This window comes from Haplochromis burtoni, unplaced genomic scaffold (assembly GCF_018398535.1).
Source record: "Haplochromis burtoni strain Fernald_Lab_line unplaced genomic scaffold, NCSU_Asbu1 Contig_135, whole genome shotgun sequence".
NCBI classification, from domain to species: Eukaryota; Metazoa; Chordata; class Actinopteri; order Cichliformes; family Cichlidae; genus Haplochromis; species Haplochromis burtoni.
In genome coordinates, this window is record NW_024582496.1 from 1,472,365 (window position 1) to 1,544,453 (window position 72,089).

The 72,089-nt window shown below is 40.1% G+C and overlaps 1 protein-coding gene across 1 annotated transcript; it reads right to left on the minus strand.

The window, feature by feature from the left end:
* Positions 1-12,682: 12,682 nt before the first annotated feature.
* On the minus strand, positions 12,683-57,394 carry LOC102294085 (leucine-rich repeat-containing protein 4C). Its single transcript, XM_005930804.2, has 3 exons — positions 56,694-57,394; positions 56,053-56,482; positions 12,683-18,448 (listed from the first exon to the last, which is right to left on the minus strand). Exon 3 carries the CDS (start codon positions 18,419-18,421, stop codon positions 16,535-16,537), a length of 1,887 nt encoding a protein of 628 aa, XP_005930866.1. The 5' UTR covers positions 18,422-18,448; positions 56,053-56,482; positions 56,694-57,394; the 3' UTR covers positions 12,683-16,534.
* Between the last annotated feature and the right edge of the window lie 14,695 nt (positions 57,395-72,089).

The following is a 72,089-nucleotide window of genomic DNA, read 5'->3' on the forward strand; positions in this document are numbered from 1 at the left end:
CTGTCTTATGCCTGAACATAGCTGCCTGCCAGGCTTTGAATAGATTTTTGAGATTCTGCAGATTTCTTTTAAGTCTCGACAAGGCAGCCATTTCTCAAATGTTTTAATTCATCTAACAGAAGGTGTTCAAGGATTCCCAGGCAGTGCCAGCCTGACTATTTCACATTTCTAGCGTAAGTCATTAAAAAGTATAGGCAGCTTTGCTTTTGTTATCAAGGGCAAATGATAAAATCATCCTTGGCATCTAAAGTTGACCTGTTATGCTTATTTTGATCCATATTTTAATTCCGCAACTCTAAATCCGGTTGTTCAGTGATGACGCGACGAATCCTACTTCCGGGTCTAAAGTAGTCTGCGTTTAATATGGCTTTTGTGTTGTTAACATGTTTAATGTTATGTATTTTCTTCTATTTGATCACAAAAAGCTCCTAAAACAGTCAGTGATCCCTGTTGACCTCCCTCGGCTTTTATTACCACTAATCATTTATTTAAGCTCAGTTTTTAAAACCTTAGGATGTAACTACAGCCCAGCCCATGCAGCAGTATATGAATGACTAACCTCGTATTGTGGATGGATTATCTCAGTTGTTCTCCTGGCTGAAGTTTGGTCCTTTTACAGCATCCTGCCATGCGATTACATTTGTTTCTGACCACCGAGAACACTCACGTTAACTTTTATCGAGTGGAAAAAAAGTTAGCTTGTTTATATTATGCTAACATAGCTGTGTCGCTAGCGGTCACGTAGCACATCATTATATACCAGCTAGTCCAACTTCAGTAACCCTACAAACGTCACTGCTGTTTAGTTTTCTGTCTTCATTTAGTGATAGCAGAGCTGTACGGTTTAATTTGTTTCCAAAACCCCGCAGTCAGGACATGCTATATTGTATTTAGATAGAGGCTAGCGAGCTAACTCCCTGCTAACTTCTAACTCCGTTAAATGTCATAAATTCCGTTTTCATGGATGCCTGGATGTTAAACTCAATTGTTACACCTGGTAGAGCAGAACGCTGATCATTTTATTAAAGATGAAAGACTTTAGACAGTTTTTCAACTCTCAGTAATGCCATAGTGATCGTTTGATATATGGACCTGCAGCGGAGTTTAGACCCAGACACGGCTAGTGACGTCAGACTGAACAATCGGATAGTTTCTTTGTGTAATTCAGTTTTACACTATTCTAATGTGTGTAAGCTCTTCTCCTTTAAAGCAGTCCTTCCTCTGAGTGAACATACTTCTAATTGGTTGCCTGTGGCAAACAGAAGGTTTGAAAGCAGCTGTACTCATAGTCAGAGCTGGGAGCATGAGATGACCATATTAAGGTCATGTCAGTTTCCCTGGCATCAGTGATAGCCAGCTATAGACAACAAAAAACTCTATCTTTAAATATGGAAGGTTGAAGAATACACTAATGCAAGCAAAAGGACTCGTGTCTTACACACGTGTCTTTGCAGCTTCTGCAATTCAGCAGAATACAACTGTGCACAGTTTTTCATTCTGCTGTTAACCTTGCATACGGTGCACAGGTACACCGTTTACTGAACCAATAGTCTGGCATTTATCAAGTACATGTAAGAGCGGGGGTGCTAATCGATAATTCATTTTGGCTTTGCCTTCATAGCATTATAAACAACTGGGACAATCTGGTGGTTGGCACCGCTAGATTAACACTCTTACATTAGAAGTGCTGGAGTGAAGCAGCAGCTTGTCATTTGAACGGCTGAACAGTCAGGTGGTCTGCTGCCAGCTCATCAAAGCACGGAAAAGGGCAGAGGATATCGCTGCCTCTGCCAGTCGCCTCTGCCAAAGCAGGTAACCACCTGTTTAGCACAAGTCACTTCTGGTGCATCTGAGCTCACAGCAGCCACCAGTGAGGCAGCAGTCATACTCTTCCACCAACTGTGTAAGGCTCTTAAAACCACAAACATACAGCCCTGAGCATTTGCCAAAACACACGCCTAACCCTGTGAGTAACAACTGTTAATTAGTCAGATAATTCTACTCAGTGAAATGTCAGACATGGTCATAAATTCCTGTGAAAATGCACCAGGGCCCAAAGCAATCAGATCACCTATTTTAACCAATCAACACAAAATCTCCAAATACTAAGTTGACACTGATATGAAAGGAAAAGAGAGAAGCTGTAAAATCACATTTGAAAGCTTCAACCAGAGGAAGCCTTTCTTTTTTTTCCTTACAGATAAAGGTAAACCTTATTCAGCACTACAGCTCTCTGCTCTCAGCTTTCATAGAGCTCTCTGTAGCTTTTTCTATATGATAACCTAGATACACACTGCACTAGTACAGCTGTGCCTGTGCTGCTTGAAACCATGCCAAAGCTGCAACACCAGCAAAATGATACACACACACACACACACACACACACACACACACACACACACACACACACACACACACACACACACACTTCAGTCTTAAATGTACATCTACTCGATGTGTTTATATATAATTGGGTACATGGCTCTCTGATTTGTCAGCACAACATGTGAGGTCTTACTGCAGTGTGTCCTCCACATAATGTGTCAATCTCGTCATGTGTGACTCGCTTCCAATTTGTCATCACCAATTAGCGAGGCCAAGTTCCTTCTACTCCCTCACAGAAGGAATGAAATATCCAACATACCGCAGCACACGATCTTCAACGTGATATGCTGCAATTCTTTTGGTGCTTTACAGTTGAAAAGTCATATATGAAGACATTTATTATGATTATTATTTAATCAGATAATAAGTGACCTTGTTCGATTTTCATCAGGCTTTTTTGTTTGTTTGTTTTTTGTTCGTTTTTTGCAGAAGCAACCACACAGACCACTAAAGATTAAGGAAAACAGATGTCTTCTTCCAACCCAAAGGGCAATAATGGCTGACATCAGCATGCTGCTTTTAAGCTCTCCCTTGCCCCGTTTCTGGAACTGCAAAACATATTTTAGGTTTTCTGCCCACGTGAGTCGAACAGGCTTTGGAGAGTGTAACACTTTCAGGTGGAAACCACATGCCTCTGCTGCATGAGCAAGTTTCCTGAAATCAACATTAGGATTCTTTGATTCATCGCTGGTTGTCTTGAGGAAGGCACTCCAGGACTGTGCTGCCAACACGCAACAGTTTCTTTTACCTTTAAATTTCACGCGAGGACTTTACATCCCTATACGCCTGGTGTAATAGAACAGATATGTTACCATAATCAGGTCTCTAACTTGTTTTTCTTCCATGTCTCTGCGGTATGTGTGATGACAGCAAACACATTCAGCAGTAACTGAACAGCTGAATATCACAACAGCACATAAACGGTGTCTCTGCTGTAACATAAGCCTTTAAAGATAAAACGCTGTTACCTTTTAATGTGTTTTTTTTTCTCCCTCTTGCTCAAGTATTTTTTCAGCAGTTTGCTTCTGTCAAACCTGGTAATAAATTATCCATTAACTAGCATATTAATCAAACCCAATAAAAAAGCATCTGGTACCTTAGGCATACACAATGCACAAGGCACACATACACTTTGAGGCCACATGACTATTTTCCTCTTTTCTCCCTCATAAAATCAGAAGATACTTGGCTGGCTCTGTTAGCCAGTCTGTGCAAACAAATGTCTGCAGCAACTTTGAGCACAAAAGCTGCCAAAACCATGTGAGACGCCAAGGAATTGCAAGGAATGACCATCAGTTCCTCAACATGCAATTCTAGCCCTTAGCATACATCTGCTTTCCATGGACTGTTAGTGGTGTGATAGCAAACCCTTAAAGCCATAGTTTTTCTCTCAAGTAGTACTCATTGAACATTTCCTGTTTAGTGGATAATTTATTGCGAAATAACAAATAACAAATAATAAAAAGCTGATAGCCGATAATACAATAACACATGGTTTGTGGTTCAGCCACATTTTTTTTTTGTCGCAATTCTCAAAAGCATGTCTGATAGAACACATACGCACCAGTTTTAAACAATCCAGCCGTCGACACAAGCTGTGCATGGATCAAGTTTTGCTTGTCCTGCAGTATCTACCTATAAAGCACATCCAAGGCCCATCTTCACACTTAGACTTAGTTTTGCTGCAGTGATTTTCTTTCAGGCTCTGGGCACTCCTAAAACATGGGTGACCTACACAACAATACTCTGCCTGCTTCCTGTTTAGACACACACAGAGCACCATGCTGCTGCTGCTGCTGCTGCTCTGCTAACACGTCGCTCACACTTATCCTACTGTGTAGACGCGCTTTAGGCATCTGAGACTCCAGCGCAGTGCAGAAGTTATCCTATAAGAGGATTTTTGTCCGAGCCACACCTTTCAGGCTGTGCATTCAACCTTTCCTCTTGTCTCTCCAACTGCCTTTCATAAGTGTAACAGGTGTTATTAGATGCTTGATTATGGACAACAGCAGTCAAGTGGGAAACCATCTGTTTCACAGCTTGCTGGTGGTCTGTTTAACCTGGCTCTCTTGTCTCTTAGAGCTAGACTCCCTCAACACCTCAGCAGAGCTTTTCTTAAAGGAAACGCTTCCACCTTTAAGCAAACAGCCCAAAGAATCCGAGTCCGGGTCATGTGTCTTTTAAGCAAAATCATTTACATTTTAAATAAAAAGAGAGAAAAAGAAACTAATATGGCGCACATTTTGGCTGCTGTAAATTACTGTTGACTTCATGTTGTCTTTAGATCAATGTCCAAGTAACTGTGGTTGCTTTTTTTAAGGTCATGGCATGGTTTCTGTGTATGTTAAGGTCAATGCCGTGAAAATTTCAGAATTTTCTATTGGTGAGAGTAAATCTGAGAGTCTTTGGTGAGAATCTTTCTAGGTTGTTGCAGTATCAGTTTCCCGGTTTAGTTATAGTTAAGTTTAGTCACTGTGCTTCTGCCTTGTTTAGCCTCTATGTCATCAGCCGTAATAAAGGCTCGCTTTCAGTTTAAATTCACTCCCGTCTCCTCACCTGTGTTCGCACCTGGGTCCACCAGACACACACCACCGCACGGCCTGTCTCCACAGACCGTGACAGTACGACGCGACCATGCCAGACCCAGCGACACAAGAGAAGGAGATCATCCAGACAGTGGAGTCGCTATGCAGCAAATGGCTGCAGTATTCCAGAGAGGAGGAACGGGAAGAGTTTCTTGTCTTCACTCTCCAACTCCGCCAGCAACAGCAGCTGCCCTGTGTGCGTGCTTTGTCACCAGAGCCATGCTGTTGCGCTGTTTACCCACTGCCTCGCGAGCCAGAAGCAGTCAGAGTCGGAACAGTGAGGCTCACCGCCGACACACCATCGGCTAACGCTTCATCGGCTTCCGCATCTTCGCCACCGTCTGACTGCACAATGCGGCGCACGGAAATGTCAGATGCAATAGACTTCGGTGAGGAAGAGCGGCAGCAGGTGTTACGGACGTATAGGGAGGAAGAGCTCTGTTAGAAGCCCTGGCTCATCTCTGAGGAGGAGCTCTCGGCAGCCGCCCCGCCTCAGACCGGCTGCCCACCCTCACCGCCTCGATCGGACTACTTGTCTCCTGCTTCCTATCTGGCATGGATGTGGTCGGAGGACGAGGAGCCGGCCGCCACAGAGATCCAAGTTTCGTCCACGATCGCTTCAAAAGGGAAGTGACGTTCACGTCGCCGTCGCTACGGCATGTCTCGCCCTCCACAGTGCGACAGGAAGATGCTGTGGAGATCATGGAATTGGACCTTGTGGAGCGGCAGTGAGCCGCATGTGCTCAGCTAGAGAAGGAGCTCCGGTGGAAGCCGCGGTTCACTCCTAACTATGAGGAGATTTTCCACAGTACACGCCTGGCTCTTGGGGGCCCCCAGAGTTGCCAGGAGCTCCCACCTACTGCTCCGCCAACACTCGCCTCCCCAGCCTCTGCGACGCTGCAAGAGGCTCCACTGTCTACTTCAACGAGGTCCACAGCCAAGAAAAAGCGGCATTCGCGTCGCCGTCACACCGCCCAACACTCGGAAGTGAGTGAAGGTGTTCTGTCACCCCAAGTTACCTCTGAGTGGAAGGAGTGTGAAGTAAATACAGACTTAGCTGGAGATATGGCTAGTAATGAACTATTAACCAAGCCACAGTCTAGAGACATTTCTTCTCAGTCAATCATGAATAATTCACTCAATCTTGTAGGGACCTCAGAATCTACACATAGACTGAAAGAGACTTCCACTGATTCTCATGTTAACAGTGTGAGTAGTGGGATGGAGGTGTTTCCTTTTGTGTCTTTTACCATGTCTGAGGTTCAATCCAAGTCTAAACTATCTGTGGCAAATGTCTTCCTTCCTGAGTCGGCTCAGCTCCTCCACCAGTCACTTAATGAAGGTAATGATAGCATAACTCAGTCACTGGTGAAGGTCATGTCTGAAGACCATGTTCAAAATAAAGGTTCAAATGTACCAGAACTGACCGGCTCCCAAGCCACACCCTTCTTTAATGGGCCAACAGGTGTGTCTCTGTCTGAGCCGGACCTCAAGAAATGTGTTTTCTCACCTCCGGGGCCCTCTGAAGCCACAGTAAGCAAGGATATTGCAGAGTTGGCGAATCATGAATTAAAGTGTGACATGACTAGTGATCCTGTTTTCCCTGCTACTCTTGTGTTTAATGAACTGAAAACAGTGAATGCCGATCATGAACTCACGTTAATCCGTCAAGATGAAAACATAAATGCAGATCATGGTAACCTGGACTGTGTAACGTCACAACATGAATTCTGTCTTCCTGAAGGTAATAAACAGGGTGATTTTGAACTGTTTTGCTCCAGCACCATTACCTCCAATCAGGAGATGGAGGCTGAGATCAGGGTTAATGTGACACCATTTTCTCCTGTCTCTGTGAACTCATCACTAGATAAGATTTTGACCTTGAACAATGGTGTTACCACTCACTCACAGCCTGAAGTGTCACCTGCTCCACTCCATATAGTTATCACTCTGAAGCCACAGATCACTGCGGGTGTGGGTTCAAGCAAATGTGTCTGGCCAACATATCACAGTCATGCTATTAACATGCCATTAGTTAGATCCATACCTGAGTATTTAATGTTTGTCCAGGTTTTTTTGGGTCAGGTGGTAATTCTTGTTTTTCGTATGGCTGAACCAGCCCCTCTGAGCCTTACTCTGCCATTGATTAGGTCCAACAAGCTTATGTTGACTCCTCCTGTGACTACAGAGACTGGGCCATTTGCCTTTAAGCCAATTAAAACTGATGCAGACTCTGAGAACCTAAAGACTGCTGGCTCAGAACTGGTGGTCATTAACACTGCTCACTTCATGGACTCCTGTGCTAAGATAGTAAGCACTATGGACTGTTTTTCACCTGCTCTCTCTCTGTGTGGACTTATGCCTCAATAGCCTGTTTTTCCTTAGCCTTTACCGCAGTTAGCAGCTCTGCTCCCTGCCCAGGTGGCAGCTCTGCTCCTGGTCCAGCCAGGGGCCTCCATAACTGTTCATCCTGCGTCTGCTGCTGGATGCCCGGGTGTGCCTACCCGGCACCCTGCAGCAGCCACACCACTTCACGTCATGTCAGCTGGGGGGCCCGAGGAGCCCGTCCAGCCTCCTTCTGTTCCACCACCTGCGGCTTCGGCTTCGCCTGGTCCAGCTTCGGCTTCTGCTTCTGCTTTGCCTGGTCCAGCTTCAGCTTCGGCTTCGGCTTCAGCTTCGCCTGGTTCAGCTTCAGCTTCTGCTTCAGCTTCGCCTGGTCCAGCTTCGGCTTCTGCTTCGCCTGGTCCAGCTTCGGCTTCTGCTTCAGCTTCGCCTGGTCCAGCCTCTGCTTCTGCGTCGGCCTCGTCTGGTCCTGCAGCTGCCACGCCGCCGCCCATGCCACGTTCTGCACCTCGGAATCGCCGGCCACGTTCCGGGCCACCAGCTGGACGTCATCGCCGTCGAGGTCGGCCCCCAGAACTGTTTCCCCGTCACCGCCGTTGCCGTCCGCACGATCGGCCCCCTGAAATGCTTTCCCCTTGGCTCCTATACTGTCGGGACCGGGGTCGGCCCCCTGAACTATGTTTCTGGACTCTATTCCCTGCAGCCCATGGTTGTTCTTGGCCCGCCTGTTTTGTTTTGAATGGTTTCCAGGGCCCCTGTGCTTTTCATGAACATTTTGTGTTGGACTATTTTCTGAGTTCCTGTGCTGGACATTTTGGTTTTGTTCCGAGAAACAACACAGTGAGCACAGGAGGTCAACAAAAAATCAGCAAAAGACAAAAGGGACCCTCACACTGTGCCGAAAGAAAACGAGTGCGCGTGAGATAACACGAGCCTTCAGCCTGACTACTTTATCAAAGACATAACAATATGCTGCTAATGTTAGATAAACCTTGTTCCCAAACACCAGCTCTGACAAGTTATTCTCACTCTGAATTTTAATGGAAGTAATTTGTTTGTTATGTACAGTGCATCTACAAATATTCACGGTGCTTCACTTGTTCCACCTTTTTTCATGTTGGGGCCTTATTCCAAAATATATAAATTTCATTTTCACCTTGAATTTCTACACATAATATCCTATAATGACAAAGGGAAAAACGATTTCTTGAGATTCTTGCAAATTTTTAAAAAATAATATGCATAAGTATTCACAACCTTTGCCATTATGCTCAAAATTGAGCTCAGGTCCACCCTGTTTCCGCTGATCATCTTCATCATCAGATGTTTCTGCAACTTGATTGGAACCTACCTGTGGTAAATTCATTGACTGACCATGAATTGGAAAAGCACACACCTGTCTGTATAAGGTCCTATAACTGACAGTATCAGTGCACAAAGCAAGCCATGAAATCCAAGGAATTGTCTGTAGACCACTGAGATAGGATTGTATCAAGGCACAGGGAAGGGTGCAGAAACGTTGTGCAGCATTGAAAGACCCAATGAACTCAGTGGTCTCATCATCTGTGAATGACTCAGGACCAGGACTCTTCCTAGAGCTGACTGCCTGGACAATCTGAGCAGTCAGAGTAGAAGGGCTTTAATCAGGGAAGCGCCATGGTCCCTCTCACAGAGCTCCAGCATTTCTGGTTGGAGAGAGGAGAACCTTCCAGAAGGACAGCTTTTCTGTTTAAACAGGCCTTCTGTTGATTATTTATTTAAAATTGATCAATTGTTTTATCTTAAATTACCTGTTAATCTTACTGTATTACATTTAAACTTTTGTATTGTCTATACTGTCTATTTTGGTACCTAACTTTCTGTTTATTTTAGCCTTTTATGTACAGCGCTTTGTGACTGCCTGTCTATGTAAAGCACTTAATAAATATACTTACTTCCTTACTGCATTAATTTCTTTTGAACTCCACAAATCAGGTTTGTATGGTAGAGTGATCAAACAGAAGCCAATCCTCAATAAAAGGCAATGAAAGCCCATCTGGAGTTTGCCAAAAGGCACCTGAAGAACTTTTAGAACCATGAGAAATTTCCCTGGTCTGGTGAAGAATATACCATAAAGAATACCAGGCACCCCCTCATCAACTAGCCAATACCATCACTACAGTGAAGCATGGTGGTGGCAACATCATGCTGTGGAGATGTTTTTCAGAAGCAGGAACTGCGAGAGACAGGGTGGAGGTAAAATCCATGAACGCATGCACAGACATCCTTGATGATAACCTGCTCCAGAGCACTGTGGACACTGTCATAACAGAGGAGTGGCTTTGGCAACTGAATGCCTTTGAGATGCCCATCCAGATCCCAAACTTGAACCTGATTAAACATCTCTGGAGAGATCTGAAAATGTCTGGTCACCTACCCTCCCCATCCAAGGTGATGGAGCTTGAGGAGTTCTATGAAAGAGAATGGGAGAAATTGCCCAAAAAATAGGTGCACCAGGTTTGTAGCATCCCACTCAAAAAGACTTCAGGCTGTAACTGCTGACAAAGGTGCTTTAACAACATATTGAGGCCGTGGATACTTTAAAAACATTTCATTTGCAAGAATTTAAAGTAAACCTTTTTCCTTTGTCATTATGATGTATTGAGTTTGGAATTTTGAGGTGAAAAATGAATTTGGTCCTTTGTGGAATGAGGCTTTAACATGCTAAAATGTATAACGTGAAGAGAAACACTTTCCAGATGCACTGTATTCTTTCTGTGAACTGAATTTAAATAGACAAAAACATTGTTTCTTCATTACCACAAAATCTGTTTTTGCACAACCTCACAAAAACGAAACACTTATGCAGCATACTCTAGAAGAATGCAGTGAGCCCACTTCACAAAACTGGCTGTTTATCATAAAAAATATCTCCTGAGAAATAAAAATAATTTCATTTGTGGAGCTAAAGCAATTACAAATGTCAGACATACCAGTTTTGCCCTTCTTCCTCTCCCCCTCTATGTAATCTTATGGTAACTGGTCTCAGTTTGTTACGGGTCAATGTGCGCATGACGTGAGACAGCTTTCACACAAACTCTGTAGCAGAAAATGTGTGAACACTTTCCCTCAGGCAATAAAAAATAAATGATCACTTGTTTAAAGATGTCCTGGCTCAGAGGAGAATGGAAAGCCAAAGTGAAACTGGAACTTGGGTTCATAACCAAAAGGAAAAGAAAAATGCCATTATAATCAAAACTTTAATAGTGCAATGATACTTGCTTATCTCTCCCTATTCAACAGTGTAAAAGTTATGTTTATGCTATTTGTCAAACCATTATGTTTTACCATAACTAAACAGTACTATTAATCATTTATTTTAAAAAGAAATGTCAGTGTTTAAAAGAACCATGACCTAGATACCCATAACCTTTATACCATCAACATAACAAGCTGTAAAGAAAGGAGTAGTTAAGTCGTCTTCTATTATAATTGAGAGATTAGGATGAAGGTGAAGATGTTTTTAGGAAAGCACTGATTATAACTGTTGAGCTCTCTTTACATTCTTTTTACATTCTGTAAAAAGGGATAAAAAAAATTCAAGGGAAAATGAAGATAGCGTCGGACCATTATGATCCACTAGAACAACTCTAATATTTCTTGGAATTAGAGCTGGCAGATTGAACGCATTTTTCTAAAACAACAACAACTACAACAACAACAAAAAATACTCTCTAATTAGGTGTGTTGATGTTGTCAGTAATAGTGGTGATGAATGCTGTCTCAAATGTCAGTCTAATATCCAAAATCCAGAAGTATTTAACTGTGCTAAGCACTGGTGAGTGCAAAAGCTACAGTGCGACTCACATCTATTTCACACTCATTGAACCGTTTAGTGACCCCGATGGTCTATGGATGGGGACATTGTCATATTTGAAGAGAACATTCCATCTGAAAGATTTAATCATAAGCATCAGGTAATCACCCAGAACAACTCTGCATTGATTTGCAGTTAACATTTCCCCTAAGGCCCCAGGTACACAGGACTAAAGACTATTTGGCGACTGCCTGGTTACCACTGGTTGCAAGGGAAACATTTGCATTCCTTGACCAGCAAGTAGTTGCTTGAGGTTGTTTCCTGTTGCTTGGTGAAATCAGCTGCCTTTGCACCTAAAATCTCCTCGGAATTGTTTTGGTTGCTAACAGATTCCTGTGGTCAGCCATACTTTTACTTGGCCAGGCAATGATTGGCTTCTTCTGGTTGGCATGGCACTTTTTCAAGTTTCACTACTGCTAAGTTAGTCAGCAAGTGTTGGCAGACCAGCTGGTATCGTCCATGCAGGCTATGAGTGAACATGGCAATCTGTTAGCAATCAAAGCAACTGCAAAGAGAATTTTGGTGCAGTACCTTATTTGCAACCAATTTCCCATTGCAGAGGTGGAAAAACTACTCACCAACCCAACAGGGAGTACACATACACAAGTCACTAAATGGTTTCTAGGTCTCTATGAAGCCTAATGTGGACAAGTTGTCTCAGTAACCAAATCAAAATGCGTCCTTGCAGGATAACAAAGCCACTGGATCCTCTGACAGCAGGTGTCAAAGATGTGGGATTTTTATAATTGGCTATCCTATTATGTCAATATCACCTTGAAGAAGAAAAACATTTCTTATGATATTTATCAAGCACTGAAAGAAAGATTAAAGTGACCATTAAGGATCGATTATAATGTGGCTCCTCAAGACATGACTGGATTAATTAACCACCAAGAAGTATGTTGGTGCTTAATGAACCTAGCGGGGCCTTGGTGTCTCATATTTAATTAACTTATTTACCTGTGTCCCATGGCAAAGCATGGTCACACTGAGACAAATTTGGGTGTGTGTATGTGTGTGTGTGTTTGATGTGTAATATTCTCACTTCTAAAAGCCCATTTTTCCTTTTATCTGCAAGCTGTTCTGTGCATTACGGACACTAGTTGTGTGGCTGTGCATTTACTTTTTCTGTATTTACCACAGCTATCTTCAACATCTAAGGCTTGACTATTGACTACAAAACAGAAGGTTCTTAAAAAAACCAAAACAAATAAAACCAAAGGCTATCCTTGAAAGCATAGTGAGGTTTTCCAGGATTTTCTTTCACTCAAAGTGTTTTTGTAAATGCTCTTCAACAGACTGTCAATTTTAGAAGACCGTGAATGCACTACACACACATCACCAGCAAGAGGGGAGCAGTCCTTCTCGTTAAGCTCAACGTACTGAATCTCCCCTAATTTTGGACAAAGAGCTCAGCCAATGTGGTGAAAAATAAAGCCCTGTTTTCACAGCATGTGTATTCTGTTTTTTGAACCACACTTCAATTAATGATCATCTGTTTCACTGTTTTTGAAAAAAAAAAAAAAAATGGCCTTCATAACGTATACATAACCTGGAAATTAATGGGGTCACTTTTCAGTTTCAGAACTGGATTTGAAATCATTTCACTGTATCTGAGTGTTTCACCTCAATAAATAAATCATTAGGTGAATGAATCAATTATAATCTCAGAAAAGACATTCTAGCGTTCGAGATGAATCGTACAAGCCTGTCTGAATGACTCCTGCACCACAACGTGAGCAGCCATATCAGAAGCACTTTGTGAATGAAATGGAGCAATCCCAAAGGCAGTTGTGACTGTAAGCCATTTTGTGCTATTTGTGGGTGTCATAATGACAAGCGGTCTCTTCACTGAATTGTTGTAATTTTTCACACCAACCACGATTGTTTCTGGTGGAGATTTGGTTTAACGGATTCGACATTAAATACATTTTAAAGTGCCAGTGAGAGTAGCGCAGGCTATTGTTAGCGTATTCTTCTGACTCTCTAAGGTTCTGTGAGATCCTTTATTCACCACATTGAGTCAGCAGAGAGAGCAGGAATAGCCTATTGCGCTATTGGTTAAGGAATTCTCAGATTTGACAGCGTGAATCAAATGATTCTGTCAGACAGATGGGATGATTCATATTAGCTAAAAGAATCCAAAAGGCTATGTATAATGCAGAAAAAGCACTTCCTTTTAAACAGATCCCCTTCCATCCTCTGACCTCATAAAATAAGCTACAGTACTTTTTAGTTTTGGGGTTTTTTTCTCCAGCGCATTCTTGTCAGTTCAGACTTCTTTGAGCTGCTTAGCAATCGCTTTTGTTCGAGTCTTTCTTTACATGTGTTCATGTGCAAATGGGACAAAGACAGCAAAAATGGTGACAAGATGTCTGGTAATAATATATCCATGGAATCTATTGAAAAAAAAAAAAGAATTGCAATTTTTATTTGTATTCATGTACAGTATGAACTACAATCTCATGTATCAATAATTGAACATCATCCTCAGGGAAATTAGTTGGACTCCTTACAAGCACAGTCTCTTGTTATTTTTTTCTTTTTTGTTTTTTCTTTTTTGTCATTTTTTTTAAACAATCGAAGCACATGTAAAATTATGATCTGATTTTTTTTTCTTTTTTGCAATGTGTTTTTGAAAATATTTTTTTTTTCCTTTTGTAGAAATTTAACCGTGTGATGAATACTCTCTCTGAAAATGAGAGAGAATGTCCCCAACATATAAGTATCCCTCCCCATACATGGACAGTTGGCAGAATAACACACAAGAATTGGAATCACCTTGGCTAAGGATTTTGCACAAAAATCAAGCTCACTCTGCTGGTATTTCAAGTCCAACATTCTGCATTCAGTCCTAAATCCATTCTGGCTTTCAAGGATCTTCAATCTTACACTGTCCAACTAAAGTAAATACCAATACAGAGACATTCCATTCATTCTGAATAACTCACAACCCTCGACCCAAGTATATATATAAAAAAAAATCTGAACCTTGTTTTTTTCACTGTAGCCAGCGTCAACATTGAATCATTAAGCCACCAAAAGCGTTGAAAAGGAATTGAGCACTGAAAAAAAAACGAAACAGTGGAAAGGGAAAGAATGGTTCACTCACTGGCATTACCAATCAATAAATTCCAACCCTGACGGGGAACAAGTTACTGATTCTCTCTCATAACCAAGTCTTTAAATGCATATTTTCCGTCATGTTTGTTATTCGCCATCTAACTGCTATTGTAGAAAACAAAAGAATTCATTTAGAGAGAGCGAGAGCAGGAGAGGTTTCTGAATATTCAGCACTCCGTTCCCCTCATACTTCTAGCAGACCTCACAGAGATGAAAGCTAAAAAGGCAAGCGGAACTGCCTGGACAGCTATATTGTCAACTGTTTTTTTTTTTTTTTGGTTACATCATGTGACGATTTACACTAAATAACTCAAACGCAGAGACATCATGTGTGGGTCATATCCCGTCCAGAGCCATCTGTAAATATAAGACTACGTTTCATTTTGCCAGTTTTGTCGATGATTAGATGTATTTGTGAAGTGGCCAGTGGGACACATTAAAATATGCTTGTTGCACAGACACCAAAGCGAAAGGCATATCTACCTCCTCTTACTTTCTGTACAAGGTCACTGTTTCCATGGCGACAGGCTGATGGCTAGTTTTTCCTCCTTATTTCTTATCTATTTTTTCACTCCTCTCTCTTCATATCTGCAATATCTCTGTTTGAAGACCCCTCGTGACCATTATAGGTCTGACTCCCTCTACCCAACTGCTGTTCTTCACTTTTCAATTCTACCTTCCCCTTTCCTTAAGCCTTCTCCGTTGAAAGACTAAATGAAAAAACGGAGCGTAAACAGACTACAGGAGAGACAATGTTTTGATGGTCTATAAATGATGCATCATCAAAGAGAGTGTGTGTGTTTGTTTTCCTCGAAGAAAAAAAGCCGAGTGGGGGTCGCTTCAATATCAAAGGCCTCTACCCCCTGTTAGATGTTGGGTAAAGGGAAAGTGAAAAAGTCTCGTGCTGTTTCCTTATCAGCTTTCCTCTGTTAGCCTGCAAATGAACTGCTGATACAGATTAATGAGCTATAACCCATCTTCCCTTATTTTGTTGCAGGTTCCTAGCTGCTTCACTGACTATGTTAGCTCCGTCTGCTTTAGTCTGACAGGGTCACACTACATTACAAAGCAGCCTCATTTGCCTCTTTATCTGTTCTAACAGATGGACTATCAGCGCCTGAGCTTGTGTGACCCTGGGGTGATGGCAAGGTAATGCGACACTGAGTGGACGTAGATCATTACTGGGTTAACAGGGAGGCTACAGACCACAGCCTTATGCTTCCCGTCATTTTCCTAAGCAATATTCTGCCATCGTGCGGCACATGCCGGTAGATAAAGCGAGACAAATGAGACATGGCGAGGGGTGAGGAACGTGCCCGAGCTACGCGACAGCAAGACAAAGAAGCAAGAGGACATGGAGGAGAAGAAAGTGAGGAGAAAGAAGACAGAGGGTAAAACGGCAACATGGAGAATTCATGGGGGTATGAAGAGGGAGGGGGAGGTGAAGGCGGAAAAAAAAGACAGTCAAGGTAAAGCGTCAAGAGTGTAAAGAAAAAGTGGGAGGAGGAGTGGGAGCAAGACCTTAATCTTAATTAAAGTGAAGGATATATGGCTGTTGTTTAGAAGCCACAGGGGAAATGCACATTTACTCATTTGGCAGCTTTGCTCCTCAGGCACGCTGGCTTCGCTGTGATATCATCCAGAGCCGTGCCATTAAAAGATCTAATTTTGTGTTGAGTGACAGCTAGAATAGCATGGCGAGGAAAAGAAAAAGTCATTTTATGTTTTCACGTTTCATAAACTTCCTTCAAATTGGAACTGGTGTGCTGCACTACTAAATAAATGCTTGTAAATACTTGGGCATTGTCCTTCAATAAACCGTGTTATCAGATAAAATGTAAGTAGTGAATGAAGAGCATTGCATTAGAGTTTAAGGCCAATGAAAATAGTGAATGCTGCATTTGATACCTTTCAGTTTCCGTTTTAGCAAACCATTCTTTCCCTTGTGCGGTATTACACAGAGAGATAGAGAGAGAGAGAGAAATAAAGTGAGCTAAAAAGCTATCACAAATTGTTTTTCTTCATTTAGCCACTAGACATATTTTTAATAAATAATCTTTGTTTTTGTAAAGACACTTTTTAAAGTTTCATATGTCGTCCCTTTGCCAAATGCTGACTAATCGCCATAATTGACATCAACTCTGTGAAGTCAATGGCATTCAATTTCTTTTATCTTTGCGTTTTGGTCCATTGTACTCCAAGTGTGTAACGGCTGATGCTGGACATTTAGTCAAATTTAAAATCAGATTTGGGTCTCTTGTACATTGTCTTTTGAGCAAGCTTGAATCAGTAAAGGTTCCTGTGTGGCTGAGCTGTGTATGGTACTGAGCATAGGAGGATGGTGATAAGAGCTCTTGTAGGTGTTGTAGTGGTTGTAGTGCTCCAGAGGGGGCAGCGATAGGTGTCTCTCCATTGCAGCAACACCTGCCAGCTCTTCTTCAACGGTAATGACCTCCATGGAGGAGGCAGGGCCATCGGGATCCTGCTGGTTGTGTTGCTTCCTCATCTTGTAGAAAATAACCAGCAGAACAGCAGCCATGAGTGTGATGGCCACGAAGCAGCCAATGATAATCTTAGTGGTTTTCATCACCTCATCCAGGGATCCCTCTCCCTCCGGATCAAGAACTGGAATGGTGTAAGTCCGCTCTGTGGTCCTTGTGGAAACAGGAGTACCTTTTGTTGTTGAGGAAGACACCCAGCCAAATGGGGGAAGTGGTGTTTGGCTATCCTCCCCCATCATGTCAGTGGTCTCAACTGTGACTGTGGTAAAATAGGTCACCCCACTGCTGTCCAAAGAAGTGACATTAAGCACAGCGGAGGCAGAAATGTTGCCTGCTGTGTTGCTAACCATACAGGTGTAAGTCCCAGTGTCCTGCATTGTGACGCTAGTAAAGTTCAGCGTCCCATCATTGAGGACAGACAAACGCACTTTGTAGGCCCCGTGAGTCACCAGTGAGCCGTTTGGTGTGAGCCAGCTGATGGAGGTCACCGAGCTTGTACGACATTTAAGCTCTGCACCCATGCCTTCGGTCACATTCAAGTCACTGGGTGGCTCCACAATAACAGGGACATCACACTGAAAGTAGCTGTGGTCCAGTTCTCCAATGTAGCGACCTTTCAACGCTGAGGGAGTATGGCAACGTGCACAGCAGCTGGTATTGGCTGGTACAGTTTCCTTCAGCCACCAGCTGAGCCACAGAATATCACAGTTGCAATTCCAAGGATTGTGATGGAGGTGGACCCGCTCTAAGCGATGTAACGGTGTGAAGAGGTCATGGGGTAGAAATGTAAGATTGTTATGAGCCAGGTTGAGCTCTACCAGTGACTGAAGATCGTCAAAGGAATTCCTCTCAATAGTTTGAATCTGGGCATGCATCATCCACAGCTTCTGGAGGTTCACTAGCCCTGTAAATGAACTGGGCTTTATAACAGAAAGCTGGTTACCTGACATTTCTAGCTCTTCAAGCCTTACCAAAGGTAAGATATTGGGGATCTCTTTGAGATTGCACATTCCCAGGTTCAGGTAGCGGAGATTGCTCAGGTCCTTGAAAGCCCCGTCAGAAATATAGGAGAGACGTTTGAGCTCACCTAGATCCAGCCTTCGAAGCGAGGGGACCCGGTTGAAGGCATAAGATGGTATACTTTCGATGGGGTTGTTTCTTAGCCACAATTCTTTCAGCTTGGACAAGTACTCGAATGCTCCATTGGGGATTGTCGTGAGCCGATTATCAAAGAGCTCCAAGGTGTTGAGGCTGGCCAGCCCATTGAAGGCGCCAATTTCAATGCTGCGGATGTGGTTCTTGCTCAGTTGTAGGATCTCCAGATGGCGCAGATGTTTAAAACTGTCCACCTTGATTACCTGAATGAGGTTATCCTGGAGGTTCAGGTAGCGAGTGTTGGTAGAAATGCCATCTGGAACATCCCTTAGACTGCGGCGCGTGCATATGACTTTGCTGAACTGGTTACTGCATGAGCAGACGGAAGGACAGGTCTGAGCACGAACCAGCCCAGCCACCACCAGGATCTGAAGGGCCAAAAGCAGCACAAAGAGGGGGTTGGATAGTGCCCCCTTCAGCCTACGACCTCTCATTGTCTGGCGCTGGAGGGAAGAGATCATTGTGTTCAGCATTCATAGTTCATCCGCTGTTTGTGTTCTCTGTAACGAGAAGAAGCAAAAAAGAATAACATTAAGTACCAGGAAAAGTAGCCGGCAATACATTGCACATGTTGTTATCATGTATGAAGGCAAACTGAATATCTTTGTATATTTAGACTGTTTGGTCACATGAAACAAATGGCACAAAGGTGGAACTTCAAGCTCTGAGAAATTGTAATAGGCATTTGTTTTTCATTCTTTTTTGGCATTTGGACTGAATTGTTGAATAAATTTATACAGTACATTGTGCAGAGAATAATGAAACAACAAGATCAAGAATTCAAAGCCTAAATTAATTGTCAGTATTACTCATTTGTGTATTGAAACACAAGTATTTTTTTAGCTCCTTAACTCTGGACTGTCCCAGATTTTCAAGCTTCACAGAAGCCGACACATCTACACAGGAGACTGAAAATGGAAAATGAGAACTTAGTATCTGCATCCCATCAGAGCCCGACCTGCAAATTTCTTGTAAGCCCCCTTCTCATTGGCATCATAAGACAGAAATTATTTAATAGAATAAAAAGCCTTAGTCATAAAAATTTCAAAAGAAGTGCAATCCACTGGAGTCATTTTTTTTTTTCAGTGGAAGACAAGTCAGTAACACCAAGGCATTATGCTCAGTGAATATGGCACGGCACTGTCAAACACACTATATGAACGACAGTTAAAATTACTTTCTGTCCAAAACACTACTAAAAAAAGGTATGTAAAAAAAATCAATTTCTTCTTGGTTAAAAATGTGCTATAGGTTATATGATACACAGCAGGTTTCATTTAATTTAATTTTGTTTTTACTCCAAAGCTTGAAAATGATCTTTAAGTAAGGCTTTAAAAAAGTGTTACACAATTACTACTTTTTCCTCATTTAAAGCAGCATTCCAGCCCTGTTTAAATTTTATTATGATCCAATGTATGGCTCAAGAGTGTGAAGAGGTCTTATACTGTCATTAAATAACTATAGCAAAATTTCTTATATCCAAAATCAAATGACTAACAAGAAACTCGTTACTCTGCTATCTTTGATTAGATTAAATTGGATTATATTAATCCAGTCACCCAACAGATCTACTTTAAGAATATGCCTGAGCATGCTGAAGATAAAAATAGACCACAAGATTCATACACATACAGCACAGCACAGCCTGTACCTCCCACTTTTACACTGCAGTGTGGATATGATGTTATTGCAACTCTGCCCCCCAAAGATGGTACCCTACAATAAAGTCGTACATGCAGTATAACAAACCTACCCGACATGTGGAGAAAGTATAGGTTTGGCAACATTGTGTCAACCTCTGCTGTTAAGTGATACACACGTCATCCTTCACTGCACTTAATGGGTTCACCAACAGCAAAGCACTCTTGACTTTTGCAAAAAACATTAACCTTGCCTACTGGTTCCTTAGATTTAAGTATTCTCCTTGTCTCTTCCTGGCTCTTCCAAGTGAAGTTATCTGTTAATCATCTCTTTCCATCAACCCACGAGCAAGGAGAAACACGTATATTATGACAGGTGTTTTCTAAACTGTAAAAAATTGTTAACTGAGGCGGAAATGTTCTCCGGTGAGGATGAGTGGCTGACTTAATCAGTAGCAATGAGTCTACATGTGGCTTGGTTTTGCACCAGCCAGTCTGTCATGATAGCTGTGATGTAGTGAGGCTGTGGAGAGACGTGCCTCTGCTGGGGAATCAGATCGAATAAGGCCTCCCACTGGCAGGAGCTCATTTTGTTCGGCTGGAATTACAACAACCCTGCACTGCCACCTAAGAGAAGAAAATGTCAGACATGGCAAACACACTAATACTGATTATTTGCTGTCAATAAAACATCACAGTTTGCACTTCCACTTGAATGCTTAAAGAAAAGAGCATGTCATTGCCACTCCTGGAGTGATTGTACTTTTCGGTCACATGCCTTATTCATAAAGCACTTGATCTAAAACCAGTTTTATCAGCACAGGATGTCTCATTCCATGAAGAGATGGGACATATATTGCATAAGGAAAGGAAAATGCTACCAACATCCTTCCTGCCTTTGTTGCTGCAACACTGCATGGATTAATTTCATCTAGGCTCGCTCAACATGTATTCAGACTCACTAAAAGCAGTGGCTGCTTACATCTAAAATCCTGCCAGCAACATAAAAACACACCCACCCTTACTTCTGCACCAGCCGCCACTGGCATTGTGTGTGACACCACAGTGATTTGCCAAATGCATTTGTTATAATGAGTTTGTTGGAAAAGTGCTAGGGTAACATATGTCTCAATCAAGGTGTACACAGCAAGGAGAGCATTTAAATTACAATGTCAGATGATTAGAGTCTGTCAGTGTTGCACACTTGAAACAACAACATTTTACTCTGACTAGGAAAATGTGTTATAGCGGACATTTCCACACGCTGGGGAAGCAAGCTTGGCACAGATGTCTAGACACTGAATGCTTTCCAGTCAAGAAATTTAGTACTACTTGGAAAAAATAATCTCTTTTGTAGTCTAAATTAGTGAATATCAGAATAAATATGTTAAAAGTTCTCAGCACAAATCAAACTGACGGGAATCTTTGAGGATGAAATGCAACAAGAAACGTTTCATTACGGATCATTTGCATTTGTTGGCAGCTGTTCCCCTCTGAGTTGTAAGGGGGAACTTTGAATTGTGTTGTGCACATTTGCATTTCCACTTTTCCACAAAAAAAATTAAAAAATAAAAGCTCACATTCATTAAGCGCTGTGTCGATCTCATGTTTGTCTTAAGATCATCACACTGATTTCTCACAGCTGATTTCACTTTGTGTGTTATTTACACTTTCAGTTTTTCTTTATTAAATGTAATGGTACAAGAACTAAAGCCAGCTGAAAGAACAATAAAAAAAACTGTCTTCTATATTATTGCATTATTAACTTACTGCATTAGGGAAGAGTGAGTCAAACCAAAAACGAAGTCACATTGTTCATTAGACAATTACTAATCAGCCATTTGCAGTTGATCTGGTGTATATGAAATTGATAGAGTGGATAAAATATGGAGTGATATGAAATGTGGCAAGTATCTCATTGTGCTGGATAAAAAAGGCCCGTGGCCACGGACAGGGCTGCCTGATGAACTGAATATCATCTTCTTAATTCATTCAATGCATTAGTGATTCATTGTATTTGCATACGTTTGTTGCATCTCTTGCTTTTAACATCGTTTGTGCTGCTGTGTAACCTCACAGGCCATCTGGGTCTTGGAAGACCTGAGCATAGACAATGTGCCTTAGACATGGACAAAACAAACAGTGTTTGAAAGTCTCAAACAGTTTGAAAGTCCCATATTATTAAAGTGTTACATTAGCATATGCTTTGTATACAACAACCTGCACCCCATAAGCAACATAACACACATCAGTATGCTAAACAAGGATGATATGGATTTAGAAATTCGGGGGGGGGGGGGGGGTCATTCCACTGCAGGGCAACCTGCCACTGCATGTGGCGAATAAACTTTGAACTTGAACTTGAAATTTACATTTTCATAAATATCTTCCACACATTCCAAGGACGAGTAATGATATATCTGTAAAATTTTACTGTTTAAAGTTTTCACGATTTGCACATACAGAAACATTTCTTTGATTTGCAAACCTTACTCAAACAGTGATCAAGAGTGGACTGTTAAAACTACAATGACAATACCTACTGTGACTGTTTTCTCTACATGTATATGAATTATTTGCAGACTTGTAATCTGTTATGATTTTTGTTCTTTCTGCAAATTATCTAATAAATTAAACATGTCAAATTTTCTTCAGTAGTCATCCAAAATATTTTGAGTGACAACTGATTAATGAATACTTGATCATTTAAAACAATACTAACATCTAAAACAAGCTGACCACAGCACATTTGGGTCTGGACAATGTTCTTTACTTTCTAACATGTCATAAATAAAACTGTGAACTGAAAAAAGTGATATTTAGCTTAAATAATAATTAAAACAATGACCCATTTGATAAATGACTGGAATACAGTGTGAAATGTGTGCTAATATCCAGTGAGGCATCCAGTGTTGTGCCTGAAGTGTTCTTATGCTGATCAGACATACACATTAGTAGCCTATACGTATATGTAAACATCCTGAAAATAATTACTTGTTATGTTAAGTTAGTAATTAGATTTTTGCAAGCGTGACTGTGTTTGTGCCACTACATATTGTCAGTAGGAAGACTACTAGACTTTTAAATCCAACATAATAAAACATTTCTCTCTTTGCTGCAGTGCGTGTGCATGCTGGCATGCATTTTTTGTCCCAGAGGGTATAAGGAGGTGAGGAGGGGGGGCAGCTTTAAAATCTGGCACTGAAGGCCATCATAACCAGCGGCCATCACTGACATGCAGACTGGAAGTGCTTCACTCTCCAGTTTTCGCTTAACCTGAAAGAAAGGCAATTCGCCTTCCTCCATTTTGGCCTCAGTGCTCTCAGTGCTGGTGTTAGGGAAATAAATCTACACATGCTGCCGGGTGCTGCTGACTTATCAGTCATATGCTGTTCTTACAAGAGGAACGGAAATGACGGCTGGTTGTGTCTCAGCACTGAAAGAGAAATGTTTTCTTGAACATTTTTCATTCTATTGGTTTGATCCAATATGTTTTTTAGTATAATTTCTAGCTTGCTTGATGTAGCGATTTTTAAACCTTGGATCTAGGATATGGCCTTGCTGAAGATGTTGCATGTATTGCTTAGCACCACATCTGTCACCCACCACCCTGGCTGGGTCAGTTGTTGACCAAGCAGCTCTTTGCTCTGACTTCCAATCCACTCCTCCCAATACAGTCAGAGTCATGAAAACAGAAAGACCACATTTTGATGTTGATTATTTCTTTACACCCTTTATTCTGGATTACCTTCAAGATCATGAGTAAAATGGCCAGAACAGAACAGGGCAGACACACATCTGAGTTAAGCAAAATGTGGAAAATATTTAGTGGAACGGGCACGTGATGGAAGAAACATCCCGGAAAAAAAAACTGCACTCCATGACGATATGAAGCCACAAAATAACATTTTAAAGTAGGTTTGAGGTAATGTGTTTCTGATTGCATGGGATTCACATCATTCACATTGTGTTAGAAGCACATTTAGTTGCAGATTTGCTTTAGACATGAAAAAAAGTAGTAGTAGAAGGTTAAGCTTTGATTTTCTTCCTAGTCTTATGTGGAGATACGAGCACAGGGCGTTAGATGGAATGACTCTATATAGCCATAGGGTAAAGGATGTTATGACGACTGCAGGAGCACTCTAGACTTATTAAAGTTAAATGTGTTCACACTGACCCCTTTTTCATCCTAAAGCAGCATTGATTGATTGGTTTTGGCCTCTATGGAGAAGAAAAATCAAAACAAGCTTGCAAACATATTGACTTAACACACAAAACCCGAGGAATCTATTAACCTATCCATCTACTGACGTTCAAGTGACCTTGGGCACTACAAATATAGTAATTCATTAACGCAGATACAAAGTTGTAGTACGACTGCATTTTATCATTAGTTTTATTTCTCTTTGGTTTTTTTGGTTCATTATCTGAAAGTGTTAAGATTTAGTTTAAGTCTTTATTTGTGTTAATTTTTATACTTTTTTATACATATTTTTCACAACCTGTTTTAGTCAACAACAATAACCACAATTATAATAATCCACAATGTTGTTGTACATGTACAGTAACAATAAAGGGCTTTTTTTATTCTATTCTATTCTATTCTATTCTATTCTACCCTTGCATAAATGTCACCAGTGTTTTGGTGAATGTAGGTAAAATCTAATCTATAACCATCTAAGCAAGCTTTGATTGCTCCGTGCACAAAATAGAAACGGACAATAATCTCAGTCTCACGAGAGCAAAGGTGGTACAGTTGACCCTCTGACCCAAAGCTTAACCTCTGCCATCCCTTCAGGGGGAGCGGTGCTCCCAGATGGCATCATATTATTGAAAATCATCACGTATTTTTATGACCAGCCTCATTTTCTCCAGTCTGTGATAGAAGAGATTAAATTAAAAGAAAGGCAGAATTGAAACCAATCAAACTGCCATCTGGAATTATAGTTAGACAGACAATCACTGTGGGGACAGAAACATATAGGGACGCTTTCCTTTGCCATCAGGCAATGTGTGGTGATATTATTTCTGAAAACAGAACAAAAGAAAATTCTAATTAATCTGTTGTTTCTTGTGAGGAATGTGATAACAGTTATCAGGAAACAAGCCCTTTTTTTCCTATAGACTGATGATTGGTGTATGAGTTCTGGTCTGTCCACAATTTGTTTGCATTAGCATAATTCACTTTGCAACTGCAGTTCTGAAAGTGCCGTAAAATAACTGATATGATGAGATTTTGTATTGCGTGTCAAATTTACCTGTTATAAAAACAAGAAAACACAAACATTTTAAAAATCTGTCAAAAATGTTTTTAAAATTAAAAATGACTAAACTCCCTGAACTCAGTCACACAGTTCTATACTCAATTTTTGAGACGGTACACTGGGCTCCTCTGAGTACTCAGAAATTAATCAAGTATAACATGCAACCATTAAAACAAATTTTTCTGTTCAGGAATGCAAGTAAATAACTGTAATTAAGCATCTTAATAATAATAATTATATATATATGTATATATATATATATATGCGGTATAAACTTAAAACTGGGTGGTGGTCTAATAAATTTGTTACGTGTTGTATAAGAGGAGTTTTGAAATCTAAAACCTCTGTGTATCAAAGTTACACAAAGATTTAAGATAAAAAATTAAAAGTCTTGCAGCTCATTAGCTCATTCAGCAATAATCATAAACATTATTCTAAGCATATGTTAATAATACATGTTTCTAAACAAGAAACAGAAGAAATAGAAATTCTGCATTCATCCAGTTCTCAAAAGCAGCAGGAAGAATTTCACGGTCTGATCCAGGATCACAGACGCACATATTTCAGGATGTCAGTGGGGCAGTTTGAACTTGATGGCAGAGTTGGGACCGCATCTAAAGAGGCAGAGAAATTATTTCAGAGACCCAAATGACCTGGAGCAATATCTAGCTGTGTGTCTGAGGTATTTGTGTCTTCAGTAATGGTGCGTGTTTTGAGCTAAGCGCGCACTTGTTGCCAAATGCAGTGGTATGATTGGTTATATGAGTTTATTTGGAACTGACAAATCCAGCTTGGGCCGAAAAAAATAAATGGCACAAATTGGTCCGGTGAAATCAGTCAGAGTGAATGACTGCATTAAGAACAGTCCACGTCCAGTGTCTAAAGGCCTTAAGAAAGATTGCTTCTGTGACTGTTGTTAACTGCAGCAGTTATTCATGTAACCACAATGCCTGTTGTGGTTGTTAAACAGTGTCCTGTTATATAGAGTTTTGTATGTGCCTTTCACATCGACTACAAGAGGTATGACAGGGTTTTAGAACTGAAAACAAGTATAAGCCACAGTGGTATTTTTAATTGACATCGGTCCATATGATGATGGTAGGACTCCATTATATCAATAAATGTTATTCAGTGGGCTCACATAACTAACTATACTAACTCAACTAAATAAATGTATACAAAGTAACAAAATGGTAAATGGCCCGTGTTTGTATAGCGCTTTACTTAGTCCCTATGGACCCCAAAGCACTTTACACTACATTCAGTCATCCACCCATTCACACACACTGGTGATGGCAAGCTACATTGTAGCCACAGCCACCCTGGGGAGCACTGACAGAGGCGAGGCTGCCGGACACTGGTGCCACCGGGCCCTCTGACCACCACCAGTAGGCAACGGGTGAAGTGTCTTGCCCAAGGACACAACGACCGAGACTGTCGGAGGCGGGGCTAGAACTGGCAACCTTCCGATTACAAGACGAACTGCCAACTCTTGAGCCACAATCAGTTCAAAAACATGAACCTTGGTTGGGTCACGGCTCTGTCCCTGTCCCTTCTGCAGAAAGGGACAGTTTCAGGTAAGTAGAGGAAGATTGCTAACATGTGCCAAGCAAGAGGGTAAAGAAACACCTTTCAAGTGATAATTCAATTCCTATTCACGTATTACCTTATGCTGCCTCCATTATAATAATTACATGAGCTAAATAATCTGCAGGGACCTCCATGCTCAAATGCACTCTGCCAAGGCTCTGTCTGGTCTCTGCAAAGGGATTAAGACAGGATGCCCTAGGTGGCAGACTGACTGAATATGAGGGCGCTCTTAGTATTCGTGTCACTTGTCTAACCCACCAATCTGCTCCCATGACTGCGCTTCTAAAGAGAGATCTGCAGGACTGGCCAACTGTAGGTGGAAGGGCGTCGGGGCAGAGTCGGGGATGATTAAACTAAATGAAAACATGGCACAGTGCAGTATGTTAGTATGACTCAAGCAGTGGTGTCAGTCTTGATACTTGGTTGCACACATATGGATTAACATTCTCACAGGAAAAAAATAGATTTGGTAACCAGAAAACTGTGAAGAAGCAGATTCTCTCCACATGCTGTGCATAAAGGAAGGTAGCAGTCTGTGCTAGGTTGGCTGACTACACACAGCCAGCATTGGTGACTGAATAAGGATCTGCACAAACCTCATATATTCCTTTATTAGTACAGTATGACATAAGATTTCTTTGTGTGAGCAGTGATGTAGTAAGGAGAGAAGTTGTGCTACCAGCAAAAGAATACAGAATGATTTTGTTTCTTCATTTAAAAGATGAACCATTAAAAAGGTTTCACATTACAGTGATGCTCTTGTTACACTGTATGCATTTCCAAATGTTTTAAGTGAACGCAATTTCTTTTAGGTTTGTAGGCTCAAGGCAGAGGGCCAGGAAACTGTGTTTTAATTATGTAATGCTGTAAAGTGCGAATATTCACAGACATGGATAAAGTTTGCAATTTACCAGAATCCTTGAGATTTCTCCCTCACAGTGGGAAATCACTAATATAGTGGTATTCTAATGCCTCTAAAATGCTGCCATTCATTGTTAGTATTGAGAAAGACAACAGTGTTGCATTAAAAATGACACAATAGCGATGTAGCTTCATTGGCCACTCTTGGCAGGTTGCCACTCCCTCCAAAATGCAGAGTGCTTGAAGGGATTAGTTCACTGAAGTGTCTTCTGTTCAGTCACAGCTCTTTGCCAATGAATTCCGGCCATTCTAGTTTGCAAATTGACTGAATAGCAGAAGTTGCAGGCAGTTCTCTCGGGAGCTTTTGTGTTCACACTGGGGCAAAAGGATAGCGACAACAGATGACACTATACGTGGGCCAGTCTTTTGTTCTTTTGTTTAAGATTGCTTCCCATCAGTGTGCTACTGTCTTTCATTCGAAATCCCTTCCATGGATTCTGGCCTTTGTCTGTGGGTATGTGAGGAGTCATTCACACATCTCTAATAAGCGAAAAGCCGAGACCATTATGTGGTCACAGGTCCCTATCCTGAGGCACAGTTGGTATTGAGATTGGTCTTATTACAGTCTCACGTTTTTTTTTTTTGGCAGAAAATGCTAGTTAGAATATATGTGGGCACACAATTACTATTTAGTTTACTTTAATAGTGTATAATTGTAGAATAGTCTTTAAAATCTATGGCTTTGTGTAGAATCACAGCTATTCTGTTAGATTTAAAGATATTTTCATAGAAACACCACTCTTAAAAAAGACGCCCAGATTTGATATAGTTATTTTTGTTTTAATCGATGAAATAAAACATCAATATTACAAAAAAGTAACTGCTCACAGACCCACAAACGCCTAAAACCACTATGTCAAAACAGCAGTAGCAGGACTGAAAAGATGCCACTGAATATATGCCTCTTTTTTACTCCCTACTAGAGATTATTATCCAAGCCATTCTATAAGCAAGTCTTGCCATCGATCTTGGGAAAGCCTCTGGGCAGTTATTCTGAGCCGACAAAACCAACCTTCTTTTGAAATGAATGGGTCAAAAGCCACAAATGGAGCAAAGCATGCCTAGCACAGACACCTAACACGTCTCACTCGCCATGTGTTATATACCAAATATACCCTTCCAAAACAGCGGTGTATAGATGATGAATATTCCCTGTCTGTCCCTTTGACACATCAGAGACACTCACGTGGGGTGACTGCCTTGGATTTCAATCCCTGCGCCACTCCAGCATCCACCACCAGCTCTGGATGTGTATAATTACTCACTACTCTCCAAACTTTAATTATATTCCTTTTCTGCAATTTATAAGTTTCAAGTCTTAGTTGTCCAGCTGAACTGAACTGAATGAAATCATAAGATCTGTTTAAAAATGCTTAAAACATTTACGGATTCTCCCTCAAAATATAACCCCGCAGGTTAGATTTTAGATTTTTAACTACGTACAGCTTCATGAAATCATGGCTTCATTTAGGTTTAGGAATAATCCCATGATCTGACACCCCCAAAATAACAGACATGTCTTGTCCAGTCCAGAAACTGGTCTTGTATTTGTGCCATCAAAATCAAAATGAGCAAATATTTCTCTGAAAATGGTGAATTTTCTCAGTTTAAATTTGATACATTTTCTGTGTTCTATTGCAAATAAAATAAGGGTTTGCATACAGTATGGGAGATTATATGAAAGATTTTCAAATGTCAACCTCTTTTGGAATTTTGACACATGTTCACTACAATAGCGATATGCCTGCTAAACAACTGGATTAGGTTTAATGTTTTGGTGGTTTTAAAAAGAAAGCACTGATTTTTGAAGAAGTTCTCTAATAGTGGTTCTCTCTCTCTAGTTTTTAATGTCTGTTATTATACCTAGATAGCATTTAAATACAATAACATGCATCAGCTATGGATCAAATTTTAAACTACATTTGCATCTTTATGGCTGCAGTGTTTTCATTTTCACTCAACAAACCGTCACACAGTAAGCTTTCATTCAGAGAGAAGAATAAAGAAATCATAGAAACAAACAGAAATAAATTGCTCCTCTTGACATGCCTTAGCTGACACACAACTCCTGACTAGCATTAATATATAATTTTGAACAGAACTTTGTTAAAAAATTTAAAGAGGATTTAACGGCTTTGATTCAAGAGTGGTGAATTACTTCCGTGTGAGACTTTGGTTGGGCTCAGATCTGCATGCACTCTGGGGGCAGACTCAGGCACTCATTATCATGTTTGGACTCTTAGAAAATGTCCAAGATGAAAGCTACAAGGAAACATATGTACTGTATATTTAATGGGCTTCATCATCTGAATATTCTAAAGTGGACACGCATCCAATTATCTACATGCTTCCATGAAGATGCATGCAATGTGCACCTACGAGGCTGTAAGTCGGCTGTTTATACAACATTACACAATTAAATATTTCAGCAAAGAGAAGAATGCAGGCATGAAACAAAATACCACAACTTTGTGAGAAGAGAACATGGAAAATGTAAATCACATGTTTACTGTTTTTGCACTAAATCCCGTACTAGTTACAGAAAAAAATCATGTGTGCATATCTTGGTCAACGATTAAGGCAAGCTAAGCCCTTCTTTCTTAAATTGCTTAACTGACTTGAATAAAGTGACAACAGCGTGATACTTCTATTGATCCCTGCAGTGAAGCTCTCTTTTCACTTTGCTCCCCCCAGGGAGGTCGGAGTGTAGGGTCATCTTCACAGAAAACGCCCCTGGAGCTGGCAGCAAGTCTGTGGGGAATCACTGACTTGCTCAAGGGCAGGACAAGTACATGTGCAATACAAGCACTTCCCTGTGTGGTTACAGTGGAAGGGCCATCTCAAATCTCTTCTACTTGGAATATCTTCAAAGAAATTTTCAACATGAGAGAAGCTTAGTGGAGATTTGATTTTCCTTTAAAGTGAATATTAGGAGAGCGCTATGCGGTTGTCTTAGTTTAAAGGCAATCTAGTCCTCTATACAGAACAGAAAGAACAATGGGTAATTTTCAGTGATTTCTCTCAAAGTATATACCTGCCATGTGCCTTGTGGTCACATATGGGTACCTGCCACCATTAGTGCTAATTAATATATCATAATTGCAAAAATAGACCCTGAACAATGCTGCGTTTTGCATATGTGTAGCTGTTGATATTATAGAACACTAAATTCCTTTCATAAAGCAGCTAGTCCATCCCACTGCAACGATCTTCAGCTTGGAAATTAAATTCCCTTCGACCAGATTACTATAATTATCTACCTCACAGTGAAGGGTGAGCAGAGGATTAAGGTCTGTTTAAAAATAACCGCCATCCAATATATTTGGACTCAATAAATGAAAGCTGAAGAGCAGACATTTTCTCAGTGGAATGATTTAGATTTTTTTTCCTCCCCTCTTCTGCCTTCTCTTTTCTTCCCTCTATGTTAATCTGCTTTGATAATTCAGCAGTGAATGCATTGCGCTTGGTGGGAGACCGTCTTACAGTCAGGCAGAAATCAAAGCGGGGAAAATGCTGTTATTCAAGTGGCAGTCAACTATTCTGTAAAAAGTGGATCTACACTGTGCACAAAGTGTTGCACAAAGGCCCAGATGTACCAATAGGATGACAAATACTCATGAGCCATATATTATATGGTCACTTGGGATTTACCATGTTGGATTAGGATTGCTGGATTCTAAAGATCGCTGCCTCCTTTTTTAAGGTGGTTGAGGACATGTTAACTTATTTCATATATCCAGCCTTTTGCTGAACAGACTAGTTGTGGTTGTGTTAGGTAAAGGACTGTGTTAGCACTTTCTGATGGCTGATTGATTGCGTGTAGCCGGTGTTGACAGGATGCAGATGGCAGTCCATCATGTTTTTCTTTCATTATTTGTTCGTGGTGAGAAGTTTCAGCTGGTATGCTAATAAGCTGTTACAAATTGGTGCTGTGTCAGAAATTAGTATCTCCTCAAAAACATGTTTCCGAATGAGTTTGTCCTTGTTTGTCCTCGCTATCTGTTTCCTCTTTTGTATCTTTGGTGCCGACACAGCGCCACAATCACAAACAAATGTGATATCTGCTCATTTGAAATTCTATTCAGTTTTATTCCAATCTTATCTTTAAAGAGAAAAAAAATGTATCTACAGATGAAAATGAACAAAGTTATGAATGTAATACACAAACTGACACAGGAGACATTTAATGGGGAGACAAAACTTTTCCTACTGATTGTATTGCTTTCTTTTCATGGCTTTTTGTGATATAACATATTTATCACCGCGGAAGCACTAGCTGGTAGTCGGGCCGTACGCGTGTCTTAGTGCAGTTGAACATAATCCACAAAGTCCGCTTGTAGTCGAAAAACAAACAGGCAAACATTTATTTCCACAGTTTTGAAATACAGTGATCCATTTGAATGTTCCAGTACACTGCAAACACGGTAAGAAACTGTTTTTCTCCACAGCTAGTTAAAGCCCCCGTAGCTCCACACTGCCTGTCGCGAACCCTCCCCCCGTGCACAGTTACCGTGTGTTAAAGGAACAGTACGTAAAAATTAAATAAGGCAAGAAAAAATACAATTTAACTGTAAATCTTACGCTAAACAAATTATAAAGTAAAAACTGAAATTCCCCATTATCTTACACTTATCCTTATCCAAAATGATTCAAATTATTAACAAATATACACTCTGTGCAATCTGAGTAAACTAAGAGATGACTAGACCTTTATCCTATACAATATTTAATATACCTAATGCTTGGCCTTATGTCACTATAGTGATAACAATAACATTTACGTTAAGTTAAGAAGCATATGAAATTATGGCACTCTATCTTGGACATTAAGTTAACCTGTAAAGTGCAACAGTTGTTAACCGACACGCATTAACCAGTGATGGGCCATGCGCATTTCCAAAGTTGAAATGGCCTTGGGTCATCTTTACGTGTTTGATATTATTTATATTAAATCCTGGTCACCCTGAGGCAAAGCTGTCCAGCCACTGTGATGCTGATTATTGCTCATCTGAGTAGCTTGTTATTCAACCCTTTGATGTGAGATTGTTTGAATCAGCCATGTAGCTACTTGACACACTATTTGTCTTTGCATTTGTTAACAAATGTGTACTTTGTCCTCTTAATTATTCATGATGCTAGAAAAATATATGGATGAATTTTATGACTGCAGTTTATGTCAGTCAGCTGTAGGCTTACAGTTGGCCTATACAGTATAATATTATGCTGGAGACACAGCAAATTCCCCACTGACTTTAGAAATGCATTTGCTGCTAGCTGACAAGAACATGACAGCTACAGGTTGACCACCTTAATCTCTAAAGCTCTAAAATGATTTGTCACTGGATTGGCATAATTACAAAACTAAATAATTGAATCCTAATTATCACCAGATTTCCTGAGAACAAGTAATACGTTGGTCTATGAGGAATCAGTACATCTCCAAATGCTTGAACATGCATTGTGTTTAGATGGTGCCACTTTTATGATAGATCGATACAGGAGATCAATAATAATCTAACCATAAACTCCCACTCTTTTTTGATAAATGGTAATGATAAATTTGCTTGAAAACCAACAATAGCTTATTTATTTAGCAGATTTGGAGCAACTTAAGCATTCTGTGTGGTTGTGTTTCTGGTTATCTGCTGTTGCTTTTGGTTTCCTGCATATAATGTTTTTCCTTTAAGCTTTTATGTCCACATAGCTGCTAAAATTCATTACTTGTTTTTGTTGTACTTGGTAGGTCAGTGTTATTGTTTGATTTTGTGTGTGTGTCTAAAACAGATGCCACCTGTGATTCAAAACTATCTTCGAGATGGAAAATCAAAACTCAGAGAATTAATTCTGATATCAGTCAGCAACACCGTAACCTATTACAACAACAGGCACTAGATGAAGCTGTAAGGACAAGACCATGTGTTACTAAAACTATTGACTCTTTTTTCCCTTTTTGTGTGTTTCCATTGTGCCCAGTCTTTTGAAACAGCGTCAGAAGCTTTTTATAACCAAACGTTCTTGGGAATATTTTGTTATGCGGGGGGGGGGGCAAAACCATGAAACAGATGACGCCATTTTCTGTACACTTGTTGCATTAAGTGCCTAAGGGAGTTGAAGTGAGTCCCATCATGCATGGGTGAGAACCATGATGGACAGGCTGCCAGTCTATCACAGTGCTAACACATATAGACAGAGAAACACATTCGCACCTACAGGCACTTTAGAGTCTCTAGGTCACCTAACATGACCTTACGCCTTTGGACTGCATGCGGAAACTGAAGCACATGGAAGAAGCTCATGCAGACATGTCGAAAACACACAAAAATGCAGTTTATGTATTATCACCATCAGTGTAAAAATAGCACACAGTAATCCTCTGCTTGTATGACTCAGTGTTACATCCATTTTCCTACTATTTAAGACACATATTTGTGTTTTTTTCTTCTTACCAAAAGAGCACATGGAGGACATTGTCTTTCTTGGTCTCTGTCTCCATATCTGCAGCTCCAGTGCACCTTAATCCTAGTGTTTTTTCACTCTCTTTCCTCGAAGCACCTTTCTCCTTCTCCCACACTCCCCTGAGAACCACTATCTGCCTCCCTCTATCCTGAAGCATTTCTCTGTCTCCTTCTCATTCTCTACTCTCATCACTAAATAATTCCTTACAGAAGAAAATCTAATCAAATCTCAGTGAGAGTGAGAAAAGCAGAGATGGGAAGAAATTGTGTGTGTGTGAATCAGACTTGGGAGAAGGGGGTAGGAAAAAAAAGGAAAGAAAAAAGAGAGAGACAGAATCAGAAAGCAACATTGGCCGTGTGTGAGGGGGTTGTAGAGTGAGCGAATCGCAAGTGCATTAGCAGTCAGAGCACTTAGTGTGAGGAATCCATTCATTATTCATTAGCTAATTCACCATGTATAGTAATTAAAATCAGAGCCCGCTCCAAAATGGAAAGAACCATGATAGACTGGTTTTCTATGTACAATATTTAAAAGCACTGTTTTTTAGTACTGGTGGCTTCAGGCTTTTATAAATCATGCTTAGGTGCAGGCTGCGACTAGGTGTCAGGACTCTCTTGGTGCATTTAAGGACACAGGGTGACATCTGTCTGAGGTGAGAATGCATCCAAAATAGAAATATGTAAATGTGTTGCATAAGATACGCAGAAAAAAAATGTTTATATATGAACAGACGATTATTTACTGCGTTTGAGTTATAAATTCAACATTTCTCAAGACTCGATAGAAAACACATTAAAAACTCCATTAAAAAACAACTTTTCTTTTTTTCTTTTTTTGTGTTTTTTGGACGTTGAAAGCGCTGCAAGATCAAAATAATGTCATGTCAATTAATAGCAGACTGAAATAGGGCATGTTGATCATTCCCCAGCTCAGTCTGCGTGGGAGTGGAAAAAGAAAAAAAAAGTTTGAGCTATATTTGAACAACAAAGTTGCTTGTTTTGGCCTCGTTCTGACAGCAGTGGTAAAGGTTGATGTCAAAATAATTCTACAGTACGTGTGGGTCTGTGAAGTGCCTGTTTATTTCAAGCTTAAGACTAATTGTCTCTCTGGCAGGTGTTTAAGATCAGCGGGCATGACCTCGAGCTTCTTTTTTCTTATTATTAGCTGTTGACTACATTTAAAAACCTTGCTGTGGGTAGCTCGTGCAAGTGTATGCGTGTGCATTCCTCAAACTCCTCAATTATGAGACCAGACTGATCGACTGTGACAATCGATGCAGAGTCTTATCAGAATATTAATGCGCAAGCCCCATACCATTGCTAAAGTCTGTGTATCTATATCCATGCATACTGTGTGTTTGTAAATCAGTAATAATGACAGAAATTGATAATAACGTACCACAAATCCATTCTAAATGAAAGTGATCAACAATCTCTGACTGCTCAGCAACTTTTGTGTGTATTACATTCCAAAGTGATGCATTTCTGTAATCACGTTACATTTGTTAGAAATGCAGTCATTTAATGCTCCAACCACAAATATGTTGCTACTTGAACTAGATAAGTTCTTCAATTATCTCTATGATGCGGGATAGAAACAAATGATCTCACATGCCTGTTTATGCCCACTTGCAGATCATTTGCTTGACCGAGCAATCTACAACTGCGGAGGAGTGACAGCGTTACGGCGTTAATTCTAATTCATTGCATGAAGGGACAATATTCTGTCGGTGAAGACCAAACTGTGAGGCTCAGTCCAGAAACAATCAACAATTATGTGCTATGAAAATATGGTCTGTAAAAAACAACATTGTAATTTCTTTTATACACTCTGTTGCAAAGCTAGCAGTGAGACACCATGGCACCATGACAGTAATGCTCAAGCTGGGCCCAACCAACAGCATTACTGTGCCCCCTCAGCGGACATCTAACTGATATACCTTAACTGTAAGTTACACTAATTGATACAATTTGCTATTAAAAAACTTGAACATCCATATCACCTGTAAGTTACTGTAGTACATGCTCAATTTAATTAATCAGCACACAGTAGTTTAGCGCTTCTGCAGCCATTGTGGTAACCAGCATGACTGATGAGGACACTTAGCAGATGGGCCTGTGCAGGTCAGACTTTGGGAAGTACCCCTCATGTCTCTCTGAAACTAAAAGGAGGTCATTCATCAGCTTGTGCAGCTAGTTTTAAAAATGACCCTGCTGGAACACTGCATAACAAAAACGTATTGAGGATATCATGCACTCACAGTCAACTGCAGTAGTGTGTGGTTATTCCACTTCTGCACTTAGAGAAAATCTCTCTTCTGTTTGCTTCCTGCTTTGCCGCTGTAATCTAAGGAAGATATTTATGCACTTTTATAACTCTGCCTAGATTTATTGGGGAGTGCACTATGAGTGCATGGTTTTAATTTCGCATAGCGTGTACAAGTGTACCGTAAGTGTTTTATTTATTTTATTTTTTGGGAATAGCAAAGTAACTTGAGCTGAATGCCCTGTTTGGTTATCTGTTTAGTTCATATGGTCTGCTGCCCAACCTGCCAACAAAGCAAGCAGATTAGTCCTGGTGTGCAACAGGTCACTACTGCAGAGAAGACAGCCCATACTCACCCTTGCTGCAGAGCCACTATTTTTTCCTGTGAAGTGCCCTATTGGCTGTTTACCACTGTCTTTGCTGTCAGCTTTATGTTAGTACTTGAACTTGAAGGCTACTAAAAGAACTATCTTTTGAATGTTTTCCTTATGAGGAGAGGGATTTATGCAGATGTGTGGGCATATGAAAAGCACTGTTAGACTGTTAATTGGCAATCACAGAAATGAAGATGCTAAGTAATGCAAAAGTAATATAACTAGTGTAATAAATTACTTTTGTTAGTAAAAAAAAGTAAAAAACAGGTAATGTGTGTAATGCAATATTTCTTTGAACCCCAGCACTTGTTAAAAGATAACAGAATTTAAAGTAATTTCAGTGTGTGCTGTTTTCTACTGACACCTTATGCATACATCAGTGATTCACTATATATCCGGGTCATGAAAACATTAACATTTGGTGTTAAAAGCACTTAGTAGTGATTCGCTATAGGTCCTAATAATTAGTTTCTAATCACGTTAGAAGCCCAAACACAATAAAAGTGCCCCAAAAGAAAAACCTCAGTCAGAATAGGGACAGTTTAGGCTCAAATGTACATCCTTGCTGCCTTGTTGTACATTCTGCAGGGATGCATGCTTCTGCCCTTTACTCAAAAGTAGTAGCTTCTTATCTAAACTGCTCCTCTGTTGAGTTTTAAATACAAACTCTCATCAAATTAAAAGTGACACGAGAGCGACAACGACTGCACTCAAGGGGCCATAGATATCTTTAGGGAGTTGACCAGACAGTGATAAGAAGATGAAAATGAATCAGAACATATTCATCACTTTTCCGCACATCGCACCTTTCCGCTGTAGTGCATGTCTATCCATCCAAGTAAACACCAGACAACAGTTAATCATATCCCAGGTAAACCGGTCATCTGAAATAATAAATCAGATTGGTGGAAGAAAAAGTGTCTATTGAGCCACAGTTCATGTAAAAAAAAAAAAACACAAATTATAAAAATTACAAGCTTATGCTTCCCTCAGACCAGAAGCAGCAGCTAGTTTGGAACAGGCAGAAAGACCGAGCACCTGCGGCAACGTTACAAAGGATACTGATGGAGATACATGAGTTGCTAAATATGGAAATGACTGTGTGGAATCCAAAAGTGGAGGACTCGCATTGAGCTTCGTAGATGAAAAGCACTTGAGGATGAGACAGGACATTGAGGAACAAACAAGGCTAGTCCCTTTTGTTTTTTTGGACAAAGCCATGATCATTTATCACCAAGCTGCTGCCAAAAAAAAATGGAAGGAACCCCCCCCCCAAAAAAAAAAAAAAAAATCATCACATATAGACACATAAAGTGTTTCAGAAACAATTTAGCATTAATAACAGCAGTTTGTACATGGAGGCATCATAGATCTGTATCATGGACCGTACTACTTCATCATTACAGTGATGACAGGTGTCACATCTTAAATCCTGAGCAGCCTCCAACCTTCACCGCTGTAATTAGTGTCATCACCACCACCACTCGACCTGACAGGCACCAGAGACACAGCAGACCTTTGTTTGTTTGTGCTGTGCATGTGTGTGTGTGTGTTTGTGAACGCACTTTTACAAACTGCTCAATTCTGCTCTTTACAAATTGTTCTGGAGTGAGGATATGACTGCCACGCAGAATGTCTTCGTCGTGTATCTGATGACATGATAATAGAGAAGGTCAAGATGAAATCACAAAAAAGTCAGGATCTGTACAAATCTAATGGTCAGAGCCTTTTAGCGATGTGATACAGCATTTCCAGTATGCTGTCGATAAAACAAACAATACAATTGCTCTTGTTTAGCTGTAAATGTATTTTTAAGACTGGCTAAATGGGAAAAAAAGCCTAATACGGAGCTTGATGGCAATCCCAAGTTCTACTAACAAAAAGTGGCTGTGGCTAACAAAAAGCTGCTAATATGAGCACAGAGAAACTGCTTTGACTGCTCAAAGCAGAAAATTACTTATTATACTGTGCAAAATTTGCAAACCTGTTTTTTTTTCCTTTTATGAACCTTTCGTGGGATTTTAAAAGGCTGTCTGGTTTCTATTTGTATATTTTTGGAAACAGGTTTGTGCTGGTCACTGTGAACCCTACTGAATGCAGAAAATGTTAGCAAACATGCGTTTTCTGAACATGTGAAATAATTAATGTTAGTTAATATATGCAGATAATAGGTCATATTGTACATCATCAGTAGCCACTAATAGCAATAATAGACTGGGGAATTGTGTAGTTTCAAAGCTTGGATGGAAACGGCTGGCTGTGTCTTACGGTACACAAATATGTTACCACAGAAAAACAGGTAAAACATCATGATGTGCACGATTCCCCATACTTTTCAAATATAATTATCAATTAATCTGAAGATTTTTTAATGTTTATTTATTAGTGCTGTCAGCATTAAGCGAGTTAGCGCGGACTGCCCCATGTGTGGGGCTGCATGGCGTCAAAACGCATTAGCATGGTTAGCTCATTAACGTCATTTTAACGAGATTACCACTGACAGCACTATTATTTATAGATCATATTTTTTGTTTTGTTTTATCAAAACAGCTGCCCACAGTTGTTTAAATTGATGCATATCTAATGGCAAGGGACCAGTAGGAAGACCTGTGTATGAAAGATGTTTTGCTGGAGATTGCAGGCAGTTGCTAAGTGCAACTAGTCTCAAAGAAAGTGGGGCACCAAACACCTCGGTATGATTGCTTTGGTCACTACCAGGTTACTGCAGTTGCCCGTAGTTTGTGTGGAAGACAACTACTTGCCTGAAAATACTTGCTAACTCCTTTCAGCTTTTGGTTTGTGTCAGATTTTTTACAGTTTCACTACTGCTGGGAGAATAGTTGGCATCTTCCATGAAAACTACAGGAGACTGTGGCATTTTGCTAGTGACTAAAGCAACTGCAAGGAGGATTTAGTGTTGCACGATATACGTCTTTGCAATTAATTTTACAATCAAGAAATCCCCAATAACCATTCGCCAGTCAGTCAAAAAATATATAATTTTTCCTTGTGATAGTGACTGGTAGATGGTTGCCAACCAGTCAGTCTCCTCTGCGTGTCTGAAGTTTAAGAAAAAAAAAACATACTAGATTAAGAAAATGTTTCAGGAAGAAAATTCACCTTTTTGTATTCCAAGAGTTCAGCAGCTCTTGGGCTGTACTGCTAAAGCTCAACACAGCTGTACTGGACTGCTGCCCATCGTTTTGACTGCATGCACAGACAAGAGAAGGTAGCATCAAAACTCCAGCAGGAAGAAAATGCAAAATGGAGCAAAAATATAAAACAAAGGATAATTTCATCTGTCGCAACTTACTGTAATAAACAAAATAAGCCTGAATTTCTATCAAGACTTCAGAAGGAAAAACCTTTCTCGGAAATAGGTTTCCATCCAAGTAGACACTTCAGGTGTTTTGCCACTCGTATCACTTCCTGAAAGCAGACAGTTTGTATAAATGCAGCTTAGATTTGTTATGTGTTCTTTACAGTACCTTCCTCTATATTAAAGCTCTGAAAGTACTGAGGGAAAGAGGCACAAAAAGCAGAATGAAAGCCCACTGAAAGTTTTGCAAACGCTGCTTATTTTGCATGGTTCTGATTACCTTCCTCACTGAACCAAGCAAAAGCAGAGCAAGGCATGCCACGTCCTGTGTGAAAGCAGCTTTAGGGTTATGTAATAACTAAAGTACTGTTTCTGCCTGACACATTGCACTGACGCATTTTGGATTTATTTTTATTTGTCTTCTTTTTTCTTTAATTGTACACCTCAGTCCATAACTGAGAAAAAACAAAGTGTTTGCGGCCTGCTATTGTCTGCTTTATAGCAGTTGACATTCTGCGTTCACAAATGCTTAATGTTGTTTTACTGTATGTCCGCTGTTTCTACAATGAATGTACCCAGACGTCTGTCATAATTTGAACTAACTAGTGGGTGAGTGAGTGTAAGATAAAGGGAAAGCAAAAGATGTTGGCCGAAGTCGATATTGCTCCTCTCCCCATCGTGGTGTAAAAGTGGATGTTCATCCCCAGAATACAGATGGCATTACACAAGCAATCCTCTAAATGACTGAGACAAGCTAACATGCTGGTGTCTGAAATGGCCTTTATCTATCTACAGTGCCTTTGCAATGCCAAACACCTTTGTTAATCTCACAGCCAAAAGCCTAAGCTGAGGTTCAGAAGACATTTCATATAACCTTTTACTAACGCTTAGTTCTTCAGTAAATGTGTCACATTGGTTTTCCTATTAGCTGTGATGTCAGCGAGACGAGGGAACAAGCAGTAACTTATGTAGAAAATTGGAGAAACTCTTTGAAGCTGCCTAGAGGTAGTCTGCACTGAACAATCAATGCCTAATGGAAAATATTGCTTGAATGCGCAATCGTCCTAATAAAATTGAATTTTGGTCTACTGTCTATCCTCTGGTCCCCTCCCTCGTGCTTTGGTGGAAGACCGGCGTGAACTTATGACAATTAACCTTGAACACCGTGGGGAAAAGCAGAGGGAAGAGCCCACAAGATTTTCAATAATTGAATTATCCCTCCTGTTGCACATCTTTTAGTCCACTGCCACATCCTCTGCCTATGATAGATTAGGTCTTTGTTGTGTAAAATCCAATTCACTGTATCTTACAACATCTCTATCTTGCAATTCAGAGACTGTGTCCATTCAAAGATGCATATGAAAATGCCTCTACTCTATAATTTAATAAATTAGATGCATTAAGTGAGTTGTTTTTCATTGTGAAATTGGTTCTGAACCTTATTTCATGTAACGCACCCAAACTATCTTTCATGTTCCCGCTATCTTTCGTGTTCACGTGTTTCAACCGAATACATTTTCATCCTGGATCTGCACTGATTTCAGGTTACTCATTCTACAGCCGTAGTGTTTTTACAAGGCTCTTAACAGCTTCTTATTTCAAGACACTTAAACTGGCGAACCCATTTAACATTTAGCTAACAATTTGCATTGTTAGCTAACAATTCAGCTGTTGGTCATATTTTTGACAAAACCCCAGCAAAAAATAAACCCCAGCAAAGTAGCAAATTAAGAATTTTAGCTAGATACTGCATTTCAGCAATTAAATATTATGCGTATTCAACAAATTATGTATTCTCTATCCTATGATCTGACAATAACAACCATTATTAGGAGCTAATAATGCCATTTCTTTCCTTTTGGTTCTCTGTTAATTGTTAACTTTTCCACTCAAACTTGTTCAGATCATTAATTATCTTTCCACTTATTCCCCAGCTACTGAAGCAGTAGCTCTTGGGATCCTTGTACCCCTTGTTGGGAATCACTGAATTATTCTACTATCTGATGCAGCAAAGGCAACCGCATAGGCAGCATATGCTTGTTTGATTAAAGTCTGTAGCTTGAGACTTAAGGATAAAGACGGGTGCAAATTGGTTTGAGACTTATTACATGTCATTGCAAAAAGAAAACGGCAAAAGACGCATGAAAGAAAATCATTTCAGATAGAGCTGCATTTGCATCATATGCTGTATTTGGAATGACAAAAAACACCTTTGTTACTGAGAGCACCCGAGCTAGTATTTGATCTAGCTCCACAAAGCCAGATTCTATCTTGCAGTCCTAGTTTTTGCTAAAAGATTTAAGACTGAAAAACACCTAACTCAGCCCAACCAAGATAAGGCAGGCAATTGAGAAGAGAGAAAAGACTGGAGCACACAGACTATAATGGAGCAATGGTAATGGATTTCTATAAAACACATCAAAAATGATGAATGCAATGAGCAGATTAACGTGTCAAACATCAGATATGCTGCAAAATTGTGTTTACATAATGGTGTGAGTCAAGGCATGTCAAAACTGGGCTGGGTTAGAACCACAGATTGTTTGTGGTAACTGATTGTTGATATAACTGTGCTGTTAGCTTAGGATTTCATATTAAAAGTAGTTCTTTTTCTCAGCTCTTTTTATTAGCAAAAATATTTAATACCTTCTCTCAGGTTAATACAGTACAATTACAGCAACTGTTTCTTTGTTGCCTGGTATAGTTTCTTTTATGAACGTCACACTGACAGGTTGAGCTAATAAACTCACATTTATGAATCAGACCATGATGTGTCTGTAAAGATAAAGCAGCTCCAGTAAAATAGGGTGCAAAAACGTATAGGCTATCAAATATATGTTGCTGGTATGGATTGGATAAAATTGATCACAGCCTGATCCTACTCTGGAAAATTCCAAACTTTGTGAGCTGCTGCAGTACCACATTACAGAAACTTTATCTCTGGAGGGCGTGAGTCTACCTTTGATTAATCTCTGCTATTTAGGAGTACTGATCCCAGGACTTTGTGCCTGCGAGGTAACAGTGGGGCTTTTTAGTCCACCTCAGACCGATCCAGAAGCAGACCTTGATGGATAATTTTCAAGCTCCGGAACAGCTGCAATGATTTTTGAGTCTAAACTCCAGAAGCAAAGTGCACTGACAGCTCGGTGAGTGTTACGCTCATTCATTCAGGTTGAGAAGTGTGTTTGCTCAGTCAGATGTAGAAGGGTTCATGATGATGTGTAGGTGAAGGAGCAGAGACATGCCAATCACTCAGTGAACAACCTGCTTGAGAAAACACTTGTCTCAAGCTAATGCCTATTGATCACCATGAGCAAGATAAAATTGTGGGGCACGTTGGCATGAATCCACCCTAAGGAAAACAAACTATTACAGTACAACAACACACACACAGACACACACAAAAACACTTTAGGTAAATCTGTGCTATTTTGGCAGCCGCATTTCTTGTATCGTGTTTAAAAAGGTGAATCTTGAGGAATGATGATGTGAAGCAGAAGAATTTCTCGAGTAAAATTTAGAACTTTAAGGACACTAAGTGCTCTTCAGGTATTATTTCTGGTCTCCGTTAGTATGGTTAAGTTTATAATCACTACTGACCTAATCTATGTACAGACAGGTCAGTGAAAATAGATTTCAGGCACACAATCAACTGAGTTGTGATCTTGACCTTCAGTTTAGGGATCTGCCCTAAATTAGATGAGACCCACCGTGGTATGAAATGCTCTGATCACCTAATGGGCAAAATCTGCTATAAATCCGCACCATTACAGTAATAGACTAACTGGACTGTAATCACAAAATGACTGTAGGTTCCCATTAAGCTGATGCAAATGAGTGGCTTTTTAATTTGATTGTCAAGTCAAATGCAATTTCTATCAACAGTGAGCAGACTGTATTTATTAGGGAATGGCAATAATGTTTTTTTTTTCTTGTCACTGTGGATGTGCACTTTTTTCCTTTCTCTTGACCTTGTAAAATAGCTCTTGGTAAAAAATGAACCCTGGTACTATTTGCACTCTTCACCCGCTTTTATCATTAGACTTTAGCGATGTGACTGCTATCGTTATAAGGTTTGAGACTGAGATTCGTTATCCACACACGCACACACACGCACAGCCAGTTACACATGCACAGGTGTCTCATGAGGCCTCCTTGCAGTGTTGCACTTTCCTCTGGATATGCTCAAACAATATACACGAGCTCGAGGGGCTTGGAAGAGGGCCAGGCTCGTCTCCTCGATTTTGGGTCATAAATGCGGCCTCTGCCGAAGGACTGCAGGGCCTTTTAAAACAGGGCTCAGCTTGATTGGACACACTTCTGTTGCTCCCTCCCAACTGCTAGAAAGCCAGCTGATCAGAGAGGCAGAACAAAGCTGGTCTCTTACAAGCCAGTCCGCTATCAACCTATCGTACAGTAAACAGGATACATTATTCCTTAAAAGAAAAAGAGTGGTTTTGCTTCGCCAGTGCTAGTAGACAATGGAAACGTATCTCTGTGAAGACAACGGCCTGGAATTTTGTACTACAATAAAAATAATCTATGGAATATGTTCAGCACGTTCTTGAGAGGAACCCAGCACCCAGCACCAGGATCGGTGATGGAAAGGAGCGAAATGGAAATCGATGGGTCAGGATAAGGTGGAAGAAGTTCAAGTGAGAGCATTCTGCATACGGCCTCGCTCACACTGGTGTTTTGAACGTCTAATTTGTCCATGAATATTACAACGCGCACCATTTGGCTCATGAATATGAAATAGATGGAACCACAGGCTCTCCCCATAATCAACAGTCGACACACACATAGTCCGTCGTCGGCTCTCAAGCTCTGCGGAAGCATTTTCTCCACCGCGTTTAGCCAATCGTGGCCGATCACAGCTTCAGCAGAATGTTAGTGCTGGTACAAACTGTCCGCGAATAACGTGTGAACACAGCATCCGTTGTCGACCAGGGATATTTTAGAGGAACGCAAGCACTCTCCCCACTCCATTTGTCTCTCCTTTCTGTCTGTCTCCTCTGCAGTCACAGACAAGTGGCTTTTGCAGTGTGTGACAGTCCCAATTCCTTACCACCAACTTTGATGATCACGGAGCAAAAATATGATTGTAATGTTTTATTTACTGCTGTTGGATAAACAGCAAGCTCACTGGAGAAACAACACTGAAACACGATGCAGAGCTGAAATGCTAATGCACCAGCAATCCCTGCCCATCCGTTTACCCCGCCTTAAGCCGGATGGCTGTGCTCCAACGTGGCCATATGCCCCTTAGCCTAGCTGCTCTACGCTATATTAAATGACTCATGATACATAGTCTACATATCCTCACTACACAAGAATGAGAAACAGGAATGGGGGATACTGGTAGAGTTTGCCTGGCTCATAGCAACAGTTACCGTGAAGTAAATTGCATCCTAGTTTTGGTCTTGGTGCATTTCTGTCATTATATGTCATTATACGAGTTGTCTGTGTGATAAACTTATAGTATATGGGATTGTGGAAATTACCAAACGCAAATTTAAGAGACTAGAGCTTTGTCTTTTTCTTTGCCCGTTTGCTTATTTTATCTGAAAAACATTCAATTTACTACCATATGTTCCCAAAGAAACGCGTGAAACTGAAATTCAGTCTCCTTTGGCATTTATCACAGAAACTGCTCACTCAGTTAATGGCGTGAACCAACCTACACAACCTTCGCATTCCTTTTGATTTTGATTTACAAGAAAACATGATCAGATATTTTCAGACCTGACTTGATGATCTAGTTGTTTACTCTGCTTACTTTTCGTGTCAGAACAGACATTGTTCTGACACGAAAAGTAAGAGATGCAACCTTTTTACCACTGCGCATCATCTTGTTGTATTCTTAATAGAAAGTTATGTCTTTGTGCCTGACATGCCTGGCCCTCTTTGTTTGCTCTCACTGAGGATAGAGAAATAAATAAGATACTAATTCTGAAGCCTGATGAGAAACACAAACTGTGTGTGTATCTGGGTATCTTGGCGCAAAGAAGCATTTTTACCCAATCAGATTAGAGGACTGCCATCCTTCCACCAATTTTCTTAACCGCTTATCCAGCTCAGGGTCATGAGGAGGGGGACTTGGAGCCGATCCCAGTCTTTATATCACAGGGGCTAAGAGGACTTGTTAAGTAAAATAACTGCAAAACATGTGGTAGGTACTGTAGTCAAGCAGTGCCTTCTTCCTTTACAAAATTAATTGGCTCGCGTTGTTGATCATATTCATAACCGAGGTGTGAAAACGATAAAGACTTGGGTCTCCACCTCAGCTCGTGTCACTATTTTTCCAGCACGGATAATTAAAGTCCATACAGCGGGAGCTGGTTGGGCGAGCTTGCAGTGTTTTTACTTCAACTGTGTAACACACATTTGCAGCGACAGAAGCAGCTGAGAAGCACTTAGAAGTAGATTCTTGGCAATGTATCTAAAAGGTTCACATGAAGAATACTGTTTTCGCTTAACCCAAGTAGTGATAACCCGTGCACATCATTTTGTATATCACCTAAATGCTGACAAGATGCCAGTGTTTGAGATCTCTGTGATCGCCCTGAAAAATAGAGAGTGGATAGTTTTAATTTTATCTGTCATGCATTTTGGTTTTTGTTCTTTTACATCCACACACAGGCAGAAAATTAAGGTAGACTCTCATGAAGGAGCACACACGTAGTGTTGCTGTCAAAATGTCCTTCACTAATCTCAGTATTTTCAGAGCGGTCAGCAATGGTTATATTTCGGAGATTTTTTTCCTGTATTCCTCTTTTATTGGAGGAATACAGTGAGGTCCCAATTTATTTTGGTGTCCTGGTAACTCCAAATTAAAGCCATAATGTTAAAAAAAAATACACATTTTAAACATTCACTGACAAGACCAAGGAGTCCTGCAACAGATGGCACTACCCCCACAGAGCCCCGCTCTCAACATGGAGTCAGTTTGAGATTACATGAAGAGGCAAACACAACTGACATGCCCAACACTACACAGGAACCGTGGAAAGTTGCTCATAACAACCTGCCTGACAACCACCTTCTGAAGCAGCTCACACAAAATACTCATTTGGATTAAGGGAGTAACCGAAGCTGCCGGTGACATTATTTCTGAGAGCACCTGTGCTATGGTTTTGGCGCATACATTTACTGCTCAGTGCTATATTTCACCGTGATTTATAGGTGGTCACCAGGAGTGGTGCTACTTGCTGCTGGTGCTGAGAAAATTTTAATCAAACCGGAGCAAAGGAGGGGCTTAATTCTAAACCACGTCAAGGTCAGACTGTCAGTTCTCTTTCCACTGAAAGTGATACAAAACATTTGTAGAATACTTGTTTTTTTTTTTTGTTGAAAATGAAAGATATTTACTAATTGCATAGTTACAATAAGCAGATTTACTACATTTAATGACAAATTTGACCAATTGCGCAGCGATATGAGCTGATATGAGCTATGCATGCACTTGTGCTGAATGTCAAAGGAACACTGGAAACACACTTTTGGAATAAAAACTGCAAGAAAAATGACTGGGATGTCCCCATCTGTACTGATGTAAAAAGATTACAGGACACATGGAACGAGGAAAAGATCAAAGTGTTTTACAACTATCCTTTATCCTAAGTATCCTTTGGATACTTAGCCAAGTCTTAATACATTTCATAACAAATGAAAGAGACTTTGTGTTATAATTGAGGATACAAGACACAAAGAAAAGCAACATGAGAGGCTTTTCTCTTTCCTTTCTTTTGAATGTGAAGGACAAAATGCTCTTGTCGCAAACAATGAGGTTCACCAATAATGCATTAGTGCGAGGCAACAAGGGAACATGATGTTCTCCCAGCTTTGTTCAACCCTGGAAAACCGTGTTGGTGAAAAGAAGTGTTGTCGTAAAAAACAAAAGTGGTGGGATTGGTGGGGAGGGGTTGGAGAGGCAACTCCAAGCGACACAATAAACAGGCAATCTTGTCATCCCTACAAGATTCCCTTCTCAGTTTAGTAGTGTTTGACTTGGCGCCAGTTACTGGGGTTTCATTTTTGCCAATTAAGCCAATCTAGTGTATTCCAGCAACTACAATCTGAGCCTTTTGCCAAAGCATTAATGAACTAGATATTGATTTAATTCTTACACCCCCTTATTGTATCATGAATCACTGTCTGCTCCTTGTGAGTTGTAACATGAAAACCCAGGCACGCATGAACTAAGTAACGCTCAGATATTTTCATCAAGTACATCTGAGTCAAAAGAACTGGCAGGAGATAAAATGTATATTAATATGTGGGGAATTAGATAAATAAGGGAAAGTTTGAAAGACGGAGCCGGAAAGACGAGGGTGTATTAGACATGAGAGAGATAGAGACTCATCATGACAGTCATCACTTCAGCTATTATCCCTAATTCTCCAAGGCAATATCTCAGTAAGGCGGAGTAAATTTGAGGCTGATAAGCAGACAATGAGATTTGCCCGCACTTTGAGGCAAAGCCCTTCCAAGGGCTTGCTTTCACCTCCACTTGGTCTAAACTTGATACATCAAATGGCAGAATACTCCAACGGCTCGCTTTGGTCTACTTTGGCTTCTGCTGTCTAGCTGTGTTTTGAAGCATGGATCCAGGTACAAACTTGTGCGTGGGACTTGAGTCTGTCTTCTCTGACCTCTGTGATTTTCAGTCTAATTAGCACTATGAGCCAAACCACAAATTTCTTATGACATAAAACGATGGGCTCTGACTAAATACCTTTGCTTAACACAGAAGATTTTTTTGGGCTGCATCACTTTGGCCTGAGACTGAAAGATCCTGGCAACTATCAGGATGAATAACCATTAATAATCTCCAGTGGTTCAATCATAATAAACTCAGACTTTTCTTTTAGGACCAACATATGTGATTGTTTGGCTTTTTGTACAATGTGTTGACATACAGATTGCAGTGTGATGAACACTGGGGAGAAAAATGACTGATAGTGAGGCAAAGGTCTTCACTGGTGCAATACTTCATGTAGTCATACTTCATGTATTCATAGATACCATGTAGTAATAGAAAAAGCTTTTGCTTCACTTCAGGCCAGAAATATGCAGTGCATGCACTTCATATTCTCACTATGTTCCAGACTCCTCTTAGCATCATTTACTGCCAAAAATATGGCCAAAATTTACAAGATTCTAAATATTTCCACACTTTTCCCCCCTCCCATGACTCTAGTTTTTCAAATTACAGCTGCTGTCTTCTACTAAGCCTTACCTTCAAACACATCCTAGAATAGTGTTTAATATTCAGAACATAGGTTTTAGGTTGACCTAACAGTTAACTCCTTAGGGCACATGTCAAATAAGCAAAAACATAGAGTCCCTGATTAAATTTTCAGCTGGTGTCCTGATGTGTTTCTCCTTATTTATTTATTTTTTTTGCTCAACCGCTTCCAATAAAGCTTCAAAAGACAAAGGAGTTAATGAATTCTTTATAGATTAGCACTAGCAATTTAAACAGATTACAACACTACATCACCTCAATCACATTAACAAATGAGTTGTTCTCTTTCTGAATACTGTATTTTATTTTATTATGTGATGATTTTCCATCTGGCTGCAAGATTATTTGCAAACTACTCGGCTGAAATGAATGAAACTTGACGGAGGAAACAGCAGTGGGGTGGCCAGGTTATGTTGGGTTGCACATCATATTTAAGCCCTAAAAAGGCTTTTATTTTAATTTTGATGAGTGTGTCTCATAGCGCAAGAAAATCAAAAATTCCCTCTCTGAAAATATTTGTCTACTTCAATACATGCAACCACACTCATGTGGGAGTTGTCCTGATCGCCAACACCCTCCACAAGGAGGTTAAGTCACAGAAGGTCATGGCTGAAAAGGTTGACTGTTCAGCGAGCGCTGTATCAAAGCATAGTAATGGAAAGTTGAATGTGGTGGGAAAACGTGCACAAACAAGAGGTGTGACCGCAGTCACAAAAGTCAATTCAAGAACCTGGGAGAGAGTCACGACGAGTGACAGGTTCAGTTCATTGAAAGTCACCACGCACTGGTATCTTCAAGAGACAAAAGTCTGATTGCTGTACCACTCCTGAACAAGAGACAACATCAGAAGTGCGTTACGTGGGTTAAATAGTTACAGAAAGGAAGTCCTCTTGTCAGATGAAAAGTAAATTTTGTGTCTCATTTGGAAATGAAGGGCCTAGAATTCTGTAGGAAGAATGGAGAGGAACCGAATCCAAGGCGTCTCAAGTCCAGTGGGAGGTTTCCGCAGTCTGTGATGAGTTGGGGCGCGATGTCATCTGCTGGTGTTGGTGGTGGTTGTTCACTGTGTTTTCTCAAGTCCAAAGTCAATGCAGCACTTCATGCTTCCATCTGCTGATAAACTTCATGGAGATGCCTGGTTCCCTCATCCTGCAGGACTCTGCTGCTGCCCACGGGGCCGAAAATGTTTTGCTGACCATGTTGTTATTGCGCTTGATTTGCCAGCCTAGTGGGCTTCAGTAGAGCCACAGCAGTGCCACAAGCTGATTGCCTCAATGCTGCATCTCACTGATGCAGTAACTCATGGTAAAGGAACCCCAACCAAGTATAAATGAGCATAGTTTCTACGAGGTGGACATTTCTGTTTTGTAAGTCCTTCTGTGGTTGATTTTAGGAAATATTCTAATAATTCCAGATAGAGGATTTTTGATTTTTAGTAGCCCTTATCATCAAAAGTAAAACTGAAATGAGAATGAAATATTTTAGTCCATTTGGAATGACTATAGACTATTAGAAGGTTTACATTTTTTAATTTAATTTTTAAAAAGATCGACACTGAATATTGCATCAGCATCATAGAAACAGACTCTAGCACATGTTTTTACTTAACATACAAGCTGGGAACATTAACGTGTACGCTCTCTGGATTGGATTTAGTTTGGTCATCCTTAATAGCACCCATTAGAATTTGGTGCTAAATCCAATCACTTTCCTTAAAATTGCCAAAAACTTTGTAATCTTTAGAAGAAGGTGTGTCCTCTGAATACTCTTGCAGTTCATTACTATTTTAAATCTATTATCACATCTAATAACCAGATTCAATTTCAGCAATAAAAAGGTAAAATAAAGTTACCTTTACTATGAGACATAAACACACACATAAAATCACACTCCAACAGTCTCAAGGTTTTCCAGACAAATAACATGAAGTATTCATTCAGCAGTTTTCAAGTCTGTAGAGGCCCAGATATCTTGAACAAAAGTGGCCCAAATGTAGCTGGATTTTCTTAGATGTATGGTTCTCTTTCAAATTTTAATGACTACGGTTGGTCTTAAAGTTACCTGCTGTGTGCTGAGGGAGAGCTGTTTGAACAATAAAACGTTTTACGCTATGCTAACTGGTAGTGTAATAAAATACAGAGTATTAAAAAAAATGAATTTGACGAACTGGTTAATTTCATCATCTTGGGACTAGATGTGAAATAAACACACTAATGAGAACATCGCTGCAAATTCCCATAAACATCTCCAATGACTTCCAGAGTTCTGTGCTTTCTTGTAGGCTGCTGTGATGTGCCTTTACTTGATTTGTACAGAATTACATATACTTATGAAACATTTTTTTAAAATGAATAAATAAATAAAGCAGTAAAGTAGCTGAATAAAAGCCATAATTGCCTTTAGGGCATTATTTACGGTGATTATGTATTCTTCAGCAGCAGGAGGTGGAATTCAGCTGTGTCTCATATCACAGAAAACAATGTTGACTTAAGCTTTACCTGTATATATGTAGATTGTTAGAAACCTGTAGCAGAATCTGTAAAGGTCATTATGTCATTTCGAGAAAGCGGCTCATTGCTGCTAGCAGGCAGAAACATGGTACCCGTAGCCCGAACATACTCTTTCTATCAGAGGCTCTCAATGGAGTTGATGGCTGGCTCCTGCTGCAGGCCACTGCAGACACATGGCACACAACACAGATGGTGAAATAAGGCACCGACAGCCACAGTCAAAACAATTGCAACATTTGTGCCATAAGTTATGATTTTTTATTTTTTTATTTTTTGCAGGCCTCAACGCCGCCGTTCTACATAAGCCACAAGCAGCCGTAATGAGCAGGCAGTTAGTTCTACAGGCACACACGCAGATGCAGCGTCTTCATACATCACCACACTAATATTTGTTGATTTAGAAATGCAGACTCGTGAATGACACAGAGCAGGATTCGCTGAATAATCCCCTTTCTGGTGCACAAAGGCATAACTTAAGCTGCTACAGTGAATACTAAGTCTCTCTCCAGCCTGGCATGCGTTGGACTCTTTCACACCCGAGCAGTCCAACTCGCTCAGATCAGCCTTGTCTCTTGACTCGACACAAACACATGTTTTGTGGAGGTACTACTGGAAAGATACAGAGTGCAATCTATCAAAATGGAGCCGGCTGGAAGTCATTCTAATCTCCAGCCGCGACCCACTTACATATTTACGTCACACGGATACGTGCTTTAAATATACATATAGAAAAGCAAACAATCCTTCTGTATTATTTAAGATATAACACAAAGCCCTGGGGCGGACTGTGCTGTGTGTGTGTTTTTTTCACTTTACCCAGACAGGAGCTCAGCCATAAATGATTCCCATATCAAGCAGAGATATATGCAGACGGGCAAGGCGACGATATAAATTGATGAAACAACAAAACGTATTCCTCAAAAACACTGACTGACTCCATCAATTGCCAGAAGCTTAAGTGTAATGGAGAAGATAGTCATTTGAAAATGAATCAGCAATTTTTTATTTTTATTTTCTTGCCGTTGTCAAGTTGAAAGAAAAAGGCTTTAAAAACAGGCATTAATCTACCGCAGTAGCTTCAGCTTCAGAGTCTTGAAAATGTCTTGAAAATGTCATGCTGAAATCAGATTGAACTTTGTGGGGTTGACCCATAACCTGAGGATTTGGGGGAATTAATTAGGAATCCTAGTTTGGATGACTGGACATTTAACATCTAAAAGACTGGAGAAAAAAAAAAAGAAGACATTTATTCCACACGTGTTTGTGTGTGTTTGCGTGTGTGCGACTGGTCCTTCAAATTACTCCGTGATTAACATCCTACCATGCTTAGTGCTGCGTGTAGCAACCATGGGCAGACCCAGTTGCTCATTATTTTGGTTCCTGTGGCTTAAAGAAAAAAAAAGTTTAATCAGTGGATAGATTGTGGAGTTTCTGTAATGTACATTAGTTGACTTAATGAAGTTTGAAAATTGGAAAATGCAAAGAGAAAACTGTGAAACAACACAAGTGCCTGAGCAAAACAGAGACACGCGTGCCTCCGCTGTGTCCATCGTTTCCAAAAGCAAGGAGAGAAAAAAAACCCCACACAGGCGAGGCAACATGATTCAACCTGCTGCAAATGTTTGTTGGGGGAGTAAGGAGGCAGCTTAGCAAAAACGATATTTAAGGAGGGAAGTGACGGTGAATCTGAATCACGTAAACTCCTTATTACAAACAAGCTCTTTTATGCAGCAGGTTGGATGAGAACAAATGCATCGCTATAACGAGGAGAGAAAAAAAAAAGATCTGAGGTGGTTAGATGAGTCACCGTTCACCCTGTTTTGAACCAGTGGTTGACTACATGCGTGGCATGCATGAAAAGAAATTTATTCACCCAAGTGCTTATTTCCTACAGCGAAGGCTTCTGTCAGAGCTGCTCTGGTGACTGGTCTTGGCATGCCTTATGTCCATTTGGTCCCTTAGTAGGCAGGTAAATGCCAGAACTGACAATGCTTGTCGGGGTGAACATATTTCTCGTGCTTTGGGTGTTTCTGGCCTCATAACCGAGGAATACACAAGGTGATAAACCCAAATCTGCAGGACAACCTAAGACACCCCCCCCATTCATTGCTTTCGAGCACTGAAACCAAACACAGCACTACAGCTTTTCCAATAAAAATGATGCTGACCATCTTTAAGGTTCATATGAACTTCTGGTGGGAAATACTCACAACTCTCCAGCTGAGCTTCAGGTTTCCTTTTTTTCAGAAACTAAGAGCTCGCTGTTACTCCTCAGGTGGCCCAATGCCCTATTGAGACACTTACTCGTGTGTGGCCTTAATTTTAGCACTTACAGCACACTCCAATAACAGGGTATCTCCAGATTTCACAAACAGAACTACACATGGAGGAACTTGAATTTTAAAACTGTAAAACAACTGTTGCAAATCACTTAGAAAGGAGTATGTATATATATATATTTAAAGTATAGAGGGCAAACTGTATACTCTACAATAACCCAGATTTCTAAATAGTTGGGAACGCTGTTTAAAGAGCAGATGGGAAAAGAAAGGAGGGATTTGGAAATCATCTGAACCCCATTTGACTGGCAATAGTAAAACATGACATGTGAAATATTGAAACTGAGAAATATTAAAAATGGCAGGAGAGATTTCAAATTTCAGATTTAAAAAAAAATGCTGTTGATGAATGTGGTGTTGCTTCATCTACAACGCCAAGTTAAAACTGGAATTTACAAAGAAAAAAAAAACTTGTACTGAATGAACAAATACCATCACAATCAAGTTGCGATGGCATGGTTAATGTGCACATCTGGGAATGCATTTTAGCGGTGAATGATACATACAGGTGTTAGAGCATTATATGCCTTCTACGACAGTTCTTGCTTAATTCAGCAATACAATGTCAAACCCCATTCTTCAAATGTAATAGTTGCACAGCTCTGTATTCCAGGTGCTAAACAGGGCTAACTGCATTCCTGTGGCTCACTGAAAACAACTAACAAATTATGAAATGGAAAAATACAACAAAGAAAGAAACACTTTGCTTTCAAAACTATAGTAACTTTAAGAAAAGGGGTGACAGAAAAAAAAAATTAACATTCACCTGACCCACGTTTCTTGCAACGAGGTAGTTGCATTGTAATGATTTCAAGACATGACATGTTGTCTTTATGCTAAGTATAGGTGTTCCTTTTCGCTTATACTTCAACACTGAGTCAACTTTCTAGTAAGCAGGTTTGTATAAACTACATGCTGGGAAGTACAGTTGCAACAACCTGGCTCTTTAGCAACCTACTGATCATAAAGAACAACTGCACCAGTGCTTACCAGAAAAGCCTATTTAAGTGTCTACTCGTGAAAAATGTTACATCAAACAACAGCACATATGAGATATCGTATAATGAGAAGGCTCTGCCTATATGTGCATGCAAATTTGTGTTAACCAACCCTGAATCACAGACTCATTCACACTCAGCCCGTGCCCTTCATTTTACAGGCATGCTGTAAAATCGCCAGAAGTGAATGTGGATGAGTGTAGTTGAGAGGGAACCGGTTCAGGTTTAAGTGGACTGCTTTTAGCTGATGCCTGCACCAACAATGCCAGCTCCATGTGCCTATTTCAACCAACACACATGTATTTTCAGCATCAGGGCATTTTCAGCACCTCCCACTGATGGACAGCTCCTATTCAATTTGCTTTCTCTTTGAAGACTGCATTACTAAAGCTACTTAAACCCAACAAGTCCTTCAAGATTTGACAGCTTAGATTTTAAAATGCTGCCCTATACTTTCTCTGACCTGCTCAGGCTGTGTTAGGGGGAGAATCAAAACCTATTTTCTGCTCGAGCTGTATCACTCACGAGTTGCTTGGTTTGAGATACACTGGGTCACCAGTATAAGCACAGGGAAAAGAACAAAAAACATAAACGAGCATATTTTATACAATAAAGCATGACTCAAACCTCCAACTCAAAGCGCCCTTCCACTGGACCAGCCAGCCCACCTGGCCAATCCGGCGCCCTTTTTGCTGCAAACGTGTATGCTGAGAATACCTGAACTGAATTTGAATTACCATATGACGTCGGCCTTTTTCTAGCTTTAATGTCCTATTGGCAACGGAGACTACACAGACTCACGGTGTCTACCGAGCGCTCAAACACACGATTTGGTGCATCAGTTACCCCCACATCTCCTCAACCCCCTTTCCTATCTATCTTTATCCCTCTCTCTATATAGCCCATATGTCTCACACACACAGACACACACACAAATCCAGAACGCACACAATCGCTCACACCCGAAAGAGAATGCGACAGCTACCGTAACCCATAGAGAAAGAAAGAAAAGAAGGACGTATGAAAGAATATTTAAAAAGTAGCTTTCCTTACATTGAAGTCTGCCAGCAAACCAAATTGCGGGTTAAATGGCGATGGGAGATTAGTCTACATGGGGATGCACAGCACCACATCACACCAAACGGGCTGTATTGGAGTGAATTCAGTGAAATACTTACGCATTTTCTCGAATAAAAGAAATTGAGGTTGATCGAATGAAAAAGCAGCAGGGCCCTGGTCCCCGTTTTCAAGATTTGCAGTACGACCGAGGCACAAATCTCCATGTGAAAGGGATTAGAGGCTGCTGCAGTCCGCGTCTTTTCTCGATCACAAGTCAAAATGTTCGCCAGCGAAAAATGCCAAACATTCAGAAAGAGTTGCGTGGATCTGCGGTGCGGCTACCATTCCCTCGGATGCAACGAGCGCCAATGAGCGAGCGGGGGAAAAACGCTCAAGAGGACCAGCAGTAGCCCCCCTGGACTTGAAGGTATTCCTCTGGACTTGAGAGGAGGAAATCCTGCAGAGTTTTAGATGGTCAAGTCCGAATAGGCCCCCTCTTCCTCTCCAGACGAGTCACAGTCCAAAACTGACTCCCACCGGTGGTTTCCTCTTTGAAAATCGCCAAACCAAATTCGACCAAAAGAGAGAGGGAGGGGGGGGGGGGGGGGGGGGGGGAGAAAGGGGGGAAACGCACAAAAGAGAGAGAGAGAGAAAAAAAAAAGAAAAAAGTGGACTGATTCTTACAGATATGCCTGTTTGGCTGTGAATTTTTAATAAAGATGAACAAAACCAGTGGAAACACCTGACAGTTAACAATTACCCATTTAAAGCGTTGCTGATAAGGTCAGCGCAGAACGAACGGGGTGCAGAACCGTCCTACAAAAAAAAAAAAAAGAAAAAAGAAAAAAGAAAACCTGAGGACGCCTATTGGATAAAATTAAGGATATCCGTCCCACTGCAACCATCACATGCGTCGCATCAGGACAAATGGGTTGTCATAGGCTCCTCTAAGAGCATATGGCATACAGTATTCTCTATTAAGTCAAATGGGAAGATTCTACAGGGTGCTATTTCCCCCTCCCCACATACACACACACAGCAACCCGGCGCATTGATTACATAAGCGCAGCTATTAGTAATAATTCCGCTTGTCAGGGAGCATGTGTCCGATCCGGGTGGTGAGACAGCACCAACATCCTCCGTGTGTTGCAAATAAAGCGCCTTTTTTTTTTCTTGCCCACCGTCTCCTAATGGTCCCCCCGCTCGCTGCAGTCCATGACTGGAATAGTGAGCACGTTGAGATCACGGTCTCCAGGCACAGATCTGGCTCGCGCGCGTGCGTGTGAGCGAATCACGTGTGTGCGCGTGTAGCTAGGCTACTAAGTGTATGCAGGTGCGGGCACGTGTGGGCGAGAGCGTGTTCCCGAAAATCGCCTAGGGACCACTTTAACTTTGACCACTTTGCCTGCGCGTCCATCTGCCCATTTAAATCACACAGCGGTCGTTAATTATCAGGGATCAATAGCATTAACGCAAGCCCAGGTCTAATGTCTCCGTGTACGTGTGTGTGTTTGTGTGTCTCTGCGTGTGTGTGTGTGTGTGTGTGTGTGCGTCGGTACGCGCGCACGTGTGATTCAGTTGTTGATGAGGTAGCCTATGGTTGCCACCTACAGGCGTTATGCTCTATTCAGTCATCCAAAACGGTCTGCATCCACAAATAAACCCACATTCAACCGTTCAACATGTGCACATCCTACCAGCTTTCTTCCACATAAAAAGTGCAGAAAGAATCTGAATTGACCACCATGTTAAAGTCAGTACACATATCTACACACACATATATATATCTTTTCATCATTCCCATCAATGTCATCTTCTTACTGATTTACTGAGTCCTAACTGCCAATAGTGATAAGATGAAATATAGGCTAGGATAGTAGGCGAGGAGCTTTAGTGACTTTCAGACCTACAGACAGACAGAAGTGAGTGTGGTTTCATTTGATCTGAGATGAACCGCCTGTCTCATTAGATGACATAATGAACCACAAGTCAGCTACGTGACAGAGCGGCTCCTGGTCACTGAAGCCAGGCTGTTTTATGAGATTGAGAAAGACAGGGAGAGAGAGAGAGAGAGAGAGAGAGAGAGAGAGAGAAAGAACAAAGATGAATATAAATTAGTCATAATGGTATTGTATTACATGTTGTTTTGATCACACAACAAATCGAATGAGAGCTGTGAGAGAATCTATGTTTAAAGTAAATAGTGACAGCCTATCTACAGAGAGGTGGTGGTGGTGGTTGCGGGGGAAAAACATGGATGCATTTTTAAAGAAACACAAAACAGTGACACTTTCATAAAGCATAACTGAACGGCTTGATGGGTATGAAAATGAGGTGAATTGTGTGCTACGGTCTTCACTGTCAGCACATCAAAAGAGTAACTAAAAGGGATTTTGGACTGGTATTTTAGGCATTGCTCTCAACTGCTATTATACAAGTCACAGTTGCACTCTATGAGTTTAGCTTCCTTATTGATAAATACTCAGTTCTTTATTGATTAATCAAACCACTTGTCCAGTTCAAACCTGAACATAATGATTTAGATTCTTGAAAATATTTTTTAAAAAATCCAGTCAGAGCAGGTGAACTGCTTGCATTTCTGCAATATCGTCATTAAGGTTCTGTGATGGTGTGTTAGCGCTTGTGAAGAAAAATAAACTGTTAGATGAACCAAGATATTAGACACATTAAAAGTTTGAGCTGATAATGGTGCTATAATCAGATTGGGGTATTGGACATTTCTGCACCAGAGTATATGGCGATCCATCCAACAACTGCTGATGCAGTCCATCCTGCACTGTAACACTGCGTGCTGCTACAGGAAAAGACAGTGAATCACCAAAGTCAGATCAATCTATCATCTTTGGAACCTCAATATCTGTAAAATATTCATGACAGTCCATTAAATGTTAAGATGTTTCAGTCTAAATGTTGGACTAACCAGCATAACAAGCAATATTGCCATTCTTTGAGCTTCACCAATAAGACTTATGTTTGACTATCCCCTTCATCTCAAGGTGATAGCACATAGCACCACATATTTGATTTGGCAAATTTTTAACTACATGCCCTTCCTGAAGGAACCTTAAAGGGATATGTGTTTTCTCATAGGACTGAGCCTGGGAACCTGCACTTTTAAGCCAAATTTGTAAACCACTACACTATAAAATATTACACTAGTAGGATATTAATCTATTAATCCAGTAAATATTTAACCAGTTCTGCCCAAGGGAATATATCTTTTGTACAAATGTTGTTCTCTCTGGTTTTTTTTTTTTTTACTTCTACAGTCTATGCCAGTGATAACCGAGTCATTTCATAACACTGGATCATAGTACCCAGCACCTTATTCATACATCTTGTTGGATCCATGATTTTTATAACCTTTGGAATCTTGTAATTTAGCTAATTTGTCATGTACTAGTTGTGTTAGCTAAATCATACTACATCTTTTATTTTTTATGTGACTGAAAAGGGCTGGAAACAATTATCTAGCAGCCATCAGTGTACACGGTAACCATGAATGAATGTGTCAGACATAATTAGCCACAGTAAGTCTTAATTTAGAAAACAATTTAAAATTACTGGTTCCATATGTGCTATTTTTGAATCTGTTAACATCTATCTGACTTTAGTCGGTGAACCAGAAACATTTTCAGCACTCTCATAAAACATTTTAGTTTCCACATCTGTGAAAGTCAGAACTTGCCTCTTCATGCATAACTAAAACGGTAGCTTGTTAGAACACATGCCAATTTCACTTTGATTAAACATAATCCTGTTCTGAGGAGCTAAATTAGTGGGACTCTTACCTTAGTTCATTTTCATAGCCTCATGTAAAGTCAGATCCAGGTGCACAAAACTGGACCTTTTAGTTTCCCATTACATATACTGAGCCACAATTGCGACTTACTTTAGTATAATTCTCCTACACAGCACTGCAGTAATACCAAACTGGCAACAATCATAAAACTCAGAGACGTTTCAGTCTTCTAACTAAAGATGCATTCAGAAATATTTTCTGTTATCAGCATTTTGTTCACGCTTTGATGAAATATGAATTTTAATTCCTTGAGCTCTCTTGAGCAGAAAAAATTAAAAATAAAGGTGGAGGGAACTGGGGTGGGGAGGTGGGGTGCACAACCTTTGTTGCTAAAAAGAAAACCTCAGCAGATCTGTACAATCAAATCAATGCCAACCACATGCTGCCTTAACTATGTACTCCCTCATTAGAATGTTTTTCATACAAGGACAATATAAATATACTGTATGTCTTATTTAAATCTGAACAGCAGCAATACTTAGTGTCAGTGCCAAAGACTTTCAGCCCACAAATGGCTTCTGGGTGGTAAATCAACATACTGCGTTAGAAGCCTATTTGACAGTTTGACAGCTTCTCTTACTTCTATTTTCCATGCAAAAGGCATGGTTGGAGACTTCTGAGACCAGGTGTATATGCCTTTATATTTTTCTGAAGGATTTAAAGAAATGTAAATCTGTCATCCTTCTTTTAGCCTTTTTTCAGACAAACTAATCAGCCTAAAACAGCTGGGATACTATATGTCAGTACATGTAATTTGAGCGTTCTATAATCTGTAGCTTTCAAAATGTAACATATTCATTCCAAAAGGGCTCTTACTTACACAATATCACAATAGGTATCATTTTTCTGGCATTTGAAACAGTATTAATGTAAAGTACAACCCTGTCTCTCATATAAATATAACTTCTTTGCAGCTAATTATCTAATCATTTCCATGCAAATAATTATCAAACTTTCCATAATTATGTATTGGACACTTTGATAATTGCAGCCATATGAAAAACGAAGTCTTTATGCAACTCTCTGCAGTTCTATGAAAAACACACCATAGCTGCTCCCATAAGAGTTCAGAGGGTAAGTACAACCGAGTGCTGCTAATCAAATGCTCTTGATTAAGTGATCATCTGCTAGTGTGATCGCCACTAAAAAAGCAGAAGTTTTGGCAGTTTGCTGGTCTGGAGCATTCGGGTATATGTTAATACAGTGCCGTAATCTTTCCAGGCAGGAATTAACGATCCAGCAAATTCAAACCAAGGTCGGACCATCAGTGCTTGGAGAAACTGCAAAAAACCCAAAAGCTACAAGTCACACTTTATAAGCCTCAGTTAGCATGTTAAATGTCATGACAGTCCAGTTGGAAAAAAGAAGCTCTCATCTGCCTCTCACCTTATGGCAGCTAACAACCCTGATTTCAAAAAGAAGAAAATAGATTAAGTATGATTTGTTTCTCTCTGAAGAGAAAATGGCAGCACAGTGTAGGATTGTAATGTTGCATCAGAATAAAACACAAGACTTCTGGAGCAATGTCATTTAGACCGATGAGATCAAAGTGGAGATGTTTGGTCGTAATGCATAGGTCACATCTGATGAAAATCAAAGTTTATCAGCAAAAATAGCAACTGTCAACCATGGTGGTGGAGAGGTAATGCTTTGGGATGGTTTTCAGTCTTCCATGAATCCCTCTGTATTCCAAAGTATTCAAATGTGAAGCCACGGATCTGACAGCTGAAGCTTGGTCAAAAATGTGCCATGCAGCAGGACAATAATCAAGCACAGCAGCAAATCAGTACTAAAAAATAAAATAATATAGTTGTTGCAATAGCACCAGTCAAAGTCCAATCTTCAACCCAGTTGACAGGCTATGGCAGAACCTTAAGAGAACTGTGTATGAATGAATGCATAGAAATCTAAATGGACTGAATCAAAATTGTAAAGAAGACGACTCCAAAATTCCTCCACACTGATGTGAGAGACTAATAAATCATACAGAAAATGATTGCTTAAAATGATTGGTGCTAAAGGTGGTTCTAAAAGCTTTTGAATAAATAGGCATTGCACAGAGTCCCATTAAATACTTACATTCAGGTATTTGACAAGTTGTAATGTGCAGTTTCTTTCAACTAAAATATCTGATTATACAGTATATCTTCCTTCGGTGCCTTTTTATGGACCTTTTTAGTCAGTCACAGCACTTGGTTAAAGTCATGGAAAGCTCTTGTCTAACACAGAAAAAGATGTGTGACACATATTTTAAATGTGGAGCTTCATCCAGTAATAAATAAATAAATATTGCTTCTGAAGGTAATCCTGACAGCCCTTTTGCTACAAACACATAATTGAGAGAACAATTTAGTTGAATGAAATTTCCGAGTTTCTGCTTGAGATATGATGAAACGATAAAGGACAGTAAGAATCTAAATGTGCTTCGTAGAGCTTCACAGAGACTTTTTCTTTCTTTCTTTTTTGGGGGAAGAGAAAGAGGATACTGCTCACTGGCTTATTTAGAGATACTGGCTTTAAAGTCTGTCAGACAAATTGAAGGACACAGATGGGAAAAGCTATGTGAAAGTGTTTAACAAATTATGGGCAGAGATGGCTTTAGTTGATTCTTTTTATCCCTCATTTTGGTCCATAGCCACTTATCTGTCAAAACAAGTTTGGCCTCTATATTTCTTTCCCTCTGTGAGACATCTCTTTTTTTCCCTCATCTTCCTTCCTTTCTATCTTTTCCCATCAGTCTATTGGGATGTTGGCTCGGCTGCTGTGGTAGCACAAGTCCCAGACTGCTTTCTGGGACAAACTTCAAGAAGCTGGGCTGGAAGAAAAAAACACGGAAGGGGAAATATGGTGAGAGAAAGAAAGAGAGAGAGGATCCTCTAGCTCTACGGAGCCTCTTCAATTATTCAAATGGCCGCTGTCCCTCTGCACTTGTTCTCTCTGCTTGGTTTGAATATTAAAATGGCCGCCCCCAAAGAGACAGATATCCACAAGATGAAGCCCACGCAGAGAGCAAAGGCTGAGTGTGCTTGACTTTTTTGCATCTCTGCCATAGCAGTTGATGAACAGGAGACTATCTTTGCAACTAAATGCATGACTTTGAAGAGTGATGAATTCTTGTCACGTATAGACTAAATTCTATTAAAGACAGGCTCAGGGACTGCCTTATTAGCATCAAATAGAGCATGCTACCTGTATCCCAACAGACAGGAAAAGCCCTCTCTGCTCATTCGTGCAAACTGAAGTCCCTGGTATTTTCTTTGAGGGGTTGACCTGGTCAGAATAGTCTGGTGGGACTTTGTGACATGAACAGGAAAGTCTAAAGATTCTCCTCACACTCAGTGTTGACAGCACAATAACTTTATTTCACTTTAATTTTAGCCAAGGTTGCTAACAAATATAAGATCAAGTTATGTCAGATAAAAAGCCCCAAACTGAAAAAGACAGCTTGCTGCTCTCCATAAATGCCAGGTCTGGTGCCCAACAACTACAGGTTCACATTAAAGGATCTCAAGGCTGTTTTGACACAATGGAGGTGATGCTGTGCACACTTGCAAATGATCTGAACAGTTTTGTAGTGGTCCCGAGGCGTACAAAGAGACTGACACAAAGAATCAGCCATGTTTCAGTGAGGTATCTGCCTTTTGGGGTGTCGTAGAGCTTTCTGATTACACCACACATCTGAATATGTTGTGAAAAACACAATCACATGATAAAGAATGAAGTGACCATCCATCCATCCATCCATCCATCCATCCAGGGTTATATTGTGGTGTCCAAATCTCTGGTTGTGAGCTATAGGCAACCACTCACATTCACATCTACACCTGGGGGCAATTTAGAATCACTATTTCAACTAACACATCTTTAGACTGTGGGAGGAAACAGGAGCAGCTGGTGAAAACCCACACACCTACTGTGGCACTCAGTTAATAGCCAATCACCTTAGGAATGGCAGCGATGCTAGCTCATATCTTTTAAAAAGAAAAGAAAGTAATTGACTCAAGTCTTGCATACTAATTCTTAAGGAAATTACAACAAAATGTATTATTTTAAAAAATGCACAAGTATTCATTATACTAATATTATGGCCCTTATCGATGTGATGAGCATTTTCTCAGTGCGGTGAGCAATTTTTGTTTTTTCTGTCAAAAAGTCAAAAAGAGTAATTTCCTGTAGAACAATTTGGGGATACATGTCACTAGGCTAGTCTGTAATTTTAGTGTTTACCAAGAACAAATGTCAGGTATTTTATTTAAAAGCAAATAAACTAAGGAAGGCAGCACGGTGGCACGGTGGTTAGCACTGTTGCCGCACAGTAAGAAGGTCCTGAGTTCAATTCCACCATCAGGCCGGGGTCTTTCTGTGTGGAGTTTGCATGTTCTCCCCGTGTTTGCGTGGGTTCCCTCCGGGTACTCCGGCTTCCTCCCACCGTCCAAAGACATGCAACTTGTGGGGATAGGTTAATTGGATAATCCAAATTGCCACTAGGTGTGAATGTGAGTGTGAATGGTTGTCTGTCCCTGTGTGTTGGCCCTGCGACAGACTGGCGACCTGTCCAGGGTGTACCCCGCCTCTCGCCCTATGACAGCTGGGATAGGCTCCAGCGCCCCCCGCGACCCTGAAAAGGATAAGCGGAAGCGAATGGATGGATGGATGGATGTCACTAGTAGTCTGTAATTTGTGTACAAGTAACAAGTCGGTATTTTATTTAAAAGCAAATAAACTAAGGAAGGTATTACAATAAGCCTGAAAGTAAGGGTAAAAAGGAAAAACTCTGAGACTTGCTGTCTCATGACATCGACCAGTTTTAAGTCGTTTCCTAATAAATCCTTTACATTGTTGTTTCCATCATATTTTCAGAAATCTGCATAGTTTGTGACTTTGTAGGGCCTCAAAATCTCTTGGCACAGCAAACATGACCCATGGTGGCAGCCTCCTGGAGGCCAGATGTTAAAAGTGTGTCACCTGCAGTGTTGCTTTTCTGGATACTAGCACCAATCAAGATGCACAACACTGTGTGAGGGAGGAACAAGGCATACAAATGCTAAGTAACCACCTCGTAGTCTTAAAAGCTGCAAACCTGCAAAAGTGGTAAAAAAAAATGTCAAAAACACAAAGAAGGTAAATTACAAATATTTGACCAAACAGTAGTTTAAAGTACCATTAAAGTACCATTTAAGTACCATTACTTCTTTGTGGTGGGGTTAATGGTTTAATTCAACTTTTTCCACTCCCGCAAAGTCGCAGTTGAAAGTTTGAATTTTTCTTTAGAACCTAGACTAATAATTGTTCTAATAATTGTTCCTGAGTAGCTCCAGGAACTTTGCGGAAACGGCAAATATCCTCTGTAATTATTTTATAGCTTTTTTGTGGCAATATATAAATTTCCATGAATTTTAACACTAAATTATTAAGAACAATATTATTCATAAATAAATTACAAATTTAAATGTACTTAATAAATATTAATGTAAATTCAGCTAAATATTCCATATAAAATATAATATGTATACATTTTTTAGCACTGTAGAGAGAACACAAAGCAAACATGGAGGAAAACGTGATACTCCTGCACTCAAGGCGGGAAGTTTCAAAGTAGCCAATCCGAGAACATTATTCATCTTTCCTTCTTGGATCTCCAGCAGATGCAGTCCAGCATTCTTTGCTGTTTACAAACTGTGTAGCTATCTCACCTAGCCTTCTTTGTTTTTCATTTTGTTATCTTTTGCTGTTTAATTTTGGCTGCGAATTTCAGGTGTCAACTTTATACGTATGTGATAATTACTTTTGAGGAAATTGTAACACAACAAAAATGTGTCCTTTGGATGAACAGAAACAGCCAGTGTGATCCTGAGGAACACGCAGACTTACTTTTGTTTTACTCTCTGGTTTTAGTATAATATTACCTGTATTATAAATGCAGTGGTTAAGGTTGTTAAGACAGGTGTCCAGCGGTGAGCTTTGCCTTTCTTCTTTGACTTTTTTTGTCATGCGACTCAGTAAAAACTCCCCAGAAATAAAACCTCCAAGGCATTCTGCTTTATTTATTTCATTTTATTTTGTTAGTATTCAGTGATCACAGTGAGCAGTGGAGGAGGATGAACCTTAATGGACCATTACAGCAGTTCCAGATAATTAAAGTGGCATTTCTGTGCATGCATATTACACTAAAGCCCCTTTGTGGAAGGAGAATAAAAAAAAATCAGCTGGTGAAATGAGTGTGCAGACTGTAAATGTAAATGTACTCTAAAGTGAATAGAAAGCTGCCAGCGTCAGCAGCTCCTGGGGGCAACAAAGGTACATCCAGTTTTAATATAAGGTCAAGCAATCTTGAGGAAACCAATGTCAAAATTAGGTTGATTCAAGTTAGTGCCCAGTCAATAAAGACAATGGTTATTGTATCTAGTATGCAAGTGAAATACTCTAAGTTTAAAAAAAAAAATGAGTTCTGCTTTTTTATGGTTCATAAAGGCTCCAATATTATCAGTATGTAGGTCAGACAGAATAGCCTGTTCACATTTTATTTATAATTTTTTTCCCATGAAAATGGGACATGGTATGTATAATGGTTATTTTGACCTTTGGATGCTGGGCCACAAAACCCCCAATTTTTTTAAATTAGATCCTTTGGTGTTGAGTGTTTTTTAATTCGATTAAAAAATTTAAAGAAAAGCTGAATCAAAACCAGAGTTTAAAATAAAATACGGTGCCATCAGATTTGAGTTTGTCATTTCTTTCTAAGACACCTTAGCACTTAAACGCATAAATATCTGAAGCCACAGGTCTTTCAAAGTGTGTTATAAGAAGCAACAGGCCAATCATAAAAGTGAGTTTTGTGACACATGTTGCAAGAGAGCATAAGAGAAGAAAAAGGTAAGGATAAAAAATATATATATTAGCTCTTCTCATAGGTTGCAAGGAAGTTTATATTAAGAACTGAGAGGGAAAAAAAAGTAATGCAATGTGTTGGCATGTAGTCAAAAATGGTACGTGCCCACATCATTGCTGAACAGCGCTGTCCAACAGTCCTTGTTTCTCCAGAATACATTATTGTGATTAATTACACCAGGTCCCCATTGAATTTGAATGACCTCCAAAAGAGTGCACAAAGTCCTGGTCATGTGACTTCCTGTACGGTGCCCAGATTTCTATAAAGAATGATAAGGAGCCTTATTAGCATAAATGTGAAGACAGAGAAAGGCTTCTAAAACTGGCCAAGGTGTTATATCTTTTATCTGGCAACTTTCAACAGTTTTACCACCTCACACGGAGATACAGCTCGGAAAAAAAGACAACAAAATCATCCAAAAAAAGAAAAATGCTGAACACATGAGGAGGGTGATTAATGCAAATGATTTACGCGTTGCACAGGAAGGCATAAAGATGGTGGTTAAGGGAAATTTAGTGTGCTCTTCTTTTTTGCCATAAACATCATACCATGCCACAATAAAGCAAACCAGTGCCTTGTGAATAATGACGCTCTCCTGCATATGCAGCCCATGAAGCAATGAGAAATCAAAATACCGGCTCATGCATGTTGTCATATGTGATGTGCAGGTTTGCAGTCCTATGCATAAAACATCTCTATACTGAGAAATGCTCTCAAGAGTTAAAATCATTAGGAGTGAAACAGAATCGCGGATGAATAATGGATTTTATGATTTGATAACCTTCAGATGGAAGTTATAATATTTTAATGTGATGGGTTTGCTTTAGATTCAAGAGTTAGAAAATTCTATTCACCAAAGTATAGGAAAATTGTTCACCCTCTGATGATCAGGAAATCGCAGATGTTTTTAGTTATCAGTGTAGATGGAACTGCAGGTTGATATACTGGTTGTCTTACTGCTGTAGCAGTTCAATGCTTCACTTAATCAGAACGGACAGTGGGTGCTGTGAAGGACTGAAGCAGTGACCTTCCATTTGTGCGATTGCTTCTTGCAAGCCCTTGCAAGTCTTCTGCATCATTGATCTCTCTGTACTGAATTTTATATCTTAGCAAAAATGTCTCTGAATAAAAAAAAAATTGTATTGAATAATCAATGCCTAGAGGGCATGGATATATGGAACTTGTGAGCATTCTTTAACTGTTTTAACAATAAAAATTTCACCTTAAAAAGGCCTTTTTTGTGACTTTTTCTATCCTGAAATCCTATCAAACCGCTGCCGGATGACAGATATGATCAGGTGGTTGTATTAATCACTACACAGGATCTTGTGTTACAGGCTTTTGTGGCATAATCCAGACTGAGCACCCACACAGCAGCCCTATTCAGATGTCAAAGCAGAAGGCTATACTCACCTTCAAATGGTGACTGAGGCATAAATCTATGTGACAATTAGACAGGCGACACAATTCATTATGTAACAAACTAATCTAGCTGCTCTTTCCAGCAGCCAACTCATTTAATTAATAAAAGTTACGTCTCCTTGGTTATCAGATATACATTCCTGTTTTGGGTTTTTTTGCAGATCTTATGTTACTACTGTGCCCAATTCATCACTAATAACGATTCCTTCTAAATCAGTATTTTTCTCTGTCCTCAGATACGCGAGGTTTACGGAATGACTAAAGACCACCTGGAGGCCTCTTCACCAATCGATACCAACCTCATGGTTGACGTTATCTCCTAAGGAGGGGAGTTGAGATTGATTGTTGTTAAGCACTTTGCAGGATGGAAAGAGGATGAGGACGGATCATAAAACGCCCACGCACACCTACCCATCCCTTTTCAGCCGCAACAGAGTGCAGCCAATCGATAGAAGCAGGATCAGCAAAAACAAATAAATAAATAATATTAAAGGAGTAAATATGTGAATAAACAGGGGGGCAGCAGTTAAGAAAACAAGAAATTGTATCACAAATTACTCGAATCTATGACAGTAAAATGCTAAAATCTTATGTTTTTTATATTCCTTCCAAGCCAAATAAATAAACATAAAAAAATTGTTATTAATGAGGTCAGGTGAATTTTAATTGATCCCTGTAAGACTGATTTTGCATTTTTATGAGTATTATGTAACCAGGGGAGTCTGCGTTGTGCGAGACAAAGAGACTAGAACCACAGATGTCTTTAGAGCTAACCTCTGTGTATTCCTGACACGAGAGAAAGGGAAAGGCAGATCTTCAAATTAAATAACCACGACCCTCCAGCTTCGAATTAATAAAGCAAAATTGGGGGATTAGTTTAACTCACTCAGGAGGTAACAAAAATATGCACAATGGATTATTAGAAAGCATGGGAAGGAATTATGACATCACATTATGGGTAGGAGGTCAAATGGGTACACACATGAATTGGGAGGACTTAATCAGTCCGGTTACTGCTGTGTACTGACAGATTTTGAGTATATAAAAGTATATTTTAGCGAGAGCAGAGCGCTTTACATTTTCAGAGCTTTTATAGCAGCCTTTCAAGCCTCGGTTGTTATTATGTGACTGAAATGACTCTCATTGGTAAATAAGGTGTTTTTTTATAGGCACATGGAGCTTTACTGGAATACCTGAAGAATTAACCAAGAGTCAACATTACATAACTGCACCACCTGACAGTCCTCATTCACGTCACAGCACATTACTCCCGCTGTTCCCGTTTCTAGCAGATATAATCAGCACAGATATCTTAAAATCAGCAGCACATAAACCTGGGGAAACTGTTGAGTACGTTAAAGCTTTAGAAGTCTCTTCACGGCCACGCTGGAGGTCTCAGTTCAGTATTTACATGTTGTCTTGGATGGGAGACGTGTCTTTTCACTCAGTCGTAGTCAAACCTGTGTTTTACTCATTTGACAACACTGATTTTAAAAAACCATTGATATCGATTATTCATTAAATTGCACTAGTCATTCGATACTGGCAATAAATAAATAAATAAACAGGTGACTACAGTTTTTATTTCTTTTTTTTTTTTTAATTGCACTACTTCACTTATAGTTTGTCTGCACTTGGACACGGCCTACCGTGATGTTGGTAGCTCCTCGATTAGCCCTGTGTGTGCTGTTGACTTGGTGCTATTTTGGTTTTAGTGCCTTCTGTTGATGACACACAGTCTCAGTGCAACAGTGTCTCTTTTGCTTGTGGATTAATAAACCCACAGATTTGGCAGTGTTTAATAATTTGAGGACATGAGATTCCCCTCAAACCACCTGTGCTATAAATACAGTGACATTGCTATCATGGTTGCTATGATTCATATGTTCTCGAGGGGTACAAACCATTTGCGATAGAGAGAGAGAGAGAGAGAAAAAAATGACCACCAGTTTAAAAAAACCCAAAAAACCTCAATGATACATAATGCAGCAAAAAGTATGATTTTGTTATACTGCACTAAATAGAACACCATGAAATTGTTTAATTTGCTCCAGATGGCAACAAATGATTCATTCCTCAGTCATTTTCCACAAGACAGTATGGAGGATATATACAAAGGAAAGATGTTCCCCTTTATCACACAGTTTGTTCTCAGACTGAAGCAACACAAGGCATTAGATAAAAAGTAAATCAACAACAAATGCACACAACATAGTACAGGAGCAAAGACCCATGATTGTTTTCTTTTTGCACGTTAGCAATGACCGGATTTGGTTATAAAGCACAACATAAAAATACTACAGCTGTTTTAGATTCAAATAAGTATTTTTTCTCTGTTCTCACTAAATGAACTCTTTAGTTCAGTAAGGCCACGAGAAGCACAGGTACGGCAATTAAACACTCGAAGTAGAATGATTTGCAAGTCACTTAACAATCTGCAGTTTTCAGGAAAAGGAAAAGTGAAGCAAACCTGTCTGTGACAGGTGGGCAATCACAAAGACTCCAAAAAAATAATAATTGTGAAAGCACTGTGCATCTCACGGCTTCTTAAAAGAGTGAGATCATTACAGCTGCCAGCTGCACAAAAATATTTAAGATTAAGTGAGATGGGAAGACTGATTCACAACATGTCTGCCTCACAAAAGTCTGACAGTCTCAATGGTGAGGAGGACATTAAATTAAAGTAGCTCAAAAGTATCAAATTAAAGTCTGGCATCTTTAAAACTTTGAGCAAAAGATCAAAAAAGAATAATTTGACAGTCATTGGCTTAAACTCAGGTGAAATACACAGAATCAGGCAAAGATTAGGAAACACACTTTAAAAGATGCTTTCATGACCTATTACAGTCAAAACCCAGGATCCCACAGTGAGCCACTATTTTTAGCTTTTTCAAACTTATTTTTTATTTTGATGCCGGAAGCAACATTTTAATATGCTAATACATGTTTTTCCCACTTAATGGCACCAGCTCTTTGATACCGATGCATCCACTTGCAATTAGAATGGCAGGGGCTAAGATTAGAGTCACAGAATAAGAGTAAAAATGGAGCCGAGTGTGCCCTACATCTGTCTGAATTTGTTCACAAGGCTGGTCAGGATAAGGACAACGCTGGGATCCACCAGCCAGAGAGCGCTCACTGGTAATGGTGTAGGTGTAAATGGAGTCATGCTCTGTTGAAAGAGTAAGGCTTGTGTGTTCGTTCGCCTCATCCATCATATTTGAGGGTGTGCGTGTCTTGTCTATGTGGGCAAGGAGAGACGGAGGATGCTCTCCAGCCGGGCCCAGGAGATGGGCTGAAGGGAGGATGACAGATGACGGATGAGGTGCCGTCATGGTTTCCTAAGAGCTCAGTAAGACCTGTCTTCTGGCGGCACGTCTAAATTATTACCTCAGCTTCTCTGCCGTTTGTAGCGTTCAGCCCTGGTCTTGTGTTATTCAAGCAAAGCTGCAGACCTTTAGGTTTTCTAGGCTTGAGAGCTTTCTTTCTCCTTTTTTTTATTAACATTTACCTACAGGGAACAACGCTCCTCTGAATGGCTCTTGCTCTTTAACAAAATCTGTCAATTTCTATTTTCTGTGATGTTAGTTGCACATTTGAAGGTTTATCTAAAGTGATGAGTTAATACGAAGCATTAAAGGCAGTGCTTTTTTGTTGTTGTTTGTACACAGGTTCAGTGAAAATTCAGATGCCCAAGTCATCTATTTTTCCATTTCTGCTCTGGTGCCAATGATAAGCATATATATTTCAAGATATTTTACCATCACTTGCCAAGATGCATTGCGATATGGATTCAGCAGATGAAGAAGTGGTATGTAAAGCAAATGTTCGTGCTCTTTGAAGAGCTGGTCTCAAGCCAACGTCACTATTGTAGGATGCTTGACACAAACAAGCTTTAATGATGAATCCTCCTGCACACTCATTAATTCAAGAGTTTACTGAAAAAAATCTAAGTGAAATAAATAAAAACATGCATGGAGTGTGATCTGCTGCTTGAAGGCAGACTCTCTTGCCGGGAGCTT

Coding starts and splice junctions, on each gene's coding strand:
- LOC102294085 (XM_005930804.2), bottom strand. CDS start 18,421: ATGCTGAACACAATGATCTCTTCCCTCCAGCGCCAGACAATGAGAGGT.